This window comes from Bidens hawaiensis, unplaced genomic scaffold, assembly GCF_021521415.1.
Source record: "Bidens hawaiensis isolate Kalapana, Puna unplaced genomic scaffold, B.hawaiensis_p1.1 tig00004412_1, whole genome shotgun sequence".
Taxonomy (NCBI): domain Eukaryota; kingdom Viridiplantae; phylum Streptophyta; class Magnoliopsida; order Asterales; family Asteraceae; genus Bidens; species Bidens hawaiensis.
In genome coordinates, this window is record NW_027491265.1 from 209,475 (window position 1) to 281,563 (window position 72,089).

Sequence of the window (72,089 nt, forward strand, 5' to 3'; positions counted from 1 at the left end):
TTAATAACCGGTTTTTTTAATTAACCGGTTTTTTTTTTAAAATAACCGGTTAAAAACCGGTTTTTTTCATAATAACCGGTTTTAAAATTAACCGGTTTTTTCCATAACCGGTTCAGTAACCGGTTTTTTCTCTAGAACTTGTAACCGATATACGAACCGGCGGTTACTAAACCGGTCAAACCGGTTTTTAAATAACCGGTTTTTGTAAAAACCGGTTTTCGGTTTAAACCGTTGAACCGGTTCACCAACCGGTTTTTTTGCCCATCTCTAAATACAAGTTTGTGAAAAATGTGGGGGGGGGGGGGGGGTTCTTTTGGCCGTGGGATTGGGTTTAGAAAATTAGAAAATAATTTAATTTGCTATTAATGGTATTTATGGTTAATTATATGCCAGTTATTAATTAATTACATGTTAGTTACAAAATCATATAGTTTAGATGTGTTTAGGAGTTTATTTGTATAGGTGTGGACAAACGAATTCACGTATTATCTAGTGTATAATTTTACCTACTCGTATGTGTATGCGTGCATGTGTATAGTTCGTTACACATAGTTATTTACGTGACCCACTTTTGTTTGAGCGCAAATTATATTTACTATTCAAACGTAATAATATTTTAATCTCGCAAACAAATATATACATATGGGTTTGTGAATTATTGTCGCGTGTAATGTTATTATTTGTATCACCAACGCTCGCATCCTTGGGTAAAATCCTAAAGTTGAGTAATTTCAAAAATTACCTAGGTGCAATGTATCCTACACGTGAGGGCTCGTGCTAGCCTCGTTACGATAAATCAAAATTTAATCTAAAAGGAATTGACGTTAAGAATTCAAGTTTAATATTTGTACGGATATGACCGATTTAGCGGAGTGTCACAGTATCACGGAATTCCATGCACGGGTACCTATCACGGCATTCCTCCCGTGTGCTCGCTTCTTCATGATTTAGCCTCGTTTTCGTTCCTTCCATGCACGGGTACCTATAAACACAACAAACCGTAAATACATACCATTTTTATATATAAACAATGTAATTAAACATGATTTATTCATAAATTGAATATTAAAACCAGATGTGTTTTGGAACACATCATTCACCATGGGTTTTCACGAAGAAACTCAACCGCCATGGATGAACCAGGTAACTTAAATGAAATTATAATCATCGATTTGATCACATGCCAACCTCTTAATGTTAATTTGGAGTAAACAAGGCATCAAGACAAGAATCAAATGCAAATTTGACGAATATGCACAGATCTGACTACATGGAACAATTATCTTCATTGAATCTTTCTATCAATCAACTAGAAACTTCCAAATCTGTCACATAAAAGTAAGAAATTCAAAAATGAACCTTTAAACGAGTTGGTGAATCCAGATCTATACACGAGACGAACTTCGAATGCTTCCATTTCCTACTTTATTTCGAATATCTTCAAACTTTATTTTCTAAACTTCAACGGGTCTTCAAGAAATTAACGTCTCGGTTCGGGTAATCGCGGAAATAGAACCCGAATATCAAGAACAAAGTTGAATCGGTTGATTCAAACCCGCTCTGATACCAATTGTAGGTCCCGAAACCAGATCCGACAACGAACGGTTTTGTTCTTGATAAGTGCTCGAGACGGGTGCGGTATAAACAAACGATCGAACAAATATATAAAGATAATATTGAACGACCCCGTAACCGGTAATAAAAAAAATCATAACATTAAACGAACCGATCCCACCCAAGGTGAGCTCCCCTTGGGTGGTTGTTTACACACTAGAAAACACACACATAAACAAAGACAACAAGTCCCCATTTATAGCTAAACAAAAAACATTCTAGAATCATTCTCCCGTTGAAGTTAAACGCGCGCACCGAAGCTCTCGTCTCGTGTCCGAACTTCTCGCTGACATTAATTATTATCTTGACCGTGAATAAATAATGCGTTTCGTAATTTGATATCGCAAGTCACAAATATTGGCCTTACACCTTTGTCCTATAAGAAACTTGTGCATTCATGCAGTAATGACTTGTACATTTTAAACCGTCAATCTGTTTTGAAAAAAAAAATTATATTGAAACATTGACAAAAATAAGCTCGTTTTAATAGGCATGCTTGGATTTTTGTTAACCATATTTTTGTAAAACATATATAAAGAAAACCAAAAATAATAAAGTTAGAGTACAAAATGAGTAATCATGAGGGATTAAGTTGTAACTAATTCTTAAATTTATAAAATTTAAATAAAGTTGAGGTACTATACTTGTAATGATTTTTATACAAATCACATTGATATGTGTGAATAAGACAAATCTATTCCTATTTAAACATGTACCTTATGCATTATAAATTGTAAAACTCTTAAATACTATCGTCTTAATTTGCGCATCATTTAAGAGCATTCTTAGCCCGTTTCTTTATAAATATGTGAGGAGAATTTGTAAATCATATGATATGGTTATGAGTAGTTGGGAGTAGTAGAGAGAGAAAAAGTTATATGTGAAAGTTAAATTTTGGGTTTCAATGTTCACGCCGTTTAATTTTTTAATATTTTCTAAAAGTGGTTGTGAGTAGAGGTGCACAAACCGGTTTAAAACTCAAAACCGGTTCGGTTTGGTCAACAAAAGTCAAAACCGGTTTATGATCGGCTTCGGTTCGAGTTGAAACCGGTTTCTTACCATGATACAATCGGTTTCGGTTCGGCTTTTGATCAGTTTCGGTTCGGGTTTTGGCTTGTTTTTGCCCGGTTTTGGCCGGTTTCAGTTCGGTTAACTAGTTTGGAACCGGTTTTGGTGGTGAAAAATACAAACCGGTTCCGAACCTATGGTTTCAATCAGTTTCAAACCGGTTCGGTTTCGGTTCAGTTTTCGGGTCGGTTCGGTTAACCGGTTTATTTGCCCACCTCTAGTTGTGAGTGGAGGAAAAAGAAAAAATAATGATAAAGGTATAAAAAATATTATTTAATTAAACAAAGAATAGAAAGAACAGTAATTTTTAATGTAATTATATGATACTAGCTTTTAACTCGCGTGTTACGCAGGTTACTTTCAGGTTGTTTTTATAAACAACTGGGAGTACATATAACTATATAAGTATATTAAAATTAGGTATATTGGTTTTTATTAATCCCACCTATTGCCTTTTGGTCACTGTCGGTCCCAACTAATGATATGGCTACTGACGGTCCCAACTTTTAATGTATTTGTTCCTAATGGTCTGCGACTAACAGAATCCTAACGCCGTTAGTTTCAGGTCGTCGAAAAACGTTTTTGGCCGGAAAAGTCAAAGTTGTTGCCTGAAAAAATCACCTGAACACCGCAAGCACCACCAATTGAGTCACCGCCAACCAACTACCACCACTTGAGCACCATCAACCGATTCCGACGATGGTTCTAAGGTTTCCAGCGACCTCAATAAATGGGGCTTTTAATAGAAAAAGGTTCCTCAAGGTCCGATACAAAGTTACCAAGATGCTTGGAATGAAAATGTTTAGTTTTCCGGCCAAAAACGTTTTTCCGGCGACCTGAAACTAACGACGTTAGGATTCTGTTAGAAGTGGACTGTTAGGAACAAATACGTTAAAAGTTGGGACTGTTAGTAGCCAACTCGTTAGTTGGGACCTGTAGTGACCAAAAGACGATAGTCGGGATTAATAACTAAGTCAAAGTATAATAGTTGGTGAATATCAAGACCCAATATGTATCTCAGGTCGGAGGATACTATGATATTCGCCTTTTACTCAAATTTACTTATGATCAGTCAGAAAGATTCCATGCAGTAACATTTGAGAGCGTGTCGGTCCAATATTTATATCCCATAAATATCTATAAACCTTGGCAGCAACCTTTTGCTCTATATTCATACCTTATGAATATCTACCAATCCAAGTTCATAATAGTCTTACCTTCATACTTGTTCCCACAATTATGAGCGACTACGGACATTTAGAATAATTAACTTATTCATGGATTTAAACATACTAAAATGGAACGTAACTCAAAATGTCAAAATGATAAACCATAATCATATGAATGAGTGAAAATAACAATTGTTCCGATATCCAAATACAAAATTATATCATATCCAATCATTAGAAATCGAAGTCCTAAGGCACAAGTGTGACCTTCATGCTTTGGCCTTTCAAGGAGCTTCGTGAGTGGATCCGCAATGTTTTGATCAGTGTGAACTTTGCGAATACATATCTTTCCTTTCTCAACTTCATCCCTTATGTAGTTGAACCTCCGCTCAATGTGCCTCGTCTTTTGATGAGCACGAGGTTCCTTGATTTGAGCAATCGCACCCTCGTTGTCACAAAAGATTTCTAGAGGGTCCTGAATGGTACGGACCACCCCTAGGTCGGCAATGAATTTCCTAATCCACGCAGCTTCTTGGGGCTGCCAATGAGGTGGCGATGTATTCCGATTCTGTGGTGGATAAAGCTACCACATCTTGTTTCGAGCTCTTCCAAGAGACTGCTCCACCATTCATAACGAAAACATATCCCGATTGTGATCGAGAATCATCTCGATCGGTTTGGAAACTCGCATCCATGTAACCCTTTACGACGAGTTCCTCCTCACCCGAACCGTATATTAGAAGCATATCCTTAGTCCTTCTAAGGTATTTCAATATACTCTTAACCGCCATCCAATGGCTACTTCCCGGATTATGTTGGAATCTACTTGTCATGCTTAAAGCGCATGACACATCCGGTCTAGTGCATACCATTGCATACATGATGGATCCAATAGCCGATGCGTATGGGATCCCATTCATTTTATCTTGCTCTTCCTTTGAGCTTGGACATTGAGACGCACTCAATATCGTTCCTCTTTGAATAGGTACCAAACCTCTCTTAGAGTTCTCCATCTTGAACCTTTTCAGGATTTTGTCAATGTATGCACTTTGGTTTAAACCTATCAACCGCCTTGATCTATCCCTATAGATCTTTATTCCCAAAATATAGACGGCTTCACCAAGATCTTTGATGGAAAAACAACTTCCAAGCCATGCTTTTACACCTTCCATGGTTGGAATGTCATTCCCAAATAGTAGTATGTCATCAACATACAATACTAAGAAGGTAATGATGCTCCCACTAGCTTTCTTATACACACAAGCTTCATCACCATTTTTGATGAATCAAAATTTCTTAACTTCTTCATCAAAACGGTGATTCCAACTTCTAGATGCTTGTTTCAATCCATAGATTGATTTCTTTAACTTGCATACTTTATTAGGATTTTGTGGATCGACAAAACTTTCGGGTTGAACCATAGACATCTTCCTCAAGATGCCCATTTAGAAAAGCGGTTTTGACATCCATTTGCCATATCTCATAGTCATAATGTGCGGCTATGGCAAACAATATCCTAATAGACTTTAGCATTGCTACGGGAGAAAAAGTTTCATCATAGTCAACCCCTTGAGTTTGAGTGAAACCTTTTGCTACAAGTCTTGCTTTATAAGTATCCAAGTTTCCATGCATATCGGTTTTCTTCTTGAAAACCCACTTACTTCCAACCGGTTTGGAATTAAGAGGTGGTACAACCAAATCCCATACTTGTTTGTCATGCATGGATTGCATCTCTATGTTCATGGTTTCAAGCCATATGTCACAATCGGATTGTGACATTGCATCACGGTATGTAGTGGGTTCATCCGAATCTACCACATAGCATCCATCCATGAAAAATCCATATCTTTCGGGTGGATGTCTAATTCTACCGGATTTGTGAACGTTTAGTGTGTTTTGATCAACCATTTCATCATTCTCAACAACCTCTTGTTGATTGCTAGTGTCAACCAAACGTGTATCGGCTTGCGGTTCTCGATCCTCCTCGATTTCCACTGTTCTACTAGTACCTTCCATAAGGAACTTAGTTTCCAAGAACTCGGCCTTTCGAGCAACGAACACTTTTTGCTCGGTTGGGTTGTAGAAATAATATCCCATGGAGTCCTTGGGATATCCTACAAAGATACACTTAGTGGACCGACTTTCAAGTTTGTTTTGGGTGTTGTTCTTGACATAAGCCTCACAACCCCATACCTTTAAATATGTTAATGATGGAGCCCTTCCATTCCATATTTCAAAAGGTGTCTTGTCCACTTTCTTGGTTGGGGCCATATTTAGAATACGGGCCATAGAGAGCAAAGCGAAACCCCAAAATGATAGAGGCAATGTGCTTCTAGCCATCATAGATCGAACCATATCTAATAGAGTTCGATTTCTCCTCTCGGACACACCATTATGTTGTGGTGTTCCCGGTGGAGTAAGTTGTGAGATGATCCCACAACTTCTAAGATGATCTTGGAAAGCATCACTTAGGTATTCACCTCCTCTATCCGAACGAAGTACTTTGATGGTTTTTATCGAGTTGATTTTGTACTTCATTTTGGAAGATTTTGAACATTTCAAAAGCTTCATCTTTGTGTCTTAACAAGTACACATACCCATAACGACTATAGTCGTCAATAAAGGTAATGAAGTATCTTTCACCATTCCTTGTCATTGCCTTAAAAGGACCACATACATCCGAATGTATGATACCTAATAAGTCTTTTGCCCTTTGGTTTGTTCCACTAAAGGGGTCCTCAGTCATCTTTCCTAATATACAAGACTCGCATTTATCGAATGAATCATCGCTTGATTCCAAAAGACCATTCTTTTGAAGTATATGTATGCGATCTTTGTTTATGTGACCAAGACGACAATGCCAAAGATAAGTCTTACTCAAATCCATTTTGAGTCTTTTGGTGCTTGATTGGTACAACATGTTATCATAAGATGTGTTATCATGAACTAATTCATAAATGCCATTAGATGACATTGCTTTAAAAAAAATACATCATTTATGAAAACATAAATACAATCATCCATAAACTTAAAATCATAACCATATTGTCTTAACAAGGAAAAGGAGATAATATTCCTAGTCAAACTAGGAGCATACAAAACATTATTTAAAATAACTTCCAAACCATTTGGAAGCTTCAAAATGTAGTCCCCTCGGGCTTCGACAACAACCTTTGCTCCGTTGCCCATGAAGAGACTAATATCTCCCTTCTTGAATCCTTCATTTCCTTTGAATCCCTGCAACAAATTGCAAATATGAGTTCCACATCCGGTATCCAATACCCATGTGTTAGAGGAAATAATATTAAGATCAACATGAATCATGAAAGTTGTACCCGAGGTTTGCCCTGCATCCCTCTTAGCTTTCAACTCTTTTAGATAGGTTGGACAATTCCTCATCCAATGACCTGTCTCCCCACATCCAAAACACGGATCCTCCGCAAAAACCTTTGGCTTTTTTTCTTTTGGTTTGGGTGGTCCCGCTTTCGCCTTTCCATTGAACTTAGCCATGACTTGTCCCTTACCTTTGGCAACCTTTGCCTTAGGTTCCGGGTGATGCCTCTTCCTATTGCTTCCCTCATTGATCGTGAGAACGGGTAAAACCTTTTTACCCATTCCCGTCTCGGCCGTCTTGAGCATTGCATGAAGCTCACCAATGCTCTTGTCACACCCATTCATGTTATAATTCATAACAAAAGTCTCAAATTTCTTGGTTAGCCCATTTAGGATCAAATCCGTGGCTAACTCGTTTGAGACGCGGCAATTAAGGCGCTCGAGACGATCAATGTTGCTTTTCATCTTAAGCACATAGGAGGAAACAGATTGGGTTTCTTCCATACGACATGCATGAAGCGCTTGAACCGTTCCGAAGCGTTCCACCCTAGCTTGTGTAAGGAACATTTCCTTAAGTTGGGTGATCATGTCGTATGCCCCATGAAGTTCAAAATCCTTTTGAATTTCGGGAATCATAGTTCCCAACATGAGGCAAGAAACTTGCACGGAATCCTCATTGTGCTTTACCCAATTGTTATAGTTATCGGCATCGTCAATGCTAGGTTCTTCGGGAATAGGCTCGTCTATCACATAATATTTCTTTTCTTGCTTGAGAACGATTCTCAAGTTTCGATACCAATCCATAAAGTTGGTATAGTTTAGACGATCCTTATCGAGAATAGATCTTAGTGATAGGTTGTTAACGGGTGGAATAATAACGTTAGGTGGATTGTTGATTGCGGCCATCTACAAATATAACAAAGCTCAATTTTAGTATTTTTGATATCAATAATTAATTTTAATCGTTAATACCCTTTATGTCTCCTAGACAATTAATGATTAAAATCTAGAACCCAATGTTACATTCAAATAGTAGTTAGGTGACCATTATCCTACTATTTAAATTAACAAGGTAGTCAACGTTTGACAATTGCAACCCTTTGCAACTTCTAGTTTTATCGGATCGGTTAAACATCTTATGTTTAGTTGCCATGTTTAATCCCATCAACACCATTGTATACCATGCTTCGGTGACCCTATTCACATGGTTTCCAATTTAAGTCGTCCTACTTATACACACGTGTGAGTTTACATATACAAGTGGTTAGGTGACCTTTATCCCACTTATATGGTAAACCCACCTCAAACTCCCAAGTTTCCTCCAACATGGTTAGGTGACCTTTATCCCATATCGAGTTCCCAAGTGATTCGAGTGTTGTATAAAAGGATGGTGTTCGACTTATTTTATAAAAGGGATTTTAGATTCTAGATTGGAAAAGCTTTTATGTACCTTTCATTTGCATGCATTCAAATATATGGTATTGAGTTGAAAAACCCATTTTCAAAATTCCTATTAATAAAACCCATTTTATTATGAAATCATTATACTTTAATAAAAACCAATTTTTATTACCTAACGATTTCTAAGGAACCAATTTTATGCTAGTTGTTGATTTTAAGTAGTTAGCAAACCATATTGCAATAACACAAACAAAAGAAAATCAACCATGCAAGCATAAAACATACAACCACAAGTTCATAACCATAGCCTCCTAATGTTGACTACACTTGTTGACCGAAGACAAGTGTGTCAAAAAGGTCTTTCTTAAGGGACCCGAAAGGACATAATCTTGTGTCGGTGAACTCCCACTTGATCCCGCATCCAAATGCTCCAAGTGTTCACCCCCGTGTTGTGGTCTCCACTTTATTTGGGCTTCTATCCTTGCATCTTCTTTTACAAAATATGTCCTAATACATTTTTCTAGTAAAAAAACATGCATCTAATCTACTTATTATTACAAACCAAATGAATGAATAAATAGATTACAAACCCAAATAAATATTACAACCATATCGAATGAACAAACAACCACTTGAATAAACAAACACATCAACACAATCATTCAACCAAACACAAGGCCATGGCTAGGTTATGAACATCCAATACACATCCAAATGTCCAATAATACAGGACCAATATGGTTCCCCTGTTTCCCTCAAACTTTCGGCCCAAAAAACAACCAAACCGAAAGTTTCGGGTTTTTGTCCAAACAACACAATCAATCATCCAAATGACTTAGTTTTTTAAGATTACCACATGCATGTAAAGCATAACCTTGAAAAACCATGGGGTAACCAAAACCCCTAAAATTTTTGCCAAATGGTAAAACCCCACCATAAACCCGAAAATTTTCGGGTTTAATGAAGCATGCATCCGTATAAGCGGCTCTTGATGCCATTGTTGGGTTTTAACAAGATTATCAAAGTGATAAAACCTTACTTTTACCAAAAACGCAGCGGATAAATTTTTTAAATCTTGTTAGTTTATAGTGTATAAAACCAATTTTATACATGCAAAACCCAAACCCGGATCCATATACGAAGTACATACAATCAAACATATGCATGTCACTATAAGTTCATGCATGTTAAACTACCTTTCAAGTAAACCAAAAACCGGGTGAAGAAAGAGTGATTGAAAGGCAAGAACTTGAATATGGAAGCTCCTCAAGCTAGCATACCCCAAGCCTCCGACAATACACCTTTGTTCAGCTAGGATTCACTTGAAAAACCAACTCCTCCTTGATGTTCTTCCTTGTGGCCGAAAATGGGAGAGAAAAGGAAGAGAGGAATGTTTTGTTACTTGCAAAAAATTGTAAGAATGAATGAAAGAGAGTTAGGGAGTTAATGGAAGCACCACCCATGGCACCCACTCACATCCAATGCATGTCTCCACTAAAGAAAACATAATAATATAAAATAAAAGGTGTAAGGAAGTAAAGGGGGGGTCACCCTCTCACCCATTTCAAATTTTATATATATTTTTATCTTTAAATAAGTTTTATATCATAAAACTCACATTGTGTTATTCCCCAAAATAAATATAACACAATATAGGTAACATGCTTGGTAACCATTATTCACATATTGTTATTTAACCATCTTAAATAACACTATGGAATGCTCTCTCTCAAAGTATAAATCATCCATATGATTTATTTATTTCACAAGTACAACGTATTTAGAAACCCCTTTCCAAATAACTCAAGTGTTAATATTTGTTTGTTTTGATCATATTATATATAAACAAATATTATTGGTGTTTGTCTAGCTTGTTATTGGGTATGACCCGACTTGGATCATAACATACTAGCCACATCAATAATGATATGTGTCTTGGGCAGACCGAGTCCAACATATGCATGTAATGGAAACATCATCAAACTCTTAACCGACTGTTTGCTTTGGGTTATGTTGTCTTAACCGACCTTTACGCTTACGAAGATTAAGATCAAACTATGTTGTATAGACCAACTAGAAGTGTATTTATGACTCTTGACACAAGTTAGCTTTTTAGTTCTTGAAAATTGCACATGAGCTGAGCTCAAGCTTTTTAAGTAGGGCTCAAAACTAGTTGAGCTATGCTTGTTTTAAGTTAAACAGGCCGAGCTCAAGCTCATGTTTACACAATTACACCCCTAGAGAACATCATTCGACTGTCTAAGCCTTCGGCTAAGCTCAACCTCCTGTTCTCTAGAGTTTCTAATCTTCTTTCGAGTTAATTGAATGGCCGTTTCAAGTGTCATCACATGTACTCCAAACAAAAGAAAACTGTACGGAGCAATCTGATTATTTGGTTAAGCTGATTTAACAATTAAGATAAGCGTCATAATTAATTAAAAGTTAATCACAACAGTAAGTGGTAAAATGATAATTCGTCTCCTCTGTTTATCATTTTCATTAAGAGCATTCCTAACCCATTCCCCAAAATTATGTGAGGAGGGTTTGTAAATGATAGGGTGGGGTTGTGAGTGGTTATGAGTGTAAATTATAGGGTGGAGAGAAAAAATGTAATGATTTTTTGTAAATTTAGGGAAAAGATAGTGTTTTTTTTTTGTAAATTATAGGGTGGAGAGAGAGAACTGTAATGATAAGGGTATAAAAAACATTATTTAATTGAATTTGAGAGAGAAATATAGTGTTTTTTAGTGTAATTATAGAGATGAGGATGGGAGACGGGCTGGGAATGCTCTAAATACTAGTTTCTTTAGTTAAGTCTGTAAAATGACCAAACTATTTAAGTGGGCCCAACACCCCCACCCTTTTTCCCTTGCCCCCATCATTACCACCCACTACCCCACAGCACCATCTTTCCACCTTCACCACCACATCCACCTACGCAAACCGCGACCACCATGAAACTCCAAAGGAGCCAGTTTATGATCAGCTCCGGCTACCTCATGATGGAAACTGTCTCCCACGTCCGCAAACCCTACCCCACTCCCCTCTTGTCTCCGGTTCCTTGTTTTTATTGAATTTGCAACAACATTTTTGATATTTTAATTTGGTTTCTCCATAGTTGTATTATATTATGCAGATTTTAAGTTGGAACGAGAGACAATAGATTGTTTCTTAGCCCTTCATGAGACTAGATTACTCCATATGTAGATCGTTTAGTTTCAGCATAGTGAGTCCAATTCGTATCAGAGGACCTTATAATGTAGTGTGAGGGAGTGAAGAGTACCTTTGACATACCAAAAGATCCACTTGACATATTGAAAATGAGCTATAGTTAGAGCATGTAAGAATTGGATAGCTTGATTGACCGCATAAGAGAAATCTGGTCTGGTAATAGTAAAGGTGGTGTAAGGTTTGATCTAAGGTGGCCTTACAAGAGCTGTAGAAAGTTGAGTAATAGGAATATCGTACATGTTTGGAGTCAAGTAAACATGCATGAGTAAGAATTAGGCTTGTAAACAAACCGACGTTCAGTGAACTGTTCGTGAACCATTTGCGTGAAGTTTGTTTATGTTAGTTCATTGAATAAATGAAGAACATGAACAAAAAGTTTGTGCTCATTTAGTTAAACGAATGGATATATACACATGAACGTTCGTTCATTTATGTCCGTTTATGTTTTTTTGTGTTCAGGTAAGTGAGATTTATGTTTGTGTTCGTTTAACTATGTTCATATATGTTCAGCCACGCTTGTTTATCTTTGTTCAATTATGTTTGTAAACTATTCATTTAGATTTTAATTGAACGAATATAAACAAACGCGAATGTAATCATTTTTTAAACGAACGAACATGAACACAAATATTTGTCCAGTTATGTGTTCGTGTTTATTTAAAGTTAAATTAATGAACACGAACATGCTCTTGTTCTTGTTCGTTCGGTTCGTTAATAGGCCTAGTAAGAATGTCATGAGCATACTAAGCATGACTTAAGAGGAGACAAATACCATGTGAAGATGCATGAAAGATGAAGTTCTGAATTGTGGTTTCATTGTTCCATGTGAGAATAATATCATTGACGTAAACTAATAGACACAAAATACAAGATCCATGTTTGTAAATAAAGAATGACATATCCGTTGAGTGTATGACAAAACTATAATTGATAAAAAGGTGTTCTGCTATTGAAACCAGGCACCAAAGATCGTAAAATGACTTGGTGCCTTTTTATAATTATACTTTTTATGCACGCATGTTTATATGGAAAAGCTTTTAAAAAAATTATGTAAAAAGCACTTATATATGTAAATTTATTCTTTTATGAACATTTTACATGTAAAGCAATGGTTCCCCTTTTTCCAATTTTTATTTTTTGTTTCTTAATAAACACATCCTAAGGTAACAATATTAACGAAGATGATAATTTAACTTATATCAAGTATCAATCCATAGTTTGATTAAGGATAAATTGGTGGGACATGATCACTAGAAAACTTCTTTAAGTTCTTAAAGAGAGAAAGAGAAAACTAGATAATTAATAAAGAAATATATTTAATTTAGAAAATAAATTTTTTTCAAATCTTTTTTTTCTTCCTCCTTATATGTTGTTATTCTTCACCAAAAGAAAAAACAAAAAATAATAAACAAAAAAAAAATTCAATGTGGTGTACATATGCAATACATCGACTTTTTTTTATTACATATGTGTAATAGTATGCATTTTCATAAGTGCAATAGTGTTGAATAACATATATACAATTGTTTGTATTATATATGTGCAATACTGTTATATTATATGCAAAAAAAAATATCGATGTAGTTCGTATGTTCAATAGTGTTGTATTACATGTATGCAATAGTGTTGTATTTGTATATATTTAATAGTGTGTATTGTATAAGTGCAATTGTGTTGTATTGTATGCAATAAAACACTATTGTGTATATGCAGTACATACTATTGCACATCTGCACTACATCGACGGTTATTATTTTTTTTAGAAACAATATCAACTTATAAGAAGGATGAAAGAAAAAAATTATAAAATATTATTTTAAAAAAGTAAAAAATAATTTTTTATTAGCTCTCGAGTTATTTCTATAAAAGAAGTTTTCATTTAAACCCTCCTTGATGACTAGTTTCCCATTATCCAAATAACTAATTAGCGGGAACTGAACACATGAGATGGTTTTGCTAACCATCTCAACTTAGGTTAAAAGACTAATTTTTATAATTAGTTTCATTAAAGTATTTTTTTTTTGTATGAAATGACTTTTAACGTAGTGATTTGTACCAATTATCAAAACGGAATATTCTTTAAATAGTCAAGTCAGGTGACTGATTCCAGCTATGTTTTTAAATTTTAAAAATTCCTAAAATGTTCTCTAAAAACTAGGCGTGAAGCCTAGTTTGGTGACCACTTATGACCAAGCTATGCGTGAAGTCTAGTTTGATAATCAAACTATGGGTGTAGATTGGTTTGATAACCAAACCATACATGAAGATTAATTTATTCATACGTTGATTTGCTTTGATAACTTTTAATCTATAAAGTTTTTAAGAATTCCGAATATACGTTGAGACATGCTTATTTTTATCTACGTGTCAACGTGATTTTACTTAAAACCGAGCCAGGTCAAAGTTTATTTTATTAAACATTTTTTTTCTTTTTGTGCAACTCATGCTCAATAAATGTTAAATTTGATCCGGGTCGGTATTAAATAAAATTTATGTCGATGCATAGATAAAAATAAGCACGTCTCAACGTTATATTCGGAATGTTATAAAACTTTATAAATTAAAAGTTATTATAAAATAAAAAAATATGAGTCAAATTAGTTAGAATAATTATAATCATATAAAATTTAAAATTAACTTCAAAACGGTAAGGATACACGATTTTCAAAATGGTAGAGACGCTTATTTTTGTTCAAAAATGGTGAGGACGCATAGTTTGGTTATCAAACTAATTTTCATGTATGATTTGGCTATCAAACTGATCTTTACGTATGGTTTATAAATCCTTACTCATAGTTTGGTTATCAAACTAGGCTTCACATCTAGTTTGAGAGACGGCATTTAAAAATTTTTTAATTTAAAGACAATTGAAATCTCTCGTATCACCTAGATCATTTAGAAAATTTTCTCTTTACAAAAAAAAAAGCCTCATCTCAAGAAGTAAATAGTTATTCCTATTATTCACATGGCCGGAAACAAATTAAACGTCACATCACAGTCCAAATAAAGCTTCACCAGAATCATCCCACCATATAAAAGAAGACAAAAGGCTCTATAATCAAATATGATACCTTTCATAAGCAAAACATCTTAAGAAAAGAAAGTTATTACAAATTAGCGGGGTGTTTGGATTTCTTATTTTTACTTTCTTATAACTTTTGAAGAAAAGTTACAAAGTCATAAGTTTGTGAATTATCATTTTTTTCACTAACACAACAAGCAATCCTAAATATATTTTTTTAACTTTTTTAAAAAGTTATAAGTCGACAAAATAAGCAATCTCAAACACCCCTAAATTTCCTTCATAAAATCTCAACTAAATTTAAAAACAAAATTAAATTTTTTTTTGTTAATCATAACATTTTAAATATCCAATTTTTTTTTATTACCAAAGGGCTTATAGCACATCGATAACAAGGTGTGTAGTAAGAGCATTCCCAGTCTATCCATCATCCTCATCTATATAATTACTTTAAAAATCACCATATTTCTCACGCATGTTCAGTTAAATAATATCTTTTTTTACTTTTATTATTACATTTTCTCTCTCTTTTACTCACAATTAGTTTCAACAAATATTAAAAAATAAATAGAGACAAACAAACTATCCCTAAATTCACATAAAAATCACTAACTTTTTCCTCTTCTCTACTCATAACCATTCAGAGCATCTCAACCCGTTCCTAGGAAATATGTGAGCGAGATTTGCAAATTATATGGTATGGTTATGAATGGTTGTGAGTAGAGGAGGGATAAAATGTTATATAAGAACATCACATTCAGTTTCCTACCGTATACCCATACACACACACTAGATTTTATCCCCCCGTATTACGGGGTTGTTTTAAGTTATTCGTTTATAATGTTTATATAATTTTTTGGATTTTAATTTTATTTATTTTAAGAAAGTTAATAATATACTTAGGGTTTGATGATTAAAGAGTTTCACAAATACAATAAATGTTATATCCCAATTTAAAAGTTATATGGGTTTGTTAATACCCATGACTCACTTATTTTTTTACTATAAAATTGTTTCTTAATTATGAATAATATCTTTATATAACATCCCGAAATTTCAAGATAATATTAACTATATTACTTAATAATCGAGGGAAAGTTTACTCTGGTTATCAGGAAATAAATAAAAGAATAGGAGTTGGTATGGGTCGGGCTAGTGTCGGGTAATGGACGTTGGTTATGGATTTGGATTAATTGAGATGGGTTAAATGAGAATGGGATTTCAGGGATATAAATACCCCCAAAATCCCAAAAATATCTTCATTTACATCCATTTCTTCACACACTCAAAACACACACATTCTAACCGATCAAGATTCGAAGCCGAGACCCGAGATTTTGTTGATAGATCTGAGTTGGTAAGGTAAGAACAAATCCAACAAAGCTAATATTACTGAAAATGGTTAGGATTGGATGGGTTAACCGGACCCGAAACCCAAACTGCCCAAATCGGACCCCTAAAACGTCGTTTTTAGGCCGATTTGATGGTTGGGATTTGTAGGCGCCGATCATACGATTCTGTGGGTACCAAAATCGAGTTATTTGGCTAAGAAACGAAGGATTTATGGGCAAACAGATCTGCAGCGCGATAACTTCGCCTGCAAGATTAAGTTCGCCTGATGAACTTCCCCTTCAAGCGTAACTTCGCCTTCAAGCGTAACTTCGCCTAAGGATAACTTCGCCTAGGGCCAAGTTCGCCTAAGGATAACTTCGCCTGAAGCCAAGTTCGCCTAAGGATAACTTCGCCTGAAGCCAAGTTCGCCTAAGGATAACTTCGCCTGAAGCCAAGTTCGCCTAAGGTTTAACTTCGCCTGAAGCCAAGTTCGCCTAAGGTTTAACTTCGCCTGAAGCTAAGTTCGCCCGAGGGTTATCTTCGCCTAAAGCCAAGTTTGATTAGAAAATAAATTAAAAAGTGATAAGTTAAGTAAGCTACTACTATGCCACCAGATTAGATCAGGCGAGTATTGATACGTGTAACTTGTACAGTCAGCCGAGCTCAGATAGAGAAGGGATTTACAGCTATCAGAAAAAGAAGCAGAATTCAGGTGAGTTTCTAGCCCCATTTATGTGTTACGTTTTCGGGGCTGTGTGCATACTCAATATGTTTGTTAATACACTTATCCTAAGAGATAAGTGTATGCCTTATGTGGATAATGTGAAATGTATGAATGATTGCTTTATGGTACGTGAACGATCTTCGGATATTGCACGTACTGTCAGGTTGTAACGCTATGTATAAGGTAAGTATGTTATGTATGTTTATGTGTATGAACATGATAGAGATAATAGAAGAAAGAAATGATAACGTATGGTTGTATGGTTACGAAGAGGGTACCGAGCCCTAGTAATACTCGAGGAATGTAGGGCGTAATGCTCTTTATAACGTAAGATATGAAAGTAAGATAATACTAAAGAAAGTAAGAAAGTATGAACGAAAGGATATAAATTTTATGTGTATGCCGTGTATGGTATATGTGATCGATATGAATGATTGCTTGACGGTACGCGAACGATCTTCGGATATTGCACGTATCGTCAAGGGAAGTAACTAGCTCCTTACATGGATATTAAATAATAAAGTATAGTGTTCCTTTTATGGAGGGTATAGTGTTCCTTTTATGGAAGGTATAGTGTTCCTTTTATGGAAGGTATAGTGTTCCTTTTATGGATAGTAAAGTGTTCCTTCTATGGATAGTATAGTGTTCCTCCTATGGAAAGCATATATATGGTAGGGTAATGGTAATGGTTCTTTTAATAGATATTACGTGACGATCCTCCTATGGATATTTATACAAGGTTAAGGTAGTAATATGTGTCTTCGGATACGGGAAGTAATATATGAGAATAGATTGTATGTTGCCTGATTAACTAGAACTCACTCAGCGTAGCTGACTTTTAGTATGCACGCAGGTGAGCTGATTATAGAGTTAGCATGAGGTTGACACACGGCATGGATTGAACGGCTGGCATCTGAAGAAAGAAGTAAAGATGTTTCAAATATAAAGTTTTGTGTTATGGTATCAAAGAAAAGATTTAATGTTTTGTAACAAATGATTGATGTTTTATATTCCGCGAAAAGTTTTAATAAACTCTGATTTGAAGGACTGTGTTTATGAGTAAATCCGACGCTAAAGTAGGGCTACCGGGTTCGGGGCCTTACACTTTAAAAAAAATAAATCATATACTAATTTTAGTATATCCCTGTTTTATAGGATTTTCATATCAAATATTTGGTGAGATTAATTTTTAATTTAATGAGATGTTATAACCCGTTTAACGGCTATCTGGGTTTGGTAAAACCCATGCCTATGAATTCAGTTCAAATGCATGAGAAGCCTCCATTTACAAATAAAGTAATCTGGTGGTTTGAGAGAATTTAGGGAGCAACCAGAGAACTTTTAAAGGTTTCGTTTTATGTATAGGTTTAAGAGCTTTTAAAGTTTTCGTTTTATATATAGGTGAGTTAGGTTATAATAGAAAGTATAGTTTTTGTAGGAAGGATAAGAAGTAATCTTGGCCATTGATTTTGAACATGGAGGGTTGAGATTAGTTTAGGGGGAAATCAAGTGTGAACATAAGGAGAAGAGTATACAAGGAATAACACATTTGTTGACTTTCTCTCTCCACATGCAAGGCACATGCCAAATTCCCCCATCATTTTTAAACGTCCATAACTTTTTTTTACTACGTTTTTATTGAAAAACAAATTCACCATAATAACGAGTGCCTTTTTATCTTTAATATGAGTACCATATTGTAATATAAAAATTAAAAAAAATTAGTGGGTTTTTTAAAATTGTGTTTTACCAAATTGTGTTTTACAAAATTGTGTTATACAATAGTATTTTTCATTGTGTTTTTTTCATTATGTTTTTTACATTGTGTCATACAATTGTGTTTTTTATTGTGTTTTTATCATTGTGTTTTTTTTTCATGGTGTTTTTTCCATTGTGTTTTTTACATTGTGTTTTTCATAGTGTTTTCCATTGTGTTTTTTCGGACTTTTCCGGCAAGGTGGTGGCGGTGGGTGACAGGTGTGGTGGCGGTGGGCGGTGGAGTGGTAGTGGATGAAGGAGATGAGTGAAGATGTAAGTGGATTTTTGAAATTAAGTTAAGTGGGTTTTGAGATTAAAGTAAGTGGGTTTTGATATAAAAGTGTTAAGACAAAAATACCCTCCTTCTTAGCCTTCTTAGGAAAATCAAACTTCTTATTTGAACCTAACCCTAGGTTTAAGTTTCATGAGAGAAATGAAATTACTGTGAGAAATGAATATGGGCCGTTAATTTTATTTTATGTTTTAAATGTTTAAAAATAAATGAAAAAAATGTAAATGAAACAATAAATGCAATCTCTCTCTTCAATTAATACAACTATTATAACCATAATAAATCTCTCTCTTTTCAATTAATACAACTAATATAACCATAATAAATCTCCTCTAATTAATAAATATCATAACATAATATTTTTTTTTCAATTGATATAGTTAGAAAAATTATTGTTATAAATACTAATAAAAAAAATATCATACAAATGTATTCATTAAATATAAACAATAAATATACAACCTATACAAAATTATATAACCTACACTTGTTTTGAACAATAAAAACGTATAACATACAAAAAAGTATACAACTTACGTATGTAATTCGACATCAACAATTATATAAACTAGACAAAGATACACATATCCTATACGTGTGTAGGTTATATGTGTTTCGTGTGTAGGTAATATATTTTCTTATTCTTATAACAAGTGTATGTTATATGTTTTTGTGTAGGTTGTATATTTTTTATTGACATTTAATACTAACATATGTAAGATAGTTTTTTGTATTATTCATCACAATGTACCTACGTGTTGATGGATATTGATATATTGAGTTGGATGAAATTGGTTTTGGATAGAAAAAAAAAATTAATGTATGAATAACTTGTATTTGTGTAGAATAAAATTTCCGAGTGTAGGTTATATGTTTTTCGTGTGTAGGTTATACGTTTTAGTGTGCGTGTGTAGTTTAGTGATGCTGAATTTTGTATGTCGGTTATATGTTTTTCGTGTGTAGGTTATATGTTTTCTTATTCTTAGAACAAGTGTAGGTTATATGTTTTTGTGTAGGTTGTGTACTTTTTGTTGATATTTAATGCAAACACGTGTAAGATAGTTTTTTTTACTATTCATCACAATGTAATTACGTGATGATGGATATTAATATATTGAGTTGGAAGAAATTGGTTTTGGATAAAAAGAAATTTTAATTTATGAATAAATTATATTTGTGTAGGATAAAAATTTAAGAGAGAAAAAATATGTTATAAAAATAAATGAATTCTTTATATTTTCCAATTATAATAATTTGATTAGTTATATTAATTGAAGAGAGAGCATGTATTAATACTTTTCTCATTTATTTTTAAGCATTTAAAACCTAAAATAAAATTAGTGGTCCATATTCATTTCTTACATTTCTCACAGTAATCTCGTTTATCTCCTGAACCATCCCCTATATATATATATATAGGATCATGATCATGTGAGAATTTTTTGAGAATTAAAAACTATGAGAACCATTTTGGACCACAAAAAAACCCAAAAATAAAAATATCATAAAATAAAAAAAACACAAAAATAAAAAAAGTAAAAAAAACCAAAGTTCTTATTTATCATCCTGGTTTCTAAACAAAAAAAATGTAAAAAAAAATTCTCAGTTTAGTTAAATTATACATATATGTATAATATGTACATATATGTACACAAATGTTGTTTTCCCTATACACATATGTATAATTTAAGGTAAATGATAATGTACATATGTGTACATTATGTAATTAGAGATTAAATGAAAATATATATATGTGTATAGGTATAATATGAATTAAAAAGGAAAAAAAATCGGTTTTTTTTTATTATACATATATGTATAATATGTACACACATGTTTTTTCCTATACATATATGTATAATTTAAGATAATTGATAATATACATATTTGTACATTACGTAACTAAAGATTAAATGAAAATACACATATGTGTATAGGTATAATAAGAATTAAAAAGAAAAAAAATCGTTTTTTTTAATGAAACCGGAATGGAATATAAGAATTTTGGTTTTTTTACTTTTTTAAAATTTTCATTTTTTTTTTGTTTTATAATTTTTTAAATATTTTTTTAGAGGTTTTTTTAATGGTCCAAAATAGTTCTCAAAATTCTCAATTTGTCAATGGTTCTCTTAGGATCCTTACCATATATATATATATATATATATATATATATATATCATATAACTACACTAAAAATCACTACAGTTTCTCTCTCATTTTTAATTAAGTAATTTTTTATTGTATATATATGAATATATGGTAGAGAATGACTAGGAATGCTCTAAGACGTACGCCCTAAGTGTTTGAATTATATGTGTATGTAGGTTCCGAAACCGGATCCGACAACGAACGGCTTTGTTCTTGATAAATGCTCGAGACGGGTGCGGTAAATCAAACGACCGAACATAAATTATAAAGCGATAAAATAAAGAACGATCTCGTTATCGGTTGAAAGATTTAACATATTCATAAACAAACCAACCCACCCAAGGTGAGCTCCCCTTGGGTGGATGACTTACACCATGGAAAACACACACATAATAAAAACATTGAAGTCCTATTTATAGCTAAACAAACATTCTAACATTCTAGAAGCTTTCTCGTTAAACTTGAACGCGTGTCGAAGTTCTCGTCTCGTGTCCGGATTTTTCGCTCACTTTAATTATTAACTTGATCGTAAATATATAACGGGTTTCGTACTTTGATATCGCAATTCACAAATATTGGCCTTACAGTGTATCATGGTGGACATTGCAAGTTTATGGGTAAATCTTGGTTGTGTTAAGTTAGTTGTTTTAATTAAACATCCAACAGGTTTAAATACTATTGTCGAAAAAATCCAATACATTAACCAAGGTTAAAAGGCTTATGATCCATCTTAACTCCTCTCTCAAAAATTATTTCAACCACTGCTGATGCACGAGGGGATCGTAAAAACATTTCAGAAAACTCCAACTTCAACTCTTTATCTTTAGTAACCCTGTTCCAAAGCAGTATCTTTAGCTTCTTCAGCCTAGGTGACTTGGCCAGGATAAGCTTCACTAAATCCAACCTATAGCTTTTTTTTTGTCCAGGACTCAATCTCTAATTCATTCAAATGCTCCAACCACATATCCGAATAACTTTCCCTTGTATCAGCTATCCCAAAGTATAGATCAAAATAAATCTACAACAGGAGTATTATTATTATTATTATTATTATTATTATTTGTAAATAAACAAGATACACACTAAGATATATTTATGTCATTTACCTTCAGCTTAAGTTTCTCCAGGTTCGGGCTGCTTCTGATAAGAAAAGCATAACAAGGGACGCTGTATTTGAAAACCGCAGGCATATCTCTAATACATAAGTATTTAAGGTGGACTAATGCGACTGGAAGCTTGTTTGGAACTCTGCCTTGACTAAAATACTTGAACCATACATAGCAAACACAATCTGATCAGCCATAAGCACAAGAGCTGAATCATTTATATACACGTGTGAGTGTGAATGATAAATATTATCTTCAACATTGGAAGATTAATTGTCAGGATTTTCAATCATGGGTAAACACTCAAACAACTCAACAATGGTGAAATCATGAACTGATGACAATCTTCCGAGATAAGGATTCTGCAGCAACATATGGCATTCAAGTAAGATGAAATCCCATGATGGACGGTTTTATATTGTAGCAAGAAGCTACTAGAATGACGGTGTTAACTAATGGGCGACTTGATAGGAAAAGCAGAAGCATTTGTTAAGTGATGAATACATTCTCCATGTATAAGTTTGCAAGGGTACCAAAACCAGTAAATGTTGGGGGAACATCAAGATGACAGCGATGGAGATACAGGTCCGTTAAGTTATGCAAGGAGAAAAGAGATTCAGGTAAAAAATACCCGAACATGTCAGGTGGTAGTTTCGTGACACAATTGTCCCTGGAAAAATTACCTATTATACGATCGATTTCAACACACGGGCCATATGCATACGCAGATAGAGAAAAGTCATGTATTGGAGCCTGGCGAGCTGACGGGTTTATAGAATTTATAAGTTTGCGATTTGCTTCACTTAACCGATGTTTAAGCTCATCATCACTACTTGATGCTTGAACCGCATTTGCAACGACCTCAAGCTTGGGATGATTGGTCCAATGGACTCCATTCCTTAGAGAGGATACTTGTCCTTGCCGCGCGGTAGACAAGACAAGATGATATCTATTATGGATGGATGGAGGTGTTATAACTTGATTTAAATAATTAATTAATAATAATCGCTAAAGTTTTAGATTTTAAAAAATTAACATGTTATATTATTAACCGACTAAGGGCCGACAAATAGGTCAGGTCAAATGGTTAATTTGGTTTGGCTCGAAACGAGTTCGGGTCAATTCAAAAAATGATTCATTTTGTTTTCTAGAGTCGTATTTTATAGTTTGACTTTTCATCTTCTATGTTATAACATGTTATATGGTTTTTATAACTTTATTTAATAACTTTTATGATAATTACTCGTTATATGTTTATAAAATTATGCATGCACAAAAATATAACACGGTAATTAACAAGTAGATAAATATAATACGATAACTTGTATTTTTAGCCCTTATGCCAAATAGGTTGTAAGGTTGAGCCAAATTGAGTCAAACTCGAGTTTAGTTTGGTGTTTAACCAAGTCAGCTTAAAATAAAGTCTGAGTCGAGTTCTAAGCTTGGCTCCGCTCCTTTACATTAAGTTCAAATCATCAAAGAAGCTGAACACGCTTAATTCATCTCTAAAAAACCAATGATAAATAATCATGAGGAATTATTCTATTTAATACTTAAGATCATGCGTAGTAGGGCACCGCCCCCTGGGGCGCTATGAGTTGTTTTCGGGTGGGGGGGGGGGGGTTCCCACAAAGTGCCAGATATTGGAGGAGGGGCGTGGTTGTTGATTGGTTGGTTTTATTTGTTTTTTTATATTTAAAAATAATAATAATAAGGTAATGATTTGAAGAGGTTCAATTCACCACACCCATTTTAATAAAAAAAAACCTCCTATACGTTACATGAAGGAAAACACTCATATAAAAGCTCCATCTACAGCCTAAAGGGAAAGAATGACTATGATTTATATCAACTTTTGTACCAAAAAGTTTAGAAATATTGTTTAATAAAGCTAGGCTAGACTTTTCGTACCAAAAGTATATTTTGTTTAATAAACAAGTGGCACTCCCCTTTAGGCTGAGGGGTGTGGGGGGCGCGAGAGGGGGCGTGAGTGGGGGCGCCATCCAATAATATTGTGACGTGTGGCAGAGAGAGAAACTTGATAAGATGGGTATTGGTAGTGGTGATAGCGCCCCGGGGCATGGTGTGGAGGGGCGCGAGAGGGGGCGCGAGCGGTTTTTTTTTTTTTTTTTATAAATGTATTACCCAACGAATCCGGAATTTCTCAAAAACTCAATCGGAATCCGGTCAAAACCTCAACGAATCCGGTCTTCAAAAACTCAATCGGAATCCGGTCAAAACCGGAATTTCTCAACCCGGAATCCGGTCAAAACCATGGCACCTTCACTCTCTCTCCTCCTCCTCACCACCACCGTAACCTCCACCGGAATCCGGTCAAAACCATGGCACCTTCACTCTCTCTCCTCCTCCTCACCACCACCGTAACCTCCACCACCATCGGCGTCACCTACACTCGGTGGTTGAATTGAAGCTTTTCTGCACGAATATATATATATATATATATATATATATATATATATATATATATATATATGCTGAAACATTCCCAAGACACCCAGCTTAAACCCCAACGGCTCTATTTTGCATCCCAAGACACCCCTCACGCTCAACCTGTCCCGCGAGCCTCCTGGCGCCAGCCTCGTTTTCCGCTCTCGCGCCCCTCTCGCGCCCCTCTAGCGCCCCGGTGGTGTGGCTCTCGCGCCCCGGGGCGCGAGCGAACTCCCTCTCGCGTCCTGACTAGCGCTCCGCACCCCTCAGCCTTATAAATCAGCAATGAATGAAGTTGAGGAGACTTGAAATTGACTTGGTACAGATTACAGAGTAAGTACCCACATCACTTCCTTCCAGGGTAAGAAAACTCATTCTCCTCGAGCAAATAAGAAACAAGAAATTAATAGAGAACCCAATTATAATTTTATTCAACCTTCCATTACAATGATGAAAAGATATCATTTGGAGAAGGAAAAAGAAGCTTCTCACCGTCCAACTGATGAATTTGAGAAGAAGATCTTGTCATGGTCTGTTGATGACATTCTGAATGATGATCTTTATAAACACCAGGTAATATTTTAAAAATGTTTTTCTATAGTCATACACATTTTGGTGCTTTGGTTCTTAAATTACATATCTATTTTTATTGACACTATGTGCAGAGTGTCCCCAAATATACATTCTAAACCCATTTTGTCCTTTTAGTCAGTGTTTTTGTTCTTATTCGTTTGGAAAAATATTTATTACACAATACTATTTGTACAAAATATATCACACAAGAGAATGTATACCATATTGTTATTACCAAAATTAGCCAGGCAGCCCAGAATTGCTTGTGTTATGGAGCTCAAGGCCGTGAGCGGTGAGCTTGGTTTGGGGCTGTATATAATGAGAGGGCGGAGGGGTGGCCGGGTGGGCCATGCTTCTCTCCCTCTCGGATGTTGTTGACACTGGATCGGGCCGGTAAGTTGGACCGGTCTGGCTCCATGGAGATCGTTTGGCTCCCAGAAAACCGGTCGGTGTGAATCGGTTCACTGTCCGACCGGGATATCGGACCGGTTGGACCGGTTTATTATGAGTTTTTTTTTTAAATTCTATTTTTCAGCCTTAATCGTCGTTGTTGGGAGAAAAGTTGTTCGGCCTTGTCCAACCGGTTCGACTTGTTGAACCGGTTGTCCGTCCGGTTCGCTGTTCTATCCGGTTATGAAAACATTTAAGTGGCTCCCTCTCTCTCCCTCAGTATAACTCATAGGTAAATTATTATTTTTCTGTTAATTTTTTGTTTATGTGATGATAATAACGTATATTACATTGTGTTAAAAAATTTTATTGTTACATTGAGTTCAAGAGTTTTTTCAACTCAAGTGAGTTTTCAAATTAACCTCACCTTATATATAATTTTAAGATTTTTAATGGGGTTGTGGAGCTTCACGTTGTTATGGACAAATGAAGGTTTTTGAGAAAGTTTTGAAATTTGATGTGGCATGTTGAGGTGGATGGGTGTGAGTTTTAGCATTGGAGATGCTTAGATAGTGTCTTTAGTTTAGACTTCTCTTATCTTTATATACATAAAAAATGACTATTTGTACAACTAAGAAGCCTTATGTACAACTTACAAAACTCGGTTAGTTATACGTGGAGCTCAAACCCATCTCAAAAGCTACTAAAATTAGGGGTGAGTAGAAAATCGAATTAACCGAAAAAATCGAACCGAAGCATTAACCGACGGTTAATTTTTTGCTTTTTGAAAAAACGAAATTTCGGTTTCGATTCGGTTGTCCATTTTTAAAAAATCGAAAAAAAACGAACCGAACCGATTGATGATGATAAAGATTATCAAGATGATGAGGAATGGACTAAACCTTTAAGATAAATAAATAAGATGATGAATGAATGTCAGGACTAAACCTTTTAATGCTTTTCAATTTTTAAACTATATTTAGCAACTTTGTATTCTTATAGTTCGATGTAACACGTGCCTATTTTTGTTTTTTGAATTCAATATATATGTGGACTGTGGTACTCCAACACGTTCTTATACAAGCTTAACATATGCATTTTCATTTATTTATTATTTTTTTTTTGTAATGTCAACACATAACTGAAAAAAAAACGAAAATAACCGAATCGAAACCGAAATTAACCGAAAAACCGAAACTGAAAAACCGGAAACCAAAAACCGAACGGTTTGCATATTCAAATAACCGATTACTTCGGTTTGATTTGGGTTTCACCTAATAACTGAACCGAACCGAACCAAACCAAATTGTGCTGAGGCCTAACTAAAATCCAACACAAAACATGCCAAATTCAAAACTACACGCACAAAATATCAAATATCATATACATACACCAAAAAATTCCCAATTTGAAGGGAGAACCTTTAAGGGTATATAATGTTAGGTAATACGACGACTGTTAGGGGTAGAAAAAAAAAACAAACAATGATGGTTGTTAACTTACGTTGACTCACAACAGTTAACTGATGTTGACTGGCTGCAATTTGATTGGTAACAGCAACAAATCGACAATGTTGGGACCAGTGGTTGATTGTGCAACTATAGTAAACACACACACAAACACAATTCAGCAAAAAACGAAAAGAAGATTTTACGTCTGACGGTCTGACCTACATCTACCAATATTATTAAGGTGTTGAATGATTACAATTACATAAGGCTTATATATTCATAGGCTTGAGATTAGGGCATAAGCAATTAGGGTGACTGTTGTTACTAAAAGAACGCTAGACCGAAGGAAGATGAGAAAGAACATCCATGATCATATCTACTCTACAAATACTATGTGCGGAATCCATAGTATAGGTGAAAAACACAATCACATTTCTTTAATATTCTTTTATTACTTGATGGCAGTGGTGTACAACAAGATATATAGAAAATATAAGCGCATGTACAAAAGTTAAAGAACTCAAATGCCAAACAACCTATATATATATAGGTATACTTGGGACTTATATGCCGTATAAATTTATACGGGCGTATAACTCATTTGAGTTCAAAACAAAACCTAGCATCTATCAATGATTAACGGCAAACGGTTCAATTACGATAAGAACTTAATCATAGTTGTTGATGAACACAAACCAAATAATTGGTGATAAATGTAAATCTCAGAAACACAACTGTTTAAACGATTCAAATAAACATAGAGGTTTAATCAACCAAAATATTAATCAAAACTAAATCCCAATATTTGTAACAATCATAAAATACTCGGTTCATATGCAAACCCTACACCTGAAGCGGTCACACATGATTTAGCCTTGCCTTTGCATCATGATTGACTTTGTATGGATTGGAAGGATGAAACCATAGATGACTTGGTGATTGAAAGGTGTTAAGATGGTAAAGAATTGCTCCAAAAACATCCTTGGTGGCTAGGGTATGAAGGATATTCGAATTTAGGGAATTCTGGGCTTAAATACGGAAGAAAAATAAGAAAAATAGGATTTCCCGTCAGACCAGGCCGTAAGCTATGGCCTGGCCACCGTAGCCTACGGTTTGGCCGTAGCTTACGGCTGGAAGCTTCTGCCTTACGGAATTTTTTATTCCATTTTCATACTCGTCTCGTCAAGAAACCCAAAACTCTTATATTATGGGTTCTGTAACTCATTTTCTAGCCCCGAATATGCCCGTTTTACTTTAGTGCGCGCGAATCACTTCCAAACTCCCCGATTGACTCCCTTTTGCCCATAACTCAATTCCTTGCCATCCTAAGTGCTCCAAATTAGTTTTTATAAGCTCCAAGCACCTACGATCAATAAACCACTCAAAGTATTCATGTTCGATATATAAAAACAATTAAAACACACGAAATTAAACACTTAAAAAACGTTCTTTCACCCACACATCAAAAGTGCTAATCAAGTTCAATACTTAATAACTAATTATGATAAGTGGACAGACAATGTCAAGCGGTTTCAAAGATTTGTTAAGTGAAAACACTGTTACTTTTAGTTGTAAACAATTATGAGAAAATAATCAATCTCCAGGTTTCAGGTTGTGAAGTAGACTAGACCATTTAATTAAACCTATTTGTAAAACTCGTTTGTTTATACCTATAATCAAAATACTAAATATTTGACCTTATTGATCTCAGAACTTAATCCGAACAATTGGTTTGGATGAATAATAACCTAATTGATTGCCAGTTTTAAGGTTGATAAATGCAATTGGCTTAATGGCTAAAGATAAATGGATCAACAACTCTAAGAAGCTAATCCTAAATGTTGATGACCACAAATCAAGTAACTGATAAAACTTCAAAGCATTCAATTACGAAAAACTGTTTGATTGCACAAACAAACATTAAGAATTAACTAACTGAATAATTAATTGAATTCAAATCCAATATAGAAGTTTAAAATATCAAAAGTCTAGCTACAAGCACTACTCTACACCCGGAGATGGTTACGAGAGCTTTAGCCTTGCATATGCATCTTAAAAATATTGATTAAAGTATGGATGGTTCTTGTGATTAAATGGTGTTAAGATGGTGGAGAATGGACCAAAAAATCATCCTTGGTGGCTAGGGTATAAAGGATAATCGACTATGGGTTTAACCCGCCGTAAGCTATGGTCATGCCATAAGCTACGATGGGTGTGAAGAAACAGAGATGTAAGGCAGAGTCTCAAGCTCGTAGCCTACTAGTCCGCCGTAAGCTATGGTGAGGCCACCGTAAGCTACTCCGCAGTAAGCTATTGTTTTCTTCATAAAATCTTCATTCCTACTCTATTTTCCTCCTAGTTTGCGGCCACGTCTTCGTATTTCAACTCATGGTCATATCATATTCCATTACTTTCATTTCCAATCCTTCCTAAATGTTCCAAATTAGTTCCTTTAAGCTCCAAGCACCTACAATCATAAATCCGTCAAAGTACTCGTGTTCGATATATATAAACAACTAAAACACTAGGTATTAAACAGTTAAAAGTGCATCATTTCCCTCACACATCACTTGCCTAACACAAAGAATTTGCTATTAAGGATTTGGGGAAACTCAACTACTTTCTTGGGCTTCAAGTTACCTATACCACCAATGGACTATTTGTAAATCAATCAAAATATACTAATGACATTCTCACTCGTGCCAAGATGTTGGATGCCAAACCGGCTCCAACACCTCTTAGCACTTATGTTTCTTTTGTCTCTACCAGTGATCTATTTCCAGATGCAACTCAATATCATTCCATTGTGGGTGCCCTATAATACTTGACCATCACCCGTCCAGACATATCATGTGTCGTCAATCAAGTCAGTCGGTTTTTACATGTGCCTACCATTGCTCACTATCAGGATGTTAAATGGATTCTCTGCTACCTTAATGGAACCTTAGCATTTGGCTTATGTTATACCCGGCCTTCGCACACTTCCCTTCTTTGCTACTCCGATGCTGACCAGCCTAGATGCAGATGCGTAGAGACTTGTCACTCAACTTATGGTTACTTTATTTTCTTGGGAGGTAATCTAATCTCATGAAATGCAAATAAAAAACCCGCCATTGCTCTCTCAGCTGTGAATCTGAATATCGTGCTATGGCAAATATGGCTGCAGAGATAGTCTGGCTAGCACACTTGTTACATTGAACTTCATGCTTTACCACCTGATCGTCCAACTATCCTTTGTGACAATTGAGTGGTTTGGTTCTTTCGCAAAACCTGGTCTCAGATAAAAGGGCAAAACACATTGATCTTGATTACCATTTTATATGCGAGTTTGTGACTTTTGGAAAGTTATATACTAAGTTTGTTCCGACCAAACTTGAGGTGGTAGATATATTCACTAAGAGTCTTCTTACTACTCAGTTTCAACACTTTCGTCATTTACTTCACATCGGACCGCCACCGCTCAGCTTGAAGGGGATTCTAGATAAATTAAAGTCTTTCTTTATCACTTGTTTGTAACCATGTAACTTTATTCTCTTTGGTGTCTTTTGGTGTAATATATATTGTTGTATGTATTCTCACTGTAATCGTAAAAACATATGATTTTACAAAAAAATACTTTAACCAAATAAGCTTATCATTGGCTTTAGCAACTACAATGTAGTCTGCTTTGTCGGTTGAAAGAGCAACACTTTTCTAACGTCTAGACATGCAACTAATTTTTTTACCTTTCACTATAAAGACATAACCAGTTGTGGTTTAAAGCGCAACGGTACCTATCCAGAAGATTAACCGACAAATTATAACACCCTAGGCAAATCCCACATCGGTTGTGGATAGGAGAGATTCTTGGTTCATAAAGAATGTCTTATTAAGTGTGCTAAGATGGAAGTAGTACTGGGATGGGTGACCTCCTAGGAAGTCCCCACCGGGGCATCCAAAAACATAACGTGAGTTCCTTGATTGGCCATGCATCGGGGCAACAATATTGGAGGTACGCAGGGCTGGATATTACAAATGGTATCAGAGTCACTCTTGATCCGTTTAGGATGGTGGGAAAAGCCCTAATCGAGGATGATGAGTTCCTAAGATAGGGGGGGATGGTGATTGTAACAATACCGAGAAGATTAACCGATCATATCCAACACCGTAGGCAAATCCCACATCGGTCGTGAATTAGAGAGATTCTTGGTTCTTATAGAATGTATTGCCTCTTCAAAAACATTAATGCTATTATTGAATCGGCCAAGTTTAAAATTCCTCATTGGCCATTTAACTATTTCTCAATGTTCTCTCACTAGATTTGTCATTTACAAAAATAAGTTATTTGTGTCCAAAGGCAAAGAAATATATATCAAGTTTGCAACCAATTTTCTAACACTTATTTCACATAATGTTTATTACTGTTTTGTTTGTTTCCTTGATTGGTGACACTGATATGATATTGTTGATTAATGTTTTCAAAAATATAAAGCATAATTTTGTCCTAACAACCAAGTTTAAATTCAAAATTGTTTTTTAGATCATATTATATCTTCATAACATTCATTCTAATAATTTGATGTACTATTTGTAGGTGGAGAATATACCACTCACTTTTCAATCCGAAGAACACTATGTTGGTTCTTTTGTTCATCCTTTGCTAGAGGAAACACGTGCTGAATTGGCTTCTTCTTTGAAGATAATGTATAGAGCTCCATATGCTGAAATTACTTCTTTAAATGTGACCAAAGATGATGGAAAAAAGATGTATAAGGTTACTGTTGGTAACTGGAGGAACAGATTTAGTGACCGTGGCACAGAGCCTTACCGAACATTACCTGGTGATCTTCTCATTCTAGTAGATAAAAAACTGGAATCCGTTTCTGATTTGCAGCGTATGGGAAGAACATTCGCTTTTTCATTGGTTAATAACATCAGGGAGGATGATATTGATAGTACATCAACTTCTTTTAAAGTTAAAGCTTCAAAACAAATAGAATTCCAAGATGGGATGTTTGTTATTTTCTTGATGAATATTACAACCAACAAAAGAATCTGGAGTTCATTGCACAAGCATCGAAATGCGAATATCATCAAAGAGGTTCTTTACTCTGATTCTATGGTAAGGCTTTGGTTCAAGTAACTCTATTAATTGGTTAAATGGATTTTTTTTTCATCTGGTAATAGCATTGTTAACTGTGAAGATGTTTGCTACAGGTTAAGGAATGCTGCAATATCTGCTCTTTTAATAGCCAATTTTCTCAGCTACTTGATCCACATCTTTTGGGTCAGCTGAATGAATCCCAAGCAAGGGCAGTTAGGGCGACCCTTTGTAAAATGGAATGTAGCCATTGTTCTTTTGTGGAACAGATATGGGGACCTCCTGGAACAGGGAAAACGAAGACCGTAAGTGTGTTGTTATTTATTCTATTGCAAATGAATCGTAGGACACTCACGTGTACCCCAACGAATGTTGCTATTGTGCAAGTAGCTTCACGCGTACTAAATCTGGTAAAGGAGTCATTCAAAACTACAACTGTACGTGGTGATTTCTTTTATTGTCTTGGAGATGTACTTCTGTTTGGGAACAAACAACGGTTGAAAGTTGGTACCGAGATTGAAGAAATCTATTTGGAAAATCGAGTTAAGAAGCTTACTGAATTCTTTGGACCTTTAACTGGTTGGAAGCATTGCATAAGATCTATGGTTGATTTACTTGACAATTGTGTTTCCCAATATCATGATTTTGTGGACAGATTGTTCAAAGAAGAACAACTTGCAGCTGTAAATAAAAATGAAACTAAAACTGCTAAGTTGGAAGTAAAATCGTTCATTGAGTTTGTGCGTGATCAATTCAGTACGTGTGTACGGTCACTCAGGAGGTGCATCATAACATTCTTGACCCACATTTCAAAAAGTTTCATGGGCGAACATATTTTTCAAAATATGGTCTCTCTTTTGGATGATTTAAGTTTCTTTGAATTACTGTTGTATGAAGAGAAATTGGTTTCTGAAGAGCTTGAGCAGATTTTCACTTCGAAGCCATTGCAAAATGATTTTGATAAGTTGGGAGATATGTCGTCAATCCATTTGTTTAGAGCAAAGTCTCTCTCTGTTCTTAGAACTTTGCAAACATCTCTTGAAGGACTCGGTCTTCCAAGTGTTTTGAAAAGATTTGCGATAGAGAACGTCTGTTATCAAAATGCTTCCCTATTATTTTGCACAACTTCTACTTCATACAAGTTGTATAATGATAAAATGAAGCCTTTGGATGTCTTGGTTATTGATGAAGCTGCCCAGTTGAAAGAGGCTGAATCCACTATTCCTCTTCAGCTTCCTGGGATAAAGCATGCTATACTCATTGGAGATGAGTGCCAATTACCTGCATTGGTTTCCAGCAATGTAAGTCGATCTATACATATTTTTTATTGTTTTATGTATACGCGTAAGCCTTATTTATATAGTGTCATTGTTTGTGGACAGGTGTGTATTAAATCTGGCTTTGGAAGAAGCCTATTTGAGAGACTGAGTTCTTTGGGGCACTCTAAGCATCTACTTGATGTGCAGTACAGGATGCACCCGTCCATTAGTTTTTTCCCAAATTGGAAGTTTTATCAAAATCGGATTCTCAATGCAGAAACCGTGACGTGTAAAAGTTATAGAAAGCAATATCTTTCAGGGCCCATGTTTGGTTCGTATTCATTTATAAATGTTGTGGGTGGAAGAGAAGAAAATGACGAGGATGAACGAAGCCTAAGAAATATGGTTGAGGTAGCTATAGTGATTAAGATTGTAAAAAATCTCTTTGAAGGTAAGCATATTGGTTATACTCTATCACTTGCACCTACTTTTTCTTTGTAACTTAGATTTGTCTGTCTTGTCTGCAATCGTATCTTTTCCTACTTTTGTTGTGGGATTTAGAGAAGAATAAAGACCATACAAAAGAATCAGCTGGATATGGCTTTGCCTACTATTTTTGTTAAAGAAAGAAGATAATGTTACATCTATATATATGTATTCTGTCTTTCTTTTATGGTTTTACGTTTAGCATACCTTGGTTCTATTTAACTGAAATGCTAACATTTGCATCACACGGTGAATATTCACTTAAGTTTAAGTGCCTTTTTTGTTTACTTTTGTAGCATGGCGTAAGTCGAGGAAGAGACTTACTATAGGTGTTATATCTCCTTATGTTGCCCAAGTTGTTTCCATTCAAGAAAAACTTGCTCGTCAATACGAGAAACATGATGAATTTTTAGTAACGGTGAATACCATTGATGGGTTTCAAGGTGGAGAAGAAGATATTATCATCTTATCAACAGTAAGATCAAACAGTCATGGGTCTGTTGGATTTCTATCTAGTCCTCAAAGGGCTAATGTAGCCTTGACTAGAGCACGGTACGATATCATGTCATTTTCTTAGCAACCGATTTTATAGATACATTTTTCTTGTGTTTCTGGGACGTGTCAATAAAAACTTTAGCTAAAAGGGGAACGGCGTGAAAGTTGTCCAAAGTTCATTTTTAATGCTTACGTTCTATAGCATTTTATATAAAGATTTTGAATAATAATGTAGTTTTGTAGTCAAAGTAAAATATTAACACATTCACAACCCATTGCCTATCTCTATAATTTAACTAAAATCCATCATTCTAGGTGCATTCACATCCCATTCTCCATCTCTATCTCTATATTCATTTTTTATTGTTTCTTTTTCTTTCTTCCATTCTAAAGGTGCAAACCATAATGCTTGTGACACAAACCAAAATGCACCTTTAAATTTTAGAGATGTGAATAGTGGAGTCTCTATATATAGATAATCACTATTCCTCAATCTTTGAATTTTGGAGATGGGAATGGAGATAGAGATTGGGATGAAGAGGAGAAATAAACATATACTCTCAATCTTATATTTAGAGTGGATATGAGGATAGAGAATGGAATGTGGATGCTCTAAGCTTATATAAAAATGGAATAAGAGTGTGCAGGTCAACATGACCTGGTTTGAATTAGAGCCTTTACAAACTGAATTTGTTTAATTTGAACTGCTACTGGACCCTGCCTTACCCACCCATATTGGCACCTTAAGCCTTTAGGCTTATAAAGTATTGTTGGGTCTGTTTATGTACTATCTTCCTTTTTTTTTCTAGGCATTGTCTCTGGATATTGGGAAATGAAAGAACCCTCAACAATAGTGAAAGTGTATGGAAAGAATTAGTCTGTGATGCAAGGAATCGCCGTTGTTTGTTCGGTGCTGATGCTGATAAATGCTTGAAGATGACAATCATAGATGCAAAGAGAGAGCTAGACCAACTTGATGATCTGGCTAAAGGAAATAGTGTTCATTTTAAACATGAAAACTGGAAGGTACTGTATCTAAATGGTTGGTTTTTATACCAAGTTATCTCATCATATAATATTGTGCTTTTGTTCATCTTGTTTGTTGCACTTTTATGCCACCAGGTTCTCTTTAGTGATGATTTCAGAAGATCTATTGGAAAACTGACATCTTCTGGCTTGAAGAAACGGATTTTAGATTTTTTACTGAAACTTTCTGTTGGTTGGCGCCCCAAGAATAGAAGTGTAGACGTTTGTCGCGAAAGTTCTTCACAAATTCTGAAAAAATATAAGGTTGAAGGTCTGTATGTTATTTGTTCAGTTGACATCATAAAGGAAGTCAAACACATACAGGTTTTAAAGGTCTGGGACATATTACCCTGGGATGAGATATCCGAGCTCACAATACGAATTGAGGGTATATTGTCGGCCTACACAGATGATTATACAAATCAATGCACATCAAAATGTTTGAAAGGGTATGTTCATTTGCTGTCTACTTAATCTAATTCTTCAAATAGTCATGCAAGCTTGTTTTCATTTCCTTTTAATTGTTTAGGGGTCTAGAAGTTCCTAGGAGTTGGCCAGCGTCCCAAGAATTTATCAAATTTCGTAATTTAAGAAACCATGAAGGGAGCCTAAATCCTGATGATGGTAGAAATTATGTTGAAAACTCAAAAGTGAGCGAAAGCTTACTACTTATGAAGTTCTACTCATTGTCACCAATGGTGGTGAGCCATTTGCTTTCTGGTAAAGAGCTTGACCTACCAATGCAAGTCACCGATGAACAGATGGATATAATTCTACGTAGCAAGAGTTCCTTCATAATTGGGCGATCAGGAACCGGGAAAACAACAGCTTTAACAATGAAATTGGTCCAAAATGAACAAAAATTCCATGTTGGTTCCAAATGGATTAATAAAGCTAAAAGCAACCAAATCAAGGATGCTAAAGTTGTTGATAATCTTGAAAGTGGCAAACCTAGTGTTCTCCGCCAGCTTTATGTGACGGCTAGCCCAAAATTGTGTTATGCTGTGAAGCAACATGTTTCCCACCTTACAAGGTGCATATATACCTCTATATTTCTTATTATTTGCCTTGCATTAATTACATTTTCTGAATTCAATGATTGATATTTTTGACAGTATTTCATGTCACGGAAATTCGTCCTCAGAGATCAATCCTGAGGATGCAGATTGTACATCGGAATTCAGTGATTTCCCCAACACATTTGTTGGCATTCCAGTGAAAATGTATCCTCTTGTTATAACATTTCATAAGTTTCTAATGATGTTGGATGGCACATTGGGGAGTTCTTATTTTGAAAGATTTCTTGAGGCAAAAGAAGGTTCTCAAAGTAACCATATAGGTTCAAGATCCGTTGCATTGCAGAATTTCATAAGAACAAAGGAGGTTACATTTGATAGGTTTTGTACACTTTACTGGCCTCACCTTAATTCAAATCATAAAAAGAAACTTGATCCTTTCCTAGTATTCACCGAAATAATTTCTCATATAAAAGGGAGCATGCAAGCAGGGGAATGCAGTGATGGTAAGCTCAGCTTTGAGGCTTACTCTTTATTAGCCAAAAGTTGTTCTTCCACTTTAACGACACGTAAAAGAGAGAACGTTTACTCCCTCTTTCAAGCCTATGAAAATATGAAAATTGAACGTGAGGAGTTCGATTTGGGCGATTTAGTAAATGACCTTCATCATCGGCTAAAAAGTGCAAATTATGAAGGTGACCAAATGGATTTCATTTATATTGATGAAGTTCAAGATCTTAGCATGAGGCAGATTTCTCTTTTTAAATATATTTGCCAAAATGTTGACGAGGGTTTTATTTTTTCTGGTGATACTGCTCAAACAATTGCAAGAGGCATTAGTTTTAGGTTTCAAGATATTCGATCACTGTTCTATAGAGAATTTTTAAACAACAGAACATCTGGAAAAAAAAATAATGATCTTGTATATGAGATTTTTCAATTAAAACAGAATTTCAGAACTCACGCGGGCGTTCTTAATTTAGCTCAGAGTGTCATTGACATTATGTACTGCTACTTTGGTCACTCAATTGATATTTTGGAGCCTGAGATTAGTCTTATTTCTGGGGAAGCTCCTGTTTTGCTCGAGGCCGTTATTGATGAAAATGCTATTGCGACAATCATTGGTAGTAGTGGAAGTGGCAGAGAATTTGTTGGTTTTGGTGCTGAACAGGTGATTCTTGTCCGTGATGATATTGCAAAAACTGAGATTTGTAATTATTTCGGAAAACATGCCCTTGTTCTCACTTTAGTGGAGTGTAAAGGTCTAGAGTTTCAGGTCAGTTTCTTTTTCTTCTTGTCATGAAAAAATCTTCTTTTTTTCCGCTTTATTTTGTTTTATATTAATTTTTTGCATTTTTTATGTTTCATTTTGATGATTCTTAGGATGTATTACTCTACAACTTTTTCGGGACTTCCCCTTTAAAAGACCAGTGGAGAGTTATATACGGATACATGAAGGATCGTGATTGGCTCGATGAGAAACTTTCTCAGCCATTCCCTACATTTAGTGAGTCAAGACATAGTGCTTTATGTTCAGAATTGAAACAACTATATGTGGCCATCACTAGGACTAGACAAAGGCTATGGATATGTGAGAATAAGGAGGAACTTTCCAAGCCAATGTTTGACTACTGGAAAAGAAGGGGGCTCGTTCAGATAAAAAAGCTTGACGATTCAGTGGCACGTAGAATGCGAGTTGCAAGCAGCCCTCAAGAATGGTGGGAGCGGGGCAAAATGGTTATATATATTTATATATCTATGTGTGCTATAATATAGTTGTCTTATAAGTTGTTATTTTATTACCTTATTTGACATGCTTTCATGATACATATGGTTTTCAGCTTTTTTATGAGAGTAATTTCGTGATGGCAACAATGTGTTTCGAAAGAGCTGGGGACACAACATGGGCGACTTTAGCAAAAGCTTCTGATCTAAGAGCATCTGGTGATCACGTGCGGGGAACTAATCTTGAAGCTTTTTTAGGTTACATTAGAGAAGCAGCAGAAATGTTTGAATCTATTGAGAAACTTGAGTCTGCTGCATCTTGTTATTGTGATTTGGGGGAGTATGAAACAGCCGGTAACATCTCTTAGTTTAAACATGTTTGTCTTTACAGAAATTAAGTGATTGCACTAATTATCAACAATTGGAAGACTAGAGATCTTAATTTCAACGTATTTACTTATAAATGTTTCTTTTCTTTTTTTTTTTTTGTGTTTTATGACTTTATCAAACGGGTCAAGCAAAAAATTAAACAGGTCAAACTGGTTAAAGGTCAGAAAGAGTCTTTTTGAATGATTAAGTAATTATTATTATTCAAAGATTATTGTAGTGATAGTTTTGTTTTTTGTAATCGTAGTTAACATATTAATCAGCTATAGAAAATACTATAAAATGGACTGAACGATGTATGCCACAGAAGTTGATCTCTTGTATTTGTGCAGGGAAAATCTATCTGTATAAGTGTGGAAAGATAGATGCAGCAGCAGAATGTTTCACTCTGGCAGGGTGCTATAGTGATGCAGCCGAAACCTATGCAAACGGAGATGAGCTTTCCAAGTGTTTGTCGGTTTGCAAAAAAGGGAAACTATTTGATAAAGGGTTGCAGTATATAGAACAGTGGAAAGAGAACGCCAATGTTCGCACGGAAGAAATGGAACAGATAGAACATGAATTCTTGGAAAGTTGTGCTCTCGATTACCATGAGCGTAAGGATCTCAACTCCATGATGAAATTTGTTCAGGCTTTCTATTCTATGGAATCCAAACGTGTGTTCTTGAGGTCATTAGGATGCCTTGATCACCTTTTGGTTATGGAAGAAGAAGCAGGTCATTTTCTTGACGCTGCTGAGCTGGCTAGGTCATGTGGTGACGTTCTAAAAGAGATTGATCTTTTGGAAAAGGCTAGGCGTTTTAAGGAGGCAGCAGATCTCTTACTCTGGTACATCTTTTTTAGCTTGTTATGGGGAGATGGAAACAAAGGTTGGCCATTGAAGCAGTTTGCTCAGAAAGAAGAACTCTGCGAGAAAGCAAAATCTTTAGCAAAATCAAATTCAGACAGTTTTTTCGATTTTGTTTGTAGTGAGCTAAAAGCAGTCTCTGAGAAGTGCACTAGCTTGGTCAAGATGAAAAAGCATTTGCATGCTTCCCAGATAAACAAGAGTTTAAGGGGAGAAATCTTTTTGGTTAGAAAAATCTTGGATTCTCATATTCTTTTGCATTCTTCAAAGTATGTCTGGGAGGACGAGATAGACAAGACTTCTCGGAACCAAGTTTCTGTTCGAACTCTAGTTTTTTACTGGAATGCATGGAAGGAAAATGTCTTGGACATTTTTGTGATTCTTGAAAGCTTCCAAAAAGAACCGAATGAACATGAGGCTCGTGTTGATTTTATTTTAAATTTTTTTGGGGTGAGGAAGCAGTGTGTAAAAGGCAATACCGTTTACATGTTGGTGAACGAGCATGCTGATTGGATAAGAAGTGCTGGTCAAAAGGGTCTTCACAGGGATGGGAAGCTTCTAACTATGAGAATCAGGGATTTGGTGTTTTCTATGAGGTCTTATTGGCAGTCTGAATTAGTTTCTGTGGGTATAAAGGTGCTTGAAACTCTTGAAGCTCTCCAGAAATCGAAGTCTAGCGGTTCTGCATTTCATCAAAGCACACCTCTCCTTCACATTTTTGAGGTTTCTAAGTTTCTTTTGGGTTGCCAATATGTTAACCCCAAAGATATGAAGAAGCTGAAAAGATTCCTAGGAATGTATCCAACTTATTTTGATCTTGTGTTTTCATTAGACTGGCGAAGATCAGTGTCTAATAATATGGTTTCTTTAAGGGAGACTGATCTATCTTTCAACTTGCTTGAGGAGATTATTCATCAAGATCTTAACATCAATGACGACATCACTCAATGGACAATCGGGAGGGTGATGATGATATGCCTGGGTTCTAGAAAACCCGTAGCACTTCATGAGCATATAACTAGACGGATTCAATGGAATCCGGCATGGAAGTTGTTTTTTGAGGTATTTATGAATGGTGACTTTAAAGATGGTTGTGTTTCTCAAGCATTGCAGAATGCTTTAGAAGATACTTTCAAAGCCAATTGGGGACGCACCGGCTGCATTTCACCTCATAGTTTTGTGTATCTCTTGGAAAGTCTTCTTTTCATGACATCTTTCTCGTCAAGAATCTTTTTCACTACAAAATCTTCTTTTGTCGAATGGTTTAAGCATATTTACTCCGCTTCAACTTATTTGGTACCCGAAAAGACAATTCCAAATCATGCAATACACTTTATTGTGGGAGTGATTCAACAAATTCTCTATGATAAGACCTGTAATATCTCGTGGATTGAGAGTTCGAATATTAATTTCTCTCATTACAGTCCACTGTTATCATTGAAGCTGGTTATGACATTGTCATTAATTTGTCTGCAAGAATCAGATTACTCTCAAATGTTACTTTATTTGCTGTCTGGAGTAAATAATATTGCTTATTTGCTTCCAAAGAAGTTTGTGTATTATCTTTTAAGGAGAAGAAAGGGTCATAACTTAAACTTGAATCCAGATGTGGTTGCTCAAGCATTTGCAAGCATAGAAGATCCTCTCGTGATTGTGTGCTTGGGAAGTGCAAGTACAGAAATCCATGCTCCTTGTGCTATATTTGTGGACCCAAAGAAATCTAAAAAGAAGATATTGAATATATTGTTCCCAAGAAAAACTCCACTTTGTGACCAGAAACCATCAAGCAACGATGACTGTGGGATGATTCTTCAGGCAGCGTCGTCAAACCCATTAGTGGATGATAATCTGAATGTGATACCTGTGGAACTACTGATGAATTGGCGAGCTCTTGAAGATATATCTGAAGCCTTTAAAGGGACGAAGGGAGTGGCACTTAATACCTCTATGATAAAGGTAATATATATAATTTGTTGTAATGAATGTAGGTTTCAGGCCCCAAAACTAAATATGCAATTATGAGTTTGTGTGTCCCCTTAAAAGTTGGAGTCAACATAGACTAAACAAACAAACTAGACCCACTTTCTCCACTTTAACGTTCACATCCCACCAAATTCGGTCAAACCTAACCTATGACTTTCTACCATTATTCTATTATTAAATAAACAAACTTAAAGTAACAATAAATAAAACCAAACAATAAAGCTAATAAAAACCATAAGTCAAGATTATTCCAACAATGAATGATTCTGTTAGTTTTATTGTCATTGTTGTAAGCTTGATGCATGCCTTAGTTTTTTTCTTTTTGTCAGATTGAATTGGATGCAATTATAGGCACGTTAGCTACTGTCCTTGCGGATAAAGAGTTATATGTTGGAAAAGATGCAACAGTTATACATGAAGCAAATGCTGATCTGAAGCTGCTATCTTCTTCCCTGGTCTATTCTATTCAGAAAATTAGGGAGCATTCGCTTTTTATGAAGACCGTGCAAGGGGTTGTGGAAAGGCTGCAAAGTAAAAGGCAAAAGATAGATGATTTCTTGAGCCATTCCATCATTACAAGAAATGTTACCATTAGGGGCGAAATTATTAGCAGCGACCTTGAAATGCCAGAAAGCAGTAGCACAGCTGAGATCAGGCAAACAAGTGAGGAGAATAACCATGTCAGAGGAACAGCTGATGATTCGGTGGTGTTAGGAAATCATTGCGGCGATGGTGGTAACAATCAGAATGCGGAAAACAAGAAAGGGAAAGGAAGAAAGAGGAACAGAAAGAACAAAGGTGAAAAGAAATTATGTGAATAGTATGGTACATGAAAGATCATTAATTGTAACATCATTATGCATATGTTTGTCTTGGAATATGTAGGTTGTGTGTATCTTTCCATAAAACCTCTACGCTTATGAATAATATGATCAAACTATGCTTGCGGAGACTAACTGAAATAAATCTTTTCTCACTAAAGTTTTGACAGATGAAGGATCCATGTTACTATGTGATGTCTTCCATGGGCTCATTTCTCTTCACAAAAGATCTCTCAACAGCAAACTTACTCTGATACTTCGATCCTTTAGCGACCATACATGATCTAATGTTGTCGGAAAGCCTTTAGCGACACCATGTCATTGCAAAAGGTCTGGTCAACTAAACTTGATGTTAAAGGGGGAATATGTCGTCAAAACATGGATTTTCGCTATAGATCAGCCTTCTGTCGTCGTTAAAAGGTTGATCTGATAGGTTTTTTTAATTAAAAATAAAGATTTAAATAAAAGAACTTCAGGCTTTTCAAGACAATATGTCGTCGCAAAAGATCGACCCGACATATTTTTTTCAGATTAAAAATAAAGATTTAATTAAATAACTTGAAGCCATGTCGTCTCTAAAGGGTTGGCATGATAGATTTTTTTATTAGATATAAAGATTAAATTTTTATCAGAAACTTTCCCACTACTACCTCTTCATCAAGTGAAGACCCGAGACTTTTGTACTTTGACTGCACCCCGCTTAACTTTCTCGCGAACTCATCAATCGTCTCTGTCTCAGTCATCTTCATTGCTTCCAACTCACTTCTAAGTGTTTGCAAGCGAGCCTTTTGAACCCTCTCGGCTCCCAAAAATCTGACCCGTAGTGCTTCCCACACATCATTCTGATCCTTGTGCTTGATACTTGAAGAACATCTTCAGGTATCGACTGATATATCATGGCTTTTGCCATGAACTTCCTTCTTTCTTCTATCGCACCTACCGTCACGGGATGTATGGCCTCTCGCAAACCGTGCGCTGCCAAGATTATCTCCATCATAATTGACCATGCATTATAGTTTGTTGTGGTCAGTTTTGGGCATTGCAAACTCACATTGCTCGGCTCACGAGTTGGTACAATAGAACCTGCACCTTCTGCCATCTTCATATCACCTTCTGCCATCTCCACACCAAACTACCTGATCACCCACTGGTCACAAATACACTCCACGCAGATTGTTGGTTGTCGTTTACTTTATCTCAACTACAACCTCGCTCAGATTCTGATCACTCGCTGAACAATAACCTGAATCACTCAGGCATTCTCCTTCGGTAGTTGTTCCACACAACCAGTGTGACTCAGTCTTTTCACACGACTAAACTGTCTCACGCACACCTTCTGGAAGCTGTTCACAACCCCTCCGAGTTTTCCAGCAGCTTTCACAGTTTGATCTATCACAAATTGATTTCAGCAGCCTCAATCGACCACAGCAAGGTTTGCTGATAACAGTCTTCTTCACAAACAATCTAACAAATCGCTCTTCAACAGCCCCTGAACCAGTCACAGGTTCTTGGTTACAAACGATCAATCGCTGATAGCTTCTTCAACAACCCCTAAACCAGCCACAAGTTCTGGGTTGGGTGGTTGTCGCCCTCTTTTTTTTTTTCTCTTCTCGAACAGCCCTTTGATCTTGCAGAGCTCTGAAACCAATTGTTGGTAATCAAAGGCATAAAACTGTTTTTGTATTAAAGGGATTAAACCACCACATCTTACAAGACACTTAAAATACCTATTTATACTAACATACTATTTGAAAAGCGCATAAACCTCTCTTGTAACTTGCACAAGTTGCTACCTTATCTTCCTAGGAATGCTAACTTACTATTTCATCTTATCTAGTATAACAACTTGACACACCAGCTGTTTACCGTACCTATTACAAAATTACCCTAGGTTAAAAGCTTTAACAGCAGTAAAATACCAAGGGTTGAGACTGAACCGTTTCATAACCTATGAACGTAACGATTAAAACTAACATGTTAATATATAAAAGATTGTATAAGTTGAAAAAGAAAAAAAAATCTTAAATTGACAACTAAATGCTTTATTACATATGATAGATATAGATATAATCTAATATAGTGTAAACATAGATTAATAGATATGTTTATCATAATTCTTTATATAATTATCAACCTCCTGGCGAGTGGCGCCTGCTAATTGCTATAGACCTTAAGGCCCAGCTAGGGTCCAACTAACTCTGGCCTATGTAAGCCTGGTCTCAATATTGGCTTTAGCCCTTAGGTGCAAGGGGTATTCAGAAAAATCCGGAACCGAAACCGAATCCAAAATATCCGAAAATCTATCCGATCGAATATCCGAACTTAAGTGAGTTCGACGGATGTTTTAGTGGTGGCATGCCGATGAGGGGATTATCGTCAGGTCTGATTAATAGTTTTATTTAGTTTTTATGTAATACTATTAAAATTAATTTTGATAATAATTGTATTGGAGACTCTAATCTTTATGTATATTGCACAGTCCTTAAAGGGGAAAAGACTAAAATACCCTCATGTGCAATGCACATGAGGTGACTTGACAAAAAAACATAACATTCGTTAGTGTAAAGGACAAAAATTGAGCGAAACACACAAATAAAGGATACTAAGTGAAAGTTATTTTTGTAAATAACCCATTCCATAATTTTTGTAATATTCAAAAGTACAAAAATTATAATTTTTTCAAATTCAAAAGTCAAATCAAATCAATATTCAAATCAATATATTAAAACTTTAGCCCAAAACATGCAAAACTAGATACAAACTAAAAATCTCTGAAATAAAAAAGAGCTTTTAGAATTATCTGACTACTTCTACAAAAACTACAATCAGAAAGTTTTGCATTAAATCAAAACACCAACAAACATTCAAAACAAAGCCCAAAACTTTTAAATCTAAGAGTACACTTCACTCTCTTTCGTTCCATTCTCATCTTCTTCCTCCATGTATTCTTCACCTTCTAAATTATAATCATCCCCATAGTCATAATCCCCATCCCTCTGGTCATATGCTTCAAGCTCCTGATCCAACAATGCATCTTCGTCAACGGACCCCACTTTATCATTCAAAGAAGCTTGACCGTCTGTTGACTTTGACTTTCCATTGTCAGCATTGACCATGTCCCCGTCTTCGTTATTCACAGAAGAAACGACGGATCCTCGTTTTCGCTTCAAAATCTCACTAAGAGACTTTGGCCCTTCAAACAGTTGACTTTCTGTTTGTGGGTATTTTTGACCATCATCTGTTAGTTGACTTTTTAGCCCCCTAAAACCGCCATCATTACCGCGATAACCCCTGAAATCTCTTCCATTATTATTGAAATCATCATTTGATCTCCCCCTTATTCTGTCTCTAAACCTGTTATGATTTGATGATACATGTGGCGGCCTTGAAGGTGAGTATCTTGACCGTTGATGTCTTCTCATGTCAATTTCCCTTTCTACCCTTGACCGGTGATCATACTCGGGTGACATTGACCTTCCCGGAATCTTTATTCTGCCTCTTAGACGGCTACTAAGGGTTCCATTGCGGTCATGGTGGCGGTTGTGGTGGATGTCACGGGGATGTTCACGGCTGATAACCGACCTTAGACCGCCAACATTATTATCCCGTCTTTGTGATATACGGTGACGTAAGTCTGACCGGTCAAACCGATCCGCGCTTTCATCTCTAGGGTACCGATTCCTTCCCAAATTAGGATTTTCCCTATTGTCTTCCCGTGCATAGCGGTCAACCTCACGTTCATCATGATACGTATCATGGTCAACATTATAGTCAACGGACCGACCCATATCAAACTGTTCTTCATTCGGATAATATTCAGAATCTCCGACCTCGTTATCCACAAGAACATCAAAACCAGGTGTAGGCTCTCGTGAATATTCATCAACATCTTTTCCATTTACACCCTCATTATCGGAAACATGGTTAGCCTCGTAAACATGGTTAGACCTGTTGGGCGGTACATCATTCGTGACAGGTGGCGCAACAACATTGGCTGGTTTGTACCTAGGAGGCTCCTCAGGCAGCAGTGCTACCTTTTTATCCATGACAACACCGCTACCGGGACCACCGTTTCGATGTTGCACTTGTCTCCCCTGAGGTGGAATCTCAGGGGTCTTTTGAACATTTTCCTGTTGAGTAAACTTTTGGTCTTGAACGGGTTTATCCAAGCCCACAGAAGCCACCTTAGAAGGCTTTGTAGCAGGATGCACAGCTATGTTATTGACTGTGTTCGGCAATCCGTGCCAAAAAGGGCAAAAATGTCCTTTCATACAATAACCTTTCTGAAAGAATACGCATGCAACACCTTGTTTTACCGGAGCCTGAGGTACAGCGGCTCCCACAGGAGTGGGAACTTCGGCTTCAAATAATCCATCAAGAGGCTAAAAAAAACCAGATAAAAAGTTAATAACCAATTGATAAATATATTCTATAATAAGGAGTTCAAAGGTCTAAATGAAGAGAAGATAGAAAAATAACGAGCCCGCTAAGAAGACTTACCGGATGACGGAAACCACATTTTGGGTTTAAGCAATTTCCATTGACCCAGTACCAGCAATCCCGAGGGTTGACCCGCGCAATGTCACTATGACGATACTCGCACTCACTTCCCTGTTAACAGATGGTAAAAAAGGTTAAAGTTTATTCAGTTTATAGAACAATATGCTAAATGTTGATATCCATAAGAATATGCTAGTAACGTTACGATCGACAATCAAGCATGTGCTACTTCCTAATTCAACCAACCGTATGCATGTTAATAGTAAATTCAATAAAACCCTATATTCAAGTTCACGCGACGACAACACAAAATTATTATATCAATATCAAATTAGCCATAACTGTCCACGTGTCGATCATACCGGTTTGAAGCTTTAATCTGCATATGTCATAATCATTTAATTATACTCTAAAAGCAATCATAATAAGTTAATAACCAAAAGTATAAACCATAAAGTCTCGCAAAACCGAACACAAACCCGCAAACCGTGTGAAACCCTAATTCAAATTGTCCTTTTGCATATCAAAATTAGCCCCAAATCAAAACCTCCACATTTAACATCAAATTAACAACCAATTTAACAACATTGACCCAATTCAATCAAAAACACAATGACATTATCAAACCCTAAATTAATCAAAGATCTAACACATTATACCAAAAACCAACAAAACCCAACAAATTTAAATAAAAAGATTACCTTTTTACATGTTAACGGCGACGCAAGAAAATAAACACAATCTGTATTCCGTTTCAAAAACTCTTCTTCCTCCGTCAGAACCGCCGGAGCGGGGGCGGCGGACGACGGCGGGGCCAATTGAGAACCGTGCGGTGGTTGATTGGTGACACCGCCAACCATGGTTGGGGTTGGAACAGGAAACCTGCAAGATTTGCAGAGTATTGAATGAATGTTGGATCTAGGGTTAGGGTTTGTTAGAGGCGGCTTGTTGAGGATTTGGGGATTGCTATTACAGAATATGAAGCAGGGGAATAATAATAATAATAATAATAATAACGTTCAGTTTGTGAATGGGTTTGTTATATTTGTATAGCAGAGTCCGAGAGAGTGTATTGAGACCCGGACCCTGACTGACCCAAGGTGTTGGCCATGTTTGAGACATAGTGGTGGGCCATGGACTCATGGGTTGTTTTAGGTGGTTAGGTTCCTAAGTTAGATTTAGATCTAGGGATGAGCGTTTTTGGTACGGGTATCGATTGGTACCGGTACCGATTCGGTACCGTCGGTACCAAGGTTTGAGTTTTCGGTATCGGTACGGTACCGATATTTCTCGAATTTTTCACGAAATACCGGTACCGAACCGAGCATTTCGGTACCGGTACCAACAATTTCCGAATTTTGGGATCGGTACCGGTACCATCCCAATCTCATCCCTACTTAGATCCATCGTTGAAGACATATTTTGCTTTTGATTTAGGGAAAATAACCAATTAAAACTTGTCGTGTGTCCTTAAAATAACCGTAACGAGCACGTTCACTAATCATTTACTCGTTACGACTAAATAAGTTTCATGTCTCGTAATCAACGCCCACGAGTAATTTATAAGTCCTTTAGTCGCGACGACTAATTTACCTGTTTTACATTCCGTACACGAGTAGTTTATTAGTAATTAACTTGTCGCGACTAGTTTAACCTTATAATCTATTATTCGCGACTAAAGGACTTATGAATTACTCGTGGATGTTGATTACGAGGTATGAAACTTATTTAGTCGTGACGAGTAAATGATTAGTGAACGTGCTCGTTACGGTAGTTTAATGACGTGTGGCAAGTTCTAACTGATTTCTACAAACTACTCGTCACGACTAGTTTATAATATCTATTTCTGAATTTTTTTACAAATGATGCATAAAACTAGAAATTTGATTTTATAAATGCTTATTTGGGAATTTTCCCATTTATTTAATTTAATATATATGTGAAATTAGTTTGAATCGTAATAGGAGGCAAATGATTATGTAATTTTTTAAATAAAATTTGTTATGTATTTTTTTAAATACAATTTGTAGAGTATGTTTTGGACGTAATAATTATTTGTGGCGCAGCTGTTTACCCGTTTACCTTCTGTTTCGATGTAATTACTATCTAGCTTCTTACAACAGAAGAAATTTAAAATAATATGTATAACATGTTGAGTTAAAAAAATTATTTGATATATGTATTAATAAGGCGCGTCGTATTTTTTATATTTAAAATTAATTAGTTGCTGCGAGTCAAGAAACATTATCTAGCAATGCAAAAGTATTATCGAACGCATGCTACCATATTAAAAACTTGAGAGATATTTTTTTTATAATTTAATGGAATTTGAGAGTTATTGTATTAAAACATATGAGGTTGATTGTGTAACATAATTAAACTTGAGGCTAACATGTGAAAGAAGGTGGTTGAAGAAACACTAAGGGACCCCGGCAGATTAAGGATAATCTTAGGGTTAAGTAGATGTTCCCCACGAGGGTTAGGTCCGGCAAAGATGGTTATTCTTCTCAACCTGCAAAACAGACACCGTGAGCTCGTCACTGAGAAGGGGGGGTTCCTCCTTGTGACCACCCTCCGGCGTGAGTATCAGACTAGATTGCTCTGAATATGAGTGTATATTAAGAGAAATAACTAGAGACGATAAGATAATATCAGATGATATATGATGATGATACCGTTCCAAGGTGTTGGAGTATTTATAGCCGAAGGTAGGTTTCCAAGCAGGTACAGCCAGCTGTATAATATTCCTTTTCCACCAACTGTGTGCTACGTACGTGCCATGCTGGTGGTTGGTGGGTAGGCAGCGGCTGATAGTGACATTTTGTACTGGAGCATGCTCCTCCTCGTACTATTGTCGGTGAGCTGTCACCCTGTGATTGGTTCATGGGCTGCTTTGGTCTGATCTTGTCTATTTTGTCCATACCTTGGCAGGTATAGTATAAAAGATCTTCCAGAAGCGTACGGACTGGCTCATTTGGGCGGGAGTATTCCCGTCTTGCTCATTCCTTCCTCAGGTGACATTGCTGAAGTGTAAGAGTTAGTGCCTTATGCGTGTAGCCTTACCGTTAGTGCGGGTAGCCTTCCTTCTTGGTATGTACCCACAGCTGCGGGAACAGGTAGGGTACTGTACCAAGGGAGGCTTTCCTGCTGGAACAGCTGGCTTACTGCGTGTAAGGTCTTCATCTCTCTGAGCATGGTGGGTCCTGCGGAACCAGTTGGTCTTTGCGCAGACGTACCTTTTCAAGGTGTGTCTTGCGGGTCCAACTGGACTTTGCTGGGACCTACCTCTTCAAGTCCCCCCAGTCCATTGTTCTTCTCATGAGTTGTTAATAAGTGAGGTGAACTTTTGGACTTTAAGCAAGGGGTTTTAAAGAGGGTTTTTGTTTTTTATGGTTTTCCGTGGGGATTCTTCCCGCAGTTTTCCTAATGTCACTTGCAGAAATTCCCGACTTTTCTGCCTGATCATTGGTTATGATGCAGGTAGGTGTTTAATCCCTTCGCACGTCGGGAGCGTTGAGTTTCACTTGCATAGATTCTTCACGAGGTTTTGGTAGTTTTGGACATATTGATCAGTTATGTTAAACTACCAATTCCATCTTGAAGCTTCAAATAATCTAATTCTCAACGTTCCCGTCACGCGGAGGTGTTATTTCTCTTTCCGCAAGCATGGTCCATAAGATCCTTCTTGGCTTCAATTCCCTGCAAGTGCTAAGTATGTGAAAGGTTTCGTCTTGACACTGTACCCGCACTTGTCTTACGGTTTCTTGTTTCCCAAGGTATCTTGTTAGCTTCGATTCCCTGCAAGTGCTAAGTATGTGAAGGGTTTCGCCTTGACACTGTACCCGCACTCATCTTATGGTTTCTCGCTTTCCAAGGTAAGGGGGTATATTCCCTTTTATTTTTGAATCTTTGAATCTTTTTGAAATTCGAAGAGTTGGTGAAAGGATAAGAACAGTCCAAACGAGTGAAGTGACGTTGGCGTCTCCTGACGGTTTCAGGACGTGCAGGAAGTTATGGCGACGTGACAGTATATGGTCATTCCAGACGCTTTTCCAGGCGCGTGGGCGTAAGTTTTCGGGCGCGTGGGCGCGAATTTTACGGCACGCGTCCTTTCAACAGCTGTTTTCCACGTGTCATAGTTTCATTGCACCTGCGCTTTCTCTCTCCTCCGTATTAAATTCATCGCATTCATTGCGATGAGTATATAAAGGGGGAGATGGTGCATCTTAATTCACACCTTCACTTCACTCTTCTTCTTCTAAACGATTTCCGGCGAATACTCTAACTTTTTCGTCGAGCATTCTCCTGAAATCGTTCTCTTTCATACCTCAAAAATGTCTTCTACTCATGATCCCGAGGTTACTGCCGAGGAGTCCGATGTATACCTCGAGAATCCGTCGTCCACGTCTGATAAGGACGATAAGAGTACTGCTGGCGAGTGCCAGTGTACTCTTTCTGTTGACTTGTATCACTACATCGTCAAGAAGTTCATGCTCGAGCCCTACGAGCCTGAGTTTCCAGAGCCTCACCAGACGGTTTATGATGCCCCTAAGGGCAAAATAGGGGTTTATGCCTCATTCTTCATATATGGGAATCTCAGATTCCCATTAACGAAGTTCGTATAACGTGTTCTGGAGAAACACGGTGTACATTTGACGAAGGTGCACCCGATGGCGATAGCTAAGGTTAGCCACTTTGAATGGGTGTGCCACATTCTGGGCGTTGAGCCCCGCGTCGACCGCCTGATGACCTTCTACTCCTGGAGGTGCATCCAGGGCTGGTATACCTTGGTCACTCGGATCAAGGGTTTGAAGATCTGCGCTACCGAGCGCAGTCTTCTGTCTTGGAAGCGGGAGTTTTTCTACATCTCCGCTCGCGTCGTCCCCATTGCGATGACGTTCAAGAACGGGAGGGCGCTCCCTAGCCTTCACGCCTCCAATTACCAAGAGGCGGAATGGTTCGCCAAGATCTCCCAGATCTAGACTTCGGTTTACCGCTTTGCGGAGTCTGGGATGGTGATGCTTGGGATGAGCCGGGTATGGAAGGATGCCGGTTCTGAGACTCCGCAAGTACCCATCATCCTCGAATACGGTTTGAACTCTATCCCTTACGGTATGCTTCATATTATTTGCTAATTTAGGGTTTTTGCTCTAACCATTTTTTTCTTTTTTATTCTCAGAGGGAAACAACTTGCAGTCGCTTCTGCAACCGCGTGAGAGCGGTGGTCCCGCTCGGCTGGGTACTCGTGCTCTTGATGAGAACGAGTTGCCCATCCTGGAGCAAACGGGGGATCGGTTTGTGGAGGTCTACCCGCCAGGCCACGAGATTCTGAGCGCCACGCGGCCAGGTAAGGGTTTCTTTAACCCCCGCCCTCTCCATGCTCAAACCTCTGCTGGAATTCCTCTAATTATGTCATCTTCTGATGAGGAATCCGCAGATGGGCCTTTCTTCGTGAAGAAGAAAGCTGTCGCCGTGAAGGGCAAGGCGAAGGTTACCTCCGCCGTCGACCTAGGAAATCAGTCTGACTCCGAGACTGAAAGCGAGGAGACGGCGGGGAACCCTGGTGGTGGTGAGACAATTGTCTCGGAGGTTGAGACAGCTGTCACCTCCGAGCAACCAAGTTCTACGACGGTGACTGGCGTGAAGAGGCCAGTTCCATCGGGTTCGTCCCCGCCTGTCAGAACCTTCAAGCACAAGAAAACTCGTAAGTATAAATTATATTCAGCTTAACTGCATATCTTTCCGCCATCATACTTATATATCTTGTCTTCGTGCAGGCGTGGATGCAACCGCATTCCAGAGTGGAGCGGGAAGGAGCATCTCTGGACCCATGACGGTAGGTTTGGTCAACCTACCCGAGGCAATGACCCAGGCAGCTGCGCCTGTTTGCAGCATTGGTTCAGTTGCTCACCCCGTTGAGGCAACTGTTCCAACTGTAACATCATCTCCGCCGGCTGTCAGTGCCATCTTCACGGAATCCTTCACTGAGCCGGCGGTGGTTTTTCCTGCGGGTTCTTCCGCAGCGACGGCCACGGTTGTGAGTTCACCTCCAGTGAGTTCACCTCCGTTGGTTTCTACCGCAGGGGCCTCTACAATGCCTCCTCCGGCGCCGGCGACTACGGCCGGTCCCTCAGGTACGTTCAGGGTTGGGGCTTCTAGCCCATCTTTGCCTCCTTCCCATCTCCTTGACCTTTTGGATGGATATCCTTTGGGTTCAGGTGATGGGTTTGGTGCCTATCGACCTGTTGTCGACCCTACAGGTGCGTGGGGATATTTTGGCCTTATCCCTTTTATCATCTTTTTTTTTTTTTAACTATTATTTTTTTTTATTGCAGTTCGTGATTCCAACGAGGTGTACGCTCCTCGGTGGAGTATCCGCCGGGGAACGACCCTCCGGACTGCTGCGGATTGTGTCGAATGGGCACGCCACGCCGCCCAAAGTGGTGCGTTGGGGGAAGCCATGTCTAGCTACCAGGAGGGTAGGCTGACGAATGAGCTTCGGATTCTCCTTGCCCGGATGCAGCCGCGCGTCGAGTTGCTTTGTCGTGAAAACGACAAGTTAAAGACGGCGCGTAGCCAGGAAGTGGCTCAGGCGCGGGCTATCCAGGAGGAGAACAGGAGACTTGCCGCCATTGCTGCGGAGAAGGAAAAGGCCTTCAAGGCCCTCGAGGTTGAAGTTCAAGCCCGGCTCTAGGCCCGTTCCAAGGCTACCCAAGCTGTTAACAAACAGCTTAGGTTGGCTAAGGAAACTGCGCGGAACGCGACCGAGAGGGCCACCAAAGCTGAAGCCATTGCTGAGCCTCTGCACACCGAGAATGAGGAGCTTAAAGCCAAACTAGAGAGGCTTCAGCAGGCTCATGATGCTTTGGCTTTAGAAGATGCCAAGAAACTCCAAGAGCTCCTGGACCAGAAGGGTATGCTTGACCGCACTGAGCGTAAGCTGAAGGGCGTTGAAGAGGCTGCTGCTAAGGAAGTGTTGCTTGCCAACCTTAACAAAAATGAAGCCGAACGCGCCCGTGACCAAGCTCAAGCTGCCCTCCAGGAAGCTCTGATCACCAAGGAATGGCTTCCACGAGAAGCGTTGTCGCAGGTATGCTTAGCTTCATAATATCTTTACGCTTTTCTTTATACTTAGAAAAGTTTTTTATACATATATTTTTTTTTTGTAGGTTGTGCATCGGATCTTCACGAACACATCTTATGACGATGCCATGAGCGCAGCCCTCAACGCTTCCCATGAGGATGGGGAAAAGGCTGGTTTTCTGCTTGGTCTGGGGTTTGTTGAGAAGGGCATCCCGCCTTTCAACTTCCCTCTTTATGACGTAGACACTGAAGCTGCTTACGACCAAGCAGTGAACCAGTATGCTGCCTTCCCGCATCCGGTGGTGGAGAAGGTGAACGAAATTGCTGCTGCTGATGATGGGCTAACTATTCTCAAGGCTTTCCTTGAACCGCCACACTCAACTGATGGTGCGGGTTCAAGCGGGAGTGGTCCTGAAGCTTGATCCTTTAGATCCCTTCTCACTGTTAGAATAGATTTATATTTTTGTATGCGGGTATATGCCCAGCAATTCTTGTAATATTTGAATTTTGATGGAATATAAATTATTTGTTAATGCCTTGCCTTGTAAACCTTATATGTTTTGTTTCACGCATATTTTGGTTTAACTTAGCAATTTCTTGAGTACTTTGGATAAGTTAACCTTTCAACGTGGCAGATAATAGGTTAAAGTTTTGCTTCCTCTTTCGTGATTATGCGGGTAAGACCGTCACTTTCACTTAGTAGGATGGCTAAACTTTACCTATATCTGACCTGCGTGAAGGTTTTCCTCATCTTTTCCTTAGAAATTTTTACCGTTTTTATGCTTGTGGGTTTTGCCGCCTTTCACACGCAACGACTTACTTCTTTTCACACTTATTTATGCGGTGAATACCGGCATATCAGTGTGGAAAGTTCATAAGTATAAAGGTAAGGCTATCAACACAATGTGATAAAGGAGAATCATTTCCATTAGAAGTGGCTCTAGGCCTTTTCTTTACAAGTTTGGAATTGATCTACATGTAACATTTGCGTAATTGAGCTCCATTCCATGTTCTTGGGATGGGGGTGCCATCGAGCCTTTCGAGCCGGTATGCGCCCTTTCCCAAAACTTCTTTGATTATGTATGGTCCTTCCCAGACCGGGGCCAGCTTTCCTGGGCGCTCTTGGTTCGAAGCCTCGTTGTTACGCAATATGTAGTCTCCTATATTGAAGTTGCAGAGTTTTACCCGCGTGTTGTAGTATTTTGCATTTGTCGCTTGTAATTCTCTTCACGCGCTGCGGCTAAGTCTCTGCGTTCTTCGGTTAGCATAAGGTCTAACCGTCTTTCTGCATCATTGTCTTCTGGCTGAGTCAAGACCCTTGGTGAGGGTAGACCAATTTCGACCGGGACCATGGCTTCAGTGCCATAAGTGAGGCTGAACGGGGTTTCTCCCGTACTTGCCTTTTTCAGCGTTCTGTTTGCCCAAAGGACGTGTGGAACTTCGTCCACCCAGCCGGAACTGTGTTCCAAGAGTCTTTTCTTTATGCCGTCGACGATGCTCTTATTTGCTCTTTCCACCTCACCATTACCCAGCGGGTGCGCCACTGAGGTAAAGGTGTGGGTGATTTGAAGTTCTTCCAGCCACTTTTGTAGCTTCTTGTCAGCAAAGTTGGTGCCGTTATCGCTCACCAAATTCTGTGGAAGTCCAAAACGACAAATAATAAATTCCCAAATAAATTTTTTGATATGTTTTGCGGTTGTTTGGGCTAAGGGTTTTGCTTCTATCCACTTGGTGAAGTAGTCGATGGCTACCACTAGAAACTGAACGTTCCCTGCTGCTGTGGGAAATGGGCCTGTCACATCGATGGCCCACTTCTGAAATGGCCATGAAGAGGTGACTGGAACAAGTTCATTCTTCGGGCGATGCGTGTTGGGTGCGTAGAGTTGGCAAGACCTACACTTTCTGATGTATGCCAGCGCATCCGTATGCATCCCCGGCCAAAAGTATCCCGCGTTGTTTAGCTTAGCTACAACAGCGCGTGGACCTGCTTGTACTCCTCAGATGCCCTCGTGCACTTCCCTTAGGAGGTAGCCAGCATCTTGGTTGTCCACGCATCTTAGGAGTGGGCCAAGAAAATTACGTCTGTAAAGGATGTCATCGATGAGTTGATAGTTCAGTGCTTTACAGCGTATTTTTCTTGCCTGTGTTTTTGACTCTGGTAGTATACCCGCCGCAAGGTAATTTATTATTGGTGTCATCCACGTTTCTGTACCGGTTTGGATGACACAGATTTCCTTGTGCGGGACTGATGGTGCTCCAAGGAGTTCAATGCGGATGTCCTTTCCCAAGTGGGTGAAAGCTAATGATGCAAGCTTGCTTAACGCATCCGCAGATTTGTTTTCGCTACGCTTGACGTGTATGACTTTACAATCGTTAAAATCGCGCATAAGGGTTTTTGCTTGTGCGAGGTACAGGGCCATTGTGTCGTTCACGGCCGTGTACGTCCTGTTTATTTGGTTGGCTACTAACATGGAATCCACGTGGGCTTCCAAGTTTTTCACTCCCATCTTACGCGCAATTCTCAGCCCGGCCAAGAATGCTTCATACTCCGCTTCGTTATTCGTACTTGGAAAATCCAGTCGAATAGCGTAAGTGTATTCTTGGCCTGCTGGGTTGGTTAGTTTCAACCCTGCGCCTGAACCCTCGTTGTTGGCTGTTCCATCAGTGTAGAGTCGCCAGACATCATCGATGTCCCGTGCTGAAGATGGTTGGGCCTCCTCCTGGCACTCTTTCTCCCGCGAAGCGGGGACTTCTGCAATAAAGTCGGCCAAGACCTGGCCTTTTATGGCTGGTCTTGGCTTGTACTTTATCGCGTATTCTCCCAATTCTATTGCCCATTTGGCTAGGCGTCCTGACAATTCGGGTTTGCCTAGAACGTTTGCAAGTTTGAAGTTGGTGAGAATGGTGATTGGGTGACCTTGGAAATACCGTCTTAGCCTGCGTGAAGCCTGTACAAGTGCTAAGACTAATTTTTCCAGGGTAGAGTACCGGGTTTCTACGTCTGTTAGGACACGGCTAACATAGTAGATTGGCATCTGGATGCCTTTTCGCTCTACTAGCAGGACTGCCCCGGTTGCTCTATCTGTGGCGGAAAGGTATAGGATTAATTCCTCCCCCGCTTCTGGTGCTGTGAGCGTTAGGAGTTCGATCAAGCGTGACCGAATTTCCTGAAAAGCTGCTTCCGCTTCTGGTGTCCAGCGGAAGTGCGTTTTCTTTAAACAGTTTCTCAATGTTGACACGAATGGGAACGACCTATCCGCATGGTTTGCCAAAAAGCGGTTAAGTGCGACTAGTCGTCCATTCAGTGTCTGAGCTTGCTTGATGGTAGTAGGTGATTCCATTTTGATAATGGCTTCGACCTTTTCAGGGTTCACTCTGAAGCCATCTTTAGTAACAATGACTCCTAAGAACTTCCCTTCTTCCATCCCAAAGGAACACTTGCTCGGATTGAGCTTCATGTTTATCTTTCTGAGCGTGTTGAAAGTTTCTTCGATGTCTTTCAACATCGCTTCTGGCTCAGGGCTTTTGATGACCAAGTCATCCATGTAGACTTCCAAGTTCCTCCCAATTTGGGCATGAAACTCTTTGTCCATCAGGCGTTGGTATGTGGACCCGGCATTCTTAAGTCCGAATGGCATCATTTGATAACAAAATGTGCCATCGGGCGTCCGAAATGCGGTTTTGTCCTGATCGTCAACGGCCATGTGGATTTGATGGTACCCCTTATACGCATCAAGGAAGCATCTAAGGCGAAAAGGTGCTAACGAATCTACCTTAAGGTCAATTTCGGGTAACGGGTAACAATCTTTGGGGCATGCTTTGTTTAAGTCTTTGAAATCTATGCACACGCGCCATTGTTTGTTAGATTTCGGTACCATGACGGGATTTGCAACCCATGTTTGATATCTGCTAACGCATACGATGCCCGCGTCAAGGAGTTCCTTGACTTGGGTTCTACACGCGTTAGCTTGTTCCGCCCCCATTACTCTGCGCTTTTGTATGACTGGCGTAAAAGACGGGTCACACTTGAGCTTATGCTCTGCCTTACTTCGAGGTACACCAGTCATGTCAGCTGGTGTCCACGCGAAGATGTCAGCGTTTTTCTGTAGTAAGCGTTTGAGTAAGGTGCGCGTAGGATCAGTGACTGTTGGGCCAATGGTAACAGCCTGGTCAGGGTATTTGCCATTGAAGGCCCATTCTTCTGGTTCGGTGATGGTTGGTTTAGCCATCTTTGGTTTGGGTTCAGATGAGACAGATGCGATGCATACCTGGGGAATACCGGTGATCATCGCTACACCCTCAGCTGTTGGCCATCCCATCATGCCGTGGACTGAAGATACCACGGCATTGAATCTTGCCATCCCGTCTCTCCCGAAGAGAATGTCGTATGTGTGGTGTGGCTTCCTCATTACGACAAAGTCCACGTCTTCTGTGCGGGAGTGTTTCCCGTCCGTGAGAATGACGGGGAAAGATAGGATACCCAGGGGGGTGTTTGTGCTGCCGTCGAACCCTTCCATCGAGGCGTAGACCGTTTCCAGGCGTTCCTTGTCTTCGTCGTCTAGCTTGTCGAAGAACTGCCTGTACATAACCGTTGACGAGGCGCCGTTGTCAGCAAGAGTGCGGGAAGTGATGTAGTGCCCCAGCTGGCTTTTGATGACGATAGAGCCTTCTTTGCTGGGTCCTCCTGGCACTCGCGGGAAGCGCACCTCAGCTTCCTTCCACGCGCATGGTTCTGTCGTTCGTCTTTTTCTTCCTCTGACGTTACTATGAACCATGTGGATGCTGATGTCAACGGGCTTTCGTCCGTTGCCTTTGTATCGGTTGTCATTCCTTCCTCCATTCTTGATTGATGCCACAAGGTGTGTAAGTTTTCCATCCTTGATGAATGTTTCAACAATATCCTTCAAGGATGTACACTCCTCAGTGGTGTGACCCTTTGTCCCGTGGAAGTCACAGGATTTGCTCTGATCCGCGTTATGTCGCTGCCGGATCATTGGAGCTTTTGGCCATGGGAGTTTTTCGGTGGCAAATATCTCCGTGACGCTTTTGGTGAGTGGCGTCCACCGGGGTTTTCGGCTTGATGGGTGCGTGTTATCCCTTCCGCCTACTAGAGGGCGAGAGCTGGATGAGGTGTCAAAGTTTACCCTTGACTGCCAAATACCTAGCTTCCTCTTTTTGTTTTGCCGGGCGGTCCGGACGTTGTTTTCTCTAGTTCTCTGCGTGTAGAGGTTTGTACTCTGGGGAAGATTCCTACCCAGTTGCTTCTCCGTTTCGGCAAAGCGCTTGGCCGCCGTCATGATGGCATCCCATGTGGATGGCATGCCGTCTTTACCCGTCAATGTGCGGATAAGCTCTGGGTATTCGGCGCCCTGGATGAAAGCGGCGCGAACAAGATCTTCGCTTATGGTGCCCAGACTCAGCTTCTTCGAGTTGAAGCGAGTGATGAAGTCTAGTAAAGATTCATCCTCCTCTCTAACGCAGTTGAGGATCGTCCACTGCTCTTCAGTATATTTCCTTTGTTGACTGAAGTGCTGGCTGAACTTGTGTTGGAAATCCGCCCAATCATAGATGTGGTGGACCGGTAAACGATCAAACCACGCCCTGGCCGCTCCAACCAGCGTCATCTGGAACATATAACACCACGTGGGTTCCGTCCAGATGCTGACGGTTGCCCCCGCTATGAATCTGTTCAGGTGATCGTCTGGGTCGGATATACCATCATAAGTGCCGATGTTGGACATCTGTTTGGCACTCTTCGGGGCGATTGCTTCCGCAATGTCCCTTGCAAACTTGGACGTTCCCGCATTTGCAACAGTTGGTCTAAAGGTTTTGGAGAAGTCACGTGGGTTTCCCCCCGCGTTCCTTGGTTTGAAGGTTTCTCCAAAATTCCTTCTTGGTTGGAAGTCCGTTTCCTTGCGCTTCCCTTTCGCCCTATGACGAGGGTTTGGGTCACTGTCGGACTCCTCCCAATCATCGTCCAAGTACTCGCACTCATTGCTCATGTTGAGCTGTTGTCGAGTGCTTCCGAATTCGTCAGCCTGTTGGAGTGAACGTAAGCGTTCATCCAACTCAGCTTGGAATTCCTTCTGACGTGCTTCCGCCCACGCTTTAACTTGATCAAGTGTTTGGCGGGGGAGCCTCGTCTGTTGTCTCTCCAACTGGGTATCGGTGAATCCCAGTGAAGGATTGTTTACTGCACTTGCCCCGGCTTGGGTAACCGGGGTAGTGTTCGTAAAAATTGTGTACTCGCCGGTGTTCCCCCCAGTAGCTGGGGTTGTGGTTACCGGAGTTTCTTGGTCACTCGTTGGCCTTGGCATCGGAGTAACCTTAACCATCTTTCCAGAGGTTTTGAAAAAACTGAAAAAGAATTAGTTCTAGCTTTTATGCACGGATGACGCCAATGAAGAAACCCCGGCAGATTAAGGATAATCTTAGGGTTAAGTAGATGTTCCCCACGAGGGTTAGGTCCGGCAAAGATGGTTATTCTTCTCAACCTGCAAAATAGACACCGTGAGCTCGTCACTGAGAAGGGGGGGTTCTTCCTTGTGACCACCCTCCGGCGTGAGAATCAGACTAGATTGCTCTGAATATGAGTGTATATTAAGAGAAATAACTAGAGACGATAAGATAATATCAGATGATATATGATAATGATACCGTTCCAAGGTGTTGGAGTATTTATAGCCAAAGGTAGGTTTCCAAGCAGGTACAGCCAGCTGTATAATATTCCTTTTCCACCAACTGTGGGCTACGTACGTGCCATGCTGGTGGTTGGTGGGTAGGCAGCGGCTGATAGTGACATTTTGTACTGGAGCATGCTCCTCCTCGTACTATTGTCGGTGAGCTGTCACCCTGTGATTGGTTCATGGGCTGCTTTGGTCAGATCTTGTCTATTTTGTCCATACCTTGGCAGGTATAGTACAAAAGATCTTCCAGAAGCGTACGGACTGGCTCATTTGGGCGGGAGTATTCCCGCCTTGCTCATTCCTTCCTCAGGTGACATTGCTGAAGTGTAAGAGTTAGTGCCTTATGCGTGTAGCCTTACCGTTAGTGCGGGTAGCCTTCCTTCTTGGTATGTACCCACAGCTGCGGGAATAGGTAGGGTACTGTACCAAGGGAGGCTTTCCTGCTGGAACAGTTGGCTTACTGCGTGTAACGTCTTCATCTCTCTGAGCATGGTGGGTCCTGCGGAACCAGTTGGTCTTTGCGCAGACGTACCTTTTCAAGGTGTGTCTTGCGGGTCCAACTGGACTTTGCTGGGACCTACCTCTTCAGTGGTGGTTAGGGTTGTTCACGAGTGGAGCCTGAGTCAAGCCAGGGTGGTTTCGAGCTCGGGCTTGAAATTAAACAAGGCAACTTAGCTAGGCTCTAGCTCGATTTTGAAGTTAAACGAGCTTAAGATCAAGCCAAAGAGCCGAGCCATGACTCGAGCCGAGCATGGATCGATTTTTGCTCGGTTACAAAAATGATCCAAATCAGCTCAGGATTTTTCAAATTAACTTTTATAGCTAGTTTTATTCGAGTTTTTATCGAGTGAGTCACGAGCCTCGAGCTTTTTGAACTACCCTGATGGTGGTGGTTTGTGTAATTTAATAGAACTTGAGGGTTACCATATTAAAAACTTATTAATAAAACTTGTCGGTTGGCATATGAAAAAAGGTTGTGGTGGTTTATGGAGTTGTTTGTGTAACTTAAGTAGCATTTGGTACGTAGGAATGAGAGGTGGAATGGAATGAACTATTGTGAGAGAATAAAAATAAACGTGCTTAGTTGATCAATGGAATGTAATCACTTATTACCTAGTTCATTTCATTCTTCCTAAAACACTCAAAATTTATTCCATCTACCACCATTGTTTTTTTTTCCATTCCATCCATCTCTTTTACACTACATCACCTCCACCACCTTCCCACCACTGCCGCCGCCGCCGCCACCGCACACCCTCTCACCAGCACCACAAGCGTCACCCATCGCCTCCACCCACCATCGCTCACCACCACCACTGCCACTATCGCCCACCACCTTCTCCGCCACCCTCTCATCATAGCCACCATTTTCACCCACCACCTTCTCACCACAACCACCACTGTTGCCCACCACGACCAAAACCGCTGCCGCCTCTCACCACCACTATAGTCGCCGCTGCCATCGCCAACACGAACCACCCATCACCACTAACCATCGCTCCTGGTCATAGCCACCATCACTCGACGCACACCACTATGGCCACCCACCACAGCCACCAACAACCACCATTACTACTTGCTACCCACCAATACCGCCTCTCACTACTATTTTTATTTTATTTTGTCTTTTCCTGCCTACCAAACAACACCAGGTATAATTCATTCCAATCTCACACAGTGACCAAGCATGGCAACGGAATGATAATGATCTATTCTATTACCTCGTCTATTTCGTTCTCGTGTTCTTTCCATTACCCCATACCAAACAGACACTTAATGAAATTTACGAGTTACCATCTTATAAACAAGTGGGATTGATTGTGCAACTTAATAAAACTTGAAGATTATCATATGGAAAAAAACGTGTTGGTAGATTGATTGTGTAATATTATGAAAGTTGATTATTAGCATATGGAAAAAATGTTGTGGTTGGCAACCGCCACCGACCATTAATTTTGATATACAGTATATAATTTATTTACCAAGATACTAATAAATTCTTGTTCATAATTTGATTACTACGAAACAAAACAAAATATTCATGCACACTGCTTTCCAAACTTTAAGGTTTTAAAGTGGGTTGTAAACCCATTCGTTGAACTTCCCATGGTTGAGATTGTAATTGATACTTGGTAGCTTAGAAAAGCTACTAAACGTAGTGTGTTTCGTATGAAAGTTTTCGGTTAAATTCGATTTTGAACATGTAGATAGATAAATAGAGAGGCTGTATGGAGTCCTTGAAGAATTTGACTAGTTTTCACCAAGAGCGGTGTTTTGTCTAAATTTGGTACACTAAAGTTGAATTTGTCATGTAAATAGTCATTTGGCCAAGCGATTTGTGACCGTATTAAGAAAAACACTCTAAATGGGGTTGGGATGGGGACTTTAGGATAACTGTTGGTGGGTAAGGATTATCAATTCGATAGTTTGTCCCTAATGAACATGGTGCGTGGATAAGATGTCCCACGTCTATTCTAAAGGTGGTGGTTTATATCCTTCAACCAATACACTCTTATTAACAATATTTATTCATTTTCAATTCTCTCAAGTCCCAAACTCTTATGCATCATATCCTGCTTTTCTAATAAAATAAAACACTGAGCATCACGTGTCTGCCTGTAATCTAGGGATGAGCAAATTCGGTACTGGTACCGGTACCAAATCGGTGCCAAAGTTTTGAGTTTCGGTATCATGACCGGTACCGGTATTTCCCTGTTTTTTACCTTTGGTACCAAAAATTTGTGATTTTCGAAAGCGGAATTTACGGGACCGGGACCGACGGTACCGATCTCATCCCTGTTATAATCCACTCTTGAGATGGTATTCCCGGTCAAACATATGGGCCGACTAAAAAAAACAATCGGATCTTTTATAACCCATATTTGTTATATGTAACCCTAATTAATCCATGGCTCCATGACGGCATCAACAATGCCCAATTACTGCATCAGTTCTTTCAATGTGAATCTCTTGTTGTTAATGGATGATTTGTAAGTTCTTTTCATTTATAATTCATTATTATTCCTCTTCAAAGTTGAATCATTTTAGGTTTTATTGGAATTTGGTTATGAAATTGGCCGGAGATATATGATATTCGACAACAATTTAGGTACCGGTTACAACTAACTATAGTAGCAGTGAATTGCTCAATTTGTTACACTTTCTCATTAGATTTTCATAAGTTTGGTCATCAAAAGAAAAACATTATTGCATATTTAGATTAACACTAAAAGCAACGTTCTTCATTAAACAACATTTATGTTAATAGGCGTAGAGATGATGATGATATTACAAAGTAGCTGGCTCTGCTGATATGCTGTAATTATGAATTTACAGTACTTATAAGAGGTTACGTTCATTCTTGCATTTTTTATGAATTTTGTAAGTTTATTGGTGAAGGGTATTTATTAATAGATTTTTATAAGTTAGGTTCGTTTTTTTAAAACGATTATGTGAAGGGGATGCTATTTTCGAATGCTGCTTACAAAATAAAATACGATCTCTTCTATTTGATGCTATCATGTCATTTTGTTGATGATCATAAATTGTTTGTCTGGATCCCGTCATTCATTTTATGCGATGCAATATTCTAGGATCGTGATTACATGTTCATCTTGACTTCGTTTAATGTATGCAGGTGATGTTTTCGGAACAACTTTTCCTAGCTATTGTTTCAAGCCGTTTGCAAGTGTAAGGCATTTGCTCTTCAAACCGGGAACAGCTTATTATAGAATATTATATGAAGCCCACTTTAAATAAATAAATATTATTGAGCTCAAACCGGTTGAGCCATCTGACCATTCCTCAAGTTGAGCTGATGGCAAGTGCTTTTTATGTTATGTTTCTATTGCTTAAATTTATTTGTATTTTCATTAATTGAATTATCCCGTGTATTACACGGGTGGTTTTAAAACTAGTTATATTATATCCAAGAACAACATACCTGCTTTCTTCATGGGCTCCTTAAATGGGCTGCTAAGTTGGGCCCATGAAGGACTAATATGATGCATAAATCATAACAATACATTACTGTGATTTGGCTATTTAATTTATGGCATCAAACAAACAAATTTGGGCTATATTTAATTATTAAATATAGTATGTCTAAGACATGAGGTATAATCATTTAAATATAGAAAATAATGTTAAACTCACACACATAATACACAGCCTGATCATTATAACTATTAACCACAGGTAATGCCACTCCCATCATGAGTTACAATAAAACACATTCATTAAGGAGTCCACACAGCCACAAAAACCACCAAAAAAAAAGGAAAACTGAATCTGCATTTATATGAACTTTCTTTAAATCTGGTTTCAAAAAATAACAAACCGATTACTAAGCAAATGTAAAGTATTACATGAATATATCATATCAACATGAATTTAATATCTATACCCTGAGTGCAACAGACCTGCACATGGGGCAAGTGTTTTTCGACAGTAGCCAACCCTTGATGCATACGGCATGATACTGATGCCCCGATCTTCTCGTTCTTTCCACAGTCACACAAACAAATAGAGCAGGTATCCGCTTCACAGTCTTTGATCGTATATCCTTTTCCTGCTGTGTACACATGTAGACGCGTCGAGATGTCTTCTTCCGATAAACCGGAACTGCTGGTGCTGGTGTTTAGTTGCTGCTCTAACTCTTCCATTAGCAAAGTTTCTTACACCGAAACAGCGTAAGTGTAGGTTGGTTGTTGGGGAATGGCGTGGTGATAACCAAAAGGGTTCATGGTGAACAAGAACAAATATAAAGAGAGTTTGATGAACGTAATGATCGACCGAGAAGTATAGACGAATGGGTATGGTATTGCCGCCCTTATATATTATATAAGGTAACTTTTACTAGAAGGTTCCTATACTTCCAACGGTAACTACCACTTCAAGATTGGCTAATATTTTGTTTCCTAATTTAAGATTACACCGACTCATGATACATTAATTAATGTATATTTTGTTAACTATTTTTAAACACCTAAATATTATATATTGTTGTTTTGGCTGTTAAAAAAAATAATAATCTTACTTTTTTTCTTTATCAATTACTTGTTTTATTTCTTTCTTTCATTTAATCTAAAATCTATATTTTTAACGACAAAATTCTTGTTACATGGAAGACTTAAACACAAAACCTTCCAACCCATAGGTGTTTATTTTATAGGCTTTGTTTTTGCCAATAGATTACCAACCCATTGTATCTTAACTCTATTAAAAAGCAATTTTTTATTAACATTTTTTAGCATTAATATAAATTTAACTTAAATATTACTATTATCTATCCAACTAATTAATTTGATTAAGCTTTTGGTATAGCTTCCATTGCTCCAGAAGAAGTTGTGTTTCTTAAAAGAGATCAACAGTTCGTGCACAGTAACTCATTGATGATGAAGAATCATAGTTTTGCTTTTAGTAGGATCGGTTTTGCCATTCAAAAGGAGATTGCGGCGCAGCTTGGTGTCTACTTTCCTGGATCCTTTTTTTTTTTTAATATAATATCATTCTTTCTAATAAGAAGTTTAAAAATGGGTTGATTTTTATTTGAGTATGTTGGCTTTTAACGTGTTAGACGCCTTGATTTCTTGGTGCAAAACGCCTTCTTTCTTTGCTTTCTCTATTCAAGACCTTTGGATTGTACGCTCACATCAGGTTAGAGGAAAGGGAAAATGAGGCTTTTCGTGGTATTGTTATAATTGCTTGTTGGAGGATTTGAAAAGCTAGAAATGGAAATATTTTTGAAGACAAGGAAGAGAAGATTGAAGATATCATTTATGAGATTACATCATTGAGTTTTCTATGATATAAAAGTAGTTCGAAATATAAGTCGGTAAGTTGGTCTAATTGGTGTTAATTCTCCTTGGTGTAGTTTGAGTTCTATTGCGGTAGGCTTCCTCCGGGTTGTGGGGGTGGTTGTTTGTTTCGACCTTTCGTTATAAAGCTAATTTTTTTGAAATTTTTTTATCAGCTCTTATCATTTAACTTTAGATTTTATCTAAACCATTACAAATTTATAAAACCTCTGTTCATACTTTAAATTATTTATAAGTGCTCTAGATCGTCATTATCATCATATTCATTCTTTAACTAGTTTTTTTACCCGCCGCGCTGTGACGGCGAGGGTTAGAGATGCTGAAAGAACATAACGCAGCGGAGGGTTTAGAGATGTTAAAAGAAGAGCGCGGGGTTAGAGACGTTGAAAGATAATGCTTTCAGTTGCATTCCTTGGCATGATCACGTTAACAGTTTAAAATCTCAAATAGCCCCTGAAGAGTTTGTCTCGTTAGCACCCTTAGGCCTTAGGTATAAAGTCAAAAGGTCAACCTTCACAACATCATCTAGTCCCTGAGCTTCTCTCAGTAAGTTGTCATACTCTCTAGAACAAAAAATGGTATGAGTAGTAGTATTTAAAACCAATGATTTGATAAGTCAAAGTTCCAAGTTTTGACAATTTCTTTTACAAATGGATATTTAACAAAATGTAACATAAACAACCCACAAATTTTTTTTAACATTAATGACTATGACATTAACAGACAAATAATGGGCATATAAATAAATGTTACACCTTTGAGTGTAAATGATATCGTTCGAAACTACAATGCGGGCTTTTCATATTTGGTGCCATCCTCGGAACTTTGAAACAAATTAGTAAAAACTAATTAGCAACCAAAGAAAAGTTAAAGCACAACAATAGGTGATGATGGATAATGGTGACACTCGGTGAGAGCGCGAACTAAGCAGCTTAATCATAAGAAATCAAATACCTAGATATATTTTACACAGTATGAACTGTTGGTGTTAAAAGCATGAATATTTCATGACATGTTCCATTCGAGTCTACGGATATAACTCTGATATATGTTTATTATATATAGATATATCAATTTCTTTTGGATTGTTAATGCTTATCAACATTATCAAATTATCTATGATCCATTTACGCCCCAATATACCAGTCATCTTGCAGAAAAAGTTTAAACCTTAAAATTATTGGTTCAACGAACAGGAAAGATACATTTAGAACACACAACTTAAAGGAAGCAAACCTTATCAAAGACAAACTCATGCTGACAAATTGACTTGTCAGCATCGCATCCACAACTGCATATAGATTACAGAACATAAAAGGCAAAGTAAGAAAAATGAAAGCTTATTAAACATGAAAGCCAAGAGAATAAAAACCTAATAGTGGACACCCATGAAGCCAAGTTACTGAACATAGTGCACTGCGTTTTTTAATTGATGAAAAATGACAATCACCTTTGTACACACTCAAGTAGTGAATAAAACTTCTTTATACAAAAGCATTTAATACAATAGAAAAATCCCAATTAAACTATGAAAGCCAATAAAAAGAAAAACTATTAATGTATCAAAGAATATATTTTGAGAGTTATTCAAACCAGTTTGACAAAAAAAACTTAACTGAGCTGGAGCCATTAAAATCAAAGTTGATTAAAAATCCAGTTTTTGTTTCAGTATTGAACAGAAATCAAATTCGTTAGCTGGTTTATAGTTTGGTTGCAGTTCAGAATATTCATATCTGATTGGAACCGAATAAACCGAATAACAAATAATGAATTTTCAAATTCTATTCTTTAGTTAATTCCAATAGCAGTCTTAACTACGTTTTACTTTTGGGTTCAGTCTTAAGCCAAAACTGAGTTAGTTATGTTTATGGTGACCTGGCTTGTTTTTTGAGATCTAGCTTTAAACCAATTAAACGCAAAACAGAACATCGATGGAGCTGCTTAAATCGAACAAAATCACAAATTCAGTTTTCGTAATATGGTTTATAGTTCACTTCGGTTCTGAACATGCGAATATGGTTGAAACTGAATTACAAATAATGATTTTCAATGCTTGTTCTTTACTAAAATCCAATATCGATACAATTTTCTATTAAAAGGTAACATAACATAAATGAGCGATATTAGAGCATTCTCATCCAACCCCTCATATTATGTGAGGGGTTTTTTACAATTTAGAGAGTGATTCAGGATGTTGTGAGTGAAGAGTTTTTATATTTTAGAAAAAGTAGTGATTTTTCTGTATATTTGAAAAGTTACTATTCATCCCCTGTAATTTTTTAATATATTTTGAAAGTGGTTGTAAGTGAAGGAAAGAGAAAAGATAATAATAAAAGGTATAAAAAATATTATTTAATTGAAATGAAGAGAGAAAATAAAATGATAATTAATTGGGAGTAATTATCGTAATCTAGCCCTCTACATAGTTCAGTACTTCCTTCAACCAATGCAATGGCATCCAAAAGATATCCAGAAAACCAACAATTTGAAAATCAAAATAAACCCAATGCAATGGTTCTAAATAAATTAAAACAAACTATTGAAGACTTGCCTCTTGTTCACAGAGAAGGAACTGATGAAACCAATAATCAATAGCATATGAAATCAATACCTTCGATTGTTCAAAGCTCCGATGTAATCGGATGATGGCGTGCGATCGATTTGAGGTTGAAAACCTAAAATCAAATTTCATTCAATAAATAGCAAATTAATCACCATATGATGACTCATTGACTCAAGCAACATGGAAGAAGACAATTGGAAGGAAAAGCAAAGCAGTGAGTGGATACAACTTCAACTGCAGAAGGCACAACCAGTAATGCACTTAAGTTGAAATTGTAGATATACTAGTATTTTGATCCCGCGTTGCGGGATGTGAAAGTGTAACCGAAGAAACTAACGACATCCACACATTACTACAAAATCCGTTGTCGATTGACATTCGTTTATAACATTCAAGACTTTCTGTAAAAGAAAAAAAGGAAACCATTGTATCCATGTCATGACCATCAACCACTGCGACACCACCTCTACCACCACACGGTACTCAGAATTGTTTAATAAAATGCTTTATATTATTTATCTTGAATCACCCATTCTAATAAAAATAACAGAATAAATTACTCATAAGTTATAATAAATGATGTATACCCCCCTTTCAAATTGTATATACATAGTTTGAGCACCCGCACGTTGCGACGACTCATCTTTAGACATCTAAGTATCCGACTAACAATTTTACACTGAATATAATAATAATAATAATAATAATAATAATAATAAACGAATCGAAAAAAATGTTCATAAAAGGTATTTAATCATTCGCAAATCGAATACAATATATAATATTTTAGCTCCAGTTTACGGACTATATTTCTCTTGAGAAATGTGGGCTTTCAGTTTAAAATTAAGTAAAGATACAACCAACACATAAATAATATTATATGGAAGAACATGTATAATAAAGAAAGATACAAACACAGCAGTAGAATGTACATATGATTATAATGAAGTGAATAGTAAAAAGCTCTCACACAACCAATTTGCAAATTGTTAATATATAAATTGTTTTTGAACGGACAACAAACATTGAAATGCCTAGATACTCCATATCAGTTGCGAAGCTTGCGCTAAGTAAATAGGGGTGACCGAAGTCACATACAACTTTTTGGATAGTTTTTAGACCCTTTATATAAACTTAAATACTTATACAAATATAACTTTTTTAATATATATATATATATATATAACTTTTTTATAAAAAAAATTGTACCACATGATGGTAGAACCAGAAAATTTTAAATGGAGGGTCCGAGTTTGTTTTTGTTTTTTCATTCACAATGGGAGCTTACTATTTTTTTAACAATCAATGCATTACGAACACAAAAACTATTGAAAGTTTATAAACAATAAACTAAATAAAAGTATGAACAAATATATTAGATAAAATAAAATTGAAATCTTAACTTTTATTAATATTCAAAATAATAACTAATAAAGAAATGGCTATATAGATTTTTCCTTTCTATTTTCGTTTTCGCTTTAGCCTCTTCACATGAAAAACAAGTTGGTTAATGACTATGGGCCGTGGATTGAATTTTAAAAAGGCCCAATATTATAAGCTAGGTCTTCTTATTCAAGTGTCTGAAATCATTCTTTTGTTGTAGAGCAAAGCCGTGGCCATCAATCGGAAGAAAAACCCATCTAACACAAACTCAAAAGATTGCAAGTAACCTTAACCTAAACTAGGGATGACCAGTAGCTTTCTGGAAAATATACTCAAGGATACCGAGCACAAGACCTATAATAATTTTCGGACAAAATCACCAAAATTTACCCGATTAAGAGAAAAAACGCGAGTGACGGGTACACCCCGGGTCCCTACTAGCCTTCGCCACTACTCCATATGTGGTGACCCAATGGCAAAAGGCCACCACTAGCTGGCTCAATCTAGTCGTACGGAGCCCTTAATCGCCTCCAAGATATCTCCAGTTGCAGGGAAAACACATCCGCCCAAAGGCCCACTAGTGGTAAAATCCGGGCGCTTTTAAGATCAAACTGGAAGGATCTTAGTCTTCCTTCATTGAGTCACCTGTCCCCCAAAATGCTGTGAGTGGAAATTGAACTTGAGTCGCTATTAAGAAACTCATCATGCTTTATCACTACACCACATTGAAAAATGGAAATTGTAGATATATAAATTAGGTTTTGATATCAATAAATGAAGAAACTAACTATAAATACGAAATTCAAAATTTATATATGGAAAATTCAAATAAACGAAAATGCATAACACCATGACTAAATGAAATTAATTGACTGAAAAATAAATAGCAAAAGAGAAATATAATATTTAACCTATGAAAATTACATGATTTTTTTAAAGGACTTTTTTTTTTTTTTACTTTCGAAGACTTTGAACAAGAACTTTAGATGTTTCTGTCACTAGATCACCAATCTCTTAACCATTAAATATTCAGTTAGGATAGTCACTACCAATAAACCTTTTTTTATTGTGTTTTTTTGTTTGTTTTTATTGTGATAGACTATACGCATGCACTAAAGTACTCGTCTAATATCCGGATATCTCACCAACTTTAACTAATCGCTTGAATAAATAAATATATTTTTGGGTTTTTGCCTTTTTGATATCGTAAATCACATTTTGGTCCTTAATTACATTACCTTTTAATTGGTATCTACACGTAACCCCGCCCTTGACCTCTTAAATTTCGATATTTATTTTTGTTAATCTGATGGATCATTGAATACTTGTTAGCACCATTGTTATCTTGATATTCTAATTTATAAATATTTTTTTGACTACCAAGCACCTCATGAGCGTAATGTGCACGCCTTCGCCTGTAAAAACTAAGCATAATCTTTGGAAGGCTCCTTGCAAACGTAACCCACCTTTTTCATGAACAGCACCAAACGTACCCACATTCATGGTAACATAATATGACAACTGTAATTTGTCTTTTACACACATAAGCATTCTTTAAATAAAAGTGACTGAATCATCCTTTCTGAATTATAGTTCTGATTTTGCGTGGACTTTTAAGAAGCTGTTTCCGTCCATCTCTTGCTCACTCTGAATTTTCATTGCAGACTCATGTGCAGAACTACTGCATCCGCTTACTTCAATCACATCCAATGTTAAAATCTTTCCTAAAGCTGATGGGATACCATCTAGTTTTAGACAACGATGGACCACCAATCGTTGTAGTCTTGGGAAATTATCATTTGAACAAACCCATTCCCTAATGTCAAGATCTTGCAACTTCAAGAACTTAAGTCGCTGAAATTCCGCATCC

The 72,089-nt window shown here is 37.6% G+C and overlaps 3 protein-coding genes and 1 pseudogene across 3 annotated transcripts in view; 1 reads left to right on the forward strand and 3 right to left on the reverse strand.

Annotated features, from left to right (window-relative positions):
- Positions 1-21,791: 21,791 nt before the first annotated feature.
- On the reverse strand, positions 21,792-23,151 carry LOC143626517 (F-box/FBD/LRR-repeat protein At1g13570-like; annotated as a pseudogene).
- Positions 23,152-25,093: 1,942 nt separating this feature from the next.
- Positions 25,094-42,185, forward strand: LOC143626518 (uncharacterized). Its single transcript, XM_077096587.1, has 13 exons — positions 25,094-25,219; positions 31,634-32,161; positions 32,257-33,441; positions 33,523-33,850; positions 34,182-34,437; positions 35,190-35,406; positions 35,503-35,855; positions 35,936-36,439; positions 36,522-37,698; positions 37,806-38,159; positions 38,264-38,501; positions 38,867-41,337; positions 41,694-42,185. Exons 1-13 carry the CDS (start codon positions 25,094-25,096, stop codon positions 42,183-42,185), a joined length of 8,229 nt encoding a protein of 2,742 aa, XP_076952702.1.
- Positions 42,186-44,924: 2,739 nt separating this feature from the next.
- On the reverse strand, positions 44,925-47,644 carry LOC143626461 (zinc finger CCCH domain-containing protein 17-like). The gene is made up of 3 exons (XM_077096548.1): positions 47,387-47,644; positions 46,686-46,796; positions 44,925-46,567 (listed from the first exon to the last, which is right to left on the reverse strand). The coding sequence occupies exons 1-3, from the start codon at positions 47,543-47,545 to the stop codon at positions 45,077-45,079; spliced, it is 1,761 nt and encodes a 586-aa protein (XP_076952663.1). The 5' UTR covers positions 47,546-47,644; the 3' UTR covers positions 44,925-45,076.
- A 24,162-nt stretch (positions 47,645-71,806) lies between these two features.
- The window catches only part of LOC143626519 (putative late blight resistance protein homolog R1B-16), a 1,074-nt gene continuing 791 nt past the window's right edge, over positions 71,807-72,089 (reverse strand). The window contains exon 1 of the mRNA XM_077096588.1: positions 71,807-72,089. This exon is cut by the window's right edge and continues 791 nt beyond it. Coding sequence (XP_076952703.1) covers positions 71,807-72,089 — 283 coding nt within the window.

Excerpts from the sequence above, each read along its gene's own strand:
- LOC143626518 (XM_077096587.1), top strand. The coding sequence starts at position 25,094 with ATGATGAAAAGATATCATTTGGAGAAGGAAAAAGAAGCTTCTCACCGT. Across the intron at positions 32,162-32,256 it reads TTCTTTACTCTGATTCTATG|GTTAAGGAATGCTGCAATAT; the intron begins GTAAGGCTTTGG and ends TGTTTGCTACAG. Across the intron at positions 34,438-35,189 it reads GTAGCCTTGACTAGAGCACG|GCATTGTCTCTGGATATTGG; the intron begins GTACGATATCAT and ends TTTTTTTTCTAG.
- LOC143626461 (XM_077096548.1), bottom strand. The coding sequence starts at position 47,545 with ATGGTTGGCGGTGTCACCAATCAACCACCGCACGGTTCTCAATTGGCC. Across the intron at positions 46,797-47,386 it reads CGCCGTTAACATGTAAAAAG|GGAAGTGAGTGCGAGTATCG; the intron begins GTAATCTTTTTA and ends ATCTGTTAACAG. Across the intron at positions 46,568-46,685 it reads AATGTGGTTTCCGTCATCCG|CCTCTTGATGGATTATTTGA; the intron begins GTAAGTCTTCTT and ends GGTTTTTTTTAG.